Source organism: Doryrhamphus excisus, linkage group LG22 (genome assembly GCF_037039965.1).
Source record: "Doryrhamphus excisus strain RoL-2023G ecotype Guam linkage group LG22, RoL_Dexc_Guam_v1.1, whole genome shotgun sequence".
In the NCBI taxonomy this organism is placed as follows: Eukaryota; Metazoa; Chordata; class Actinopteri; order Syngnathiformes; family Syngnathidae; genus Doryrhamphus; species Doryrhamphus excisus.
Window position 1 is genome coordinate 6,372,022 of NC_136378.1, and position 72,089 is coordinate 6,444,110.

The following is a 72,089-nucleotide window of genomic DNA, read 5'->3' on the forward strand; positions in this document are numbered from 1 at the left end:
CAGTTTTATATTAAAGGTCAATAAGTGTACATTAGGGGTGTAATGGAATTCATTATTAATTTTTCAGGAGGGAACTGACCATAATGATTGTGGTTGATGTGGTTGATGACACCGCTGTCTCGAATAACATCTGGTATGAGTTATGATCGGCAATAATCGCTACCAAGACAAGCCAGCATTAACCACCAAAGGAATGGGCAGAAAAATGGTCTCTAATGCAGAGGAGGAGGACGTAGAGAGCCAGGATACAGGTACTCTATGGGAGATAATTTTGATTGAAACATGCAAGGAGAGTCAGAAACATGTCCTGTTTCAATAACAGTGAACGTCCAAACGTCAGTGGTGAAATCCACAGAAGTATGCGAGTGTGTGCATTTCCGAGTGGGACTTTGGCCAACAGATTACTTTGCTAAATTAATAACCAAGAAAAGTGGGCACACTGTCTGCAAAAATGGTTAAACTATATCACGGCAAAGAAGCAATATGTATCTTAAAAATCTGTCCATCAATTCTGTTACTATCATCGGAATAGCACCCGCAAATCACTTTTCACATAAAATAGTTTTGGTCCCAATTAATTGAGAGGGGACTATTAGAATAAAATGTAGATAGAATGAATATAGTGTTAGTTATTACCCTTATATCCATTTGCTTATACAATACAAAGCTTAGACCAAGCCCGGTAAAGTACAAAACAAAGGGCACTACTGAAAACTGTGTGTGACTTTGAGCAACTTTAGTGCTGGGTGTCATAGTTTTTGATCATCAAAATATGGTCACTCTTACAAGCAAAGAAAAGACAATTGATCTAATGCGGAATGCCAAGTGTGCTGAAAAGAGGAATGGCTGAGGAAGACCAGACTATGAAAATCCTTCTGCTTGGCACAAACAAACCATAGCACAAACAGTACCACACAAGACAGCCACAGCTGCTCAATTCACACCAGGAGGTGTTTGCACAAGGTACTGGCATATTAAAGGGATAAAGGCAAAAACTGAATTGGCGGAAGCAACAACTTCAGACCGCCGAGTGCCCTAGTCAGAAGATTGAAGCAGAACCACGTCCATCATCCCAGTAACCAAGGAAGCAAAGACTGACGTTTGAATATGCAGTGATTTTCAAGTGACCAATAACACTGTGTTGCATACTGAGCAGTATCCACTGTCATGTATTGATAATACAATACATCATTTGGCAGGAGAGGAAATGTTTTCAAAGATTGGCTTAGCTCAAGCCTACCTACAAAAGTGGAGTAGCCGGACAGGAAAATACTCACCATAAATGATCCAAAAGGACTGTTTCAATACAACAGGCTTATTATTGTTGCATTAGCTCCAACTGGAAAAGAGCCATGGACCCAAGGTACACAGTTATATCTGGCAAAAATGGTTATGAACACCTGGAGAACCTCAGCAAATTGCACACTTAGCTACATGAAAAAAGCAAATGTGAGTGAAATCTCATACGGTAGATACATTTTGGACAAGCATGGCATACATAAACATAAAAGAGAGAAATGGAAGTTTTGGCACTCGGTATGAAAGACAGATCTGAACAGCTATAACTGCATTTACTTCAAGATCAACTAACACAACTATGCATCCTGACCACGAGGTCCTCAGCTTCAAATGAGGGATTAAAATGTTCCAGCACTACCTTTATGTCACCTTTGTGATAGGCCACCAGTCCCTTGTACCCATTTTCAGCCCCGAAAAGGAACCTCTGTGATATCAGCGACCTGCTGACAAAGTTGGGTGCCTTTCCCTCTTCCATGACATTGAATACAATGGAACAAAACAGCACTCCAATGCTGACGGCTTGTCATGTTTGCCTCGATCATCAGCAGCGAAGGGAAAAGCTTTATGCTCAGACCATGCAGAAATCTTCGACATGGAAGTGATGAAACAGCTGCCCGTGACAAACGGCAAAATACAGACACACTAAAAACGACTTTTGACTTTCATCATAAGTATATAACAAAGCAGAGCTGGACATCTCATGGAGGCTTAAGATTCCCAGAGTTTTAAGACAGACAAAACCAACTTTCTGTTTGTCAAGGAACCTTTCTGAGTGGTTCTCATGTGGACATACAACTGAGAGCTTCAGTTTGAGAGACATCTTGGCACTTTTGCATTGTAAAGACAACTACTAGACTGTACAAACAGTACACCTCCTTGTGGAAGTGTATACAATTTACTAGGCTACAGCAGTAGTAGCAGTACAGCAGCCACAGTAGTTCTCTTCTCCCATCAAGGGTTGCCACAGCCAAGTCAATTCAAATATTGATTGTATTGATATAGTGTCAGTATTGGGTTGAGACTTGCTTAATGGGATCAATATTTTTCATTTATTTTATGCTTTGTTGTGTTCATATTTTTACAAGTTATTGTTTATTTTTTTTATTGTTTACAAAAAACATTGTTAACATGTAAATTGTTTTTTTTATTTTATTTGGCCAAAGGAAAGATTTTCCTAACTGCTGCTTGTGCAATAATTTTACTTGACTCACTAAAGCAAGAGACATTCGAAAGTAATATAAAAGTTCTTTACTCTTTGAACTGACTTGGCCTTGATGTTATACAAATCATTGAAAAGACGATGCCTTGAGCGACAGAGGGACATGTTGTACTTGTTCAAATGTCCTCAGGATGGTCTGAAGGATAAACACATTGTCAGTCAAGAGCTTCTTTGTACCCTTTTCAAACAATACAGCATCACTTCAAACAATACAGCATCACCAGAAATCCACTGGGACAAAAGAGCATTTTCAACGCTTCTCTTTGCTGGATCCTTGAAAGCTGTTGGGACCGGTGTCACAAATTGGAAGCTATTTACCAACGATGAGCTGCCATAAAACTACTGCCTCGGGACCCCAAAAATCTTCCAGTCCTAGATTTCTCCTTCAAAAATTCCCTGACTTTGTGCTTTACTTGTTTATGTTTTAACCTTGACAACATTAATGCAGTTATACAACATGTCATCTGATAACATCTTGTTTAATTGAGTAGAAAAAGTTAAGTTGATCAGAAAGTAAATGGGACAAAGATTTATTTAGTCTAATAGTAGAAATAAAAAAGCGACTCATGTGTAGCTTGTTGACAAGGTTTAATATTGTTTTTTATAGTCCTGCGGCTTTTTCCAAAACGAAAATGGTCAGAGCATTACAAAGGATTCTAACAGCAATAAAAATATCAGATATAATTCTTAACTTCTGTACCGAACCTATGGTTGGATACAGAGGCATACTGCTTGCACATTTGAGTGAGGGAGAGGAAGCATCTACTTGGCAACCAAACCCAGTACAGCCCAACCTTTGGCTCGTGGAGTCATGGTTAGTGCTAATGCCAAGGAGAAGCCAAAGACCCCTTTCCTTCGTATAGTGTTTGGCAACAATTGGCCTTCTTGAAGAAACATAAAACAACAAAGACAAGTGTATAAGGCAAAAGACGAGGTTCAGTAGAAATGTGGCAAAGCAGAAACTAATAACACTTCAGGCAATAAAAAAAACTACAATTTTGTGAAAATGCACAATAATTCTGACTCGGGCTGGGTGATATTTTGATTTTGTTTAAGCAAGATATCAAAATCAAACATATTGTTGATATCGGCAGAGACTGGATTTGCACTGTTTTCTTGTATCTTGGTCTGTCTCGCTCTGCTGTGTGTGTCAGTACTCGTTAGTGAGGCTGCTGCCCCGCCCCCCTCCGTGCTCCATGCTCGATCTGGCAACATTGCAAAGCCTCTTGACGACATATTTTCTCAAATGCAACTGGTGACAAACCTAGCTACTTTTTCTATCATGTCATCATTGGCAACTTGAAAGTGAAAGCAATGATACTGCTGCAGATTGCAGTGGAGAGCCATGCATCCTTGAGGCGCGATGCCACCGGGGTGGGTCTCGTCCTGTTTACAGAGCAGGATCTCGAACTAAAACGTTTCTGTGTCTTCATGAAATAACACCATTATACACCATGAAGTATTTACAATTTTCACATTTGCAACTGTGTGTGTGCACATATTTACGCAATATGGCGAAATGCCATTTAACTCCATGGTTGTTGAGGAGCATGTATCAAAATGGGAAGGATGCAGGCCAGGCTCAAATTCACTAATTAACCTATTTAATGAAGACGGACGGGAAGGTGAAGGAGGAAGCCCGGGCACGGCTCATAGAGGCTGGAGGTGACCCCGAGTGCTGGCAACTGGTACTTAGTGAGAGGAGGCTCCAGTTTGGTCAGTACCGGGGTCAAACTTTCAAGTGGCTGCTCAGTCATGACGTGGGCTACGCGTGCTGCATTTTGGCGTTACACTACAAGGAGCGGGAAAGTGGTGACAAGTCCCAATTGGCCCTTTCAGCCAACAAGGATGCGATGGCCTCCTATGCACAGCTCTTTCCACCGATGGTGGCAGCCGTCCATGATCGAGCTGTGCAGATGGGCCACTCTGGTTTCACGGCGATGAATAACACGCTGGTGGGATTCGGGACATATGCCAGAGAGACTTATAAAAGTCTTTATGAATCCCCCAGCAAGGAACACCAAACCTGGGTTGCATCGAGAAATGAGTCATCTGTTTGTGACTGTAGTGATTTCTATTTTTATTGCTGTAATGTGTTCAGGGACTTGCAGTGGGCCAAGAGGCAGAATGTGCTCAACCCGTACCTCAAGTAAATACCACCGCTGACCACACGAGGGACGCACATTCAGCAGGCGGTTCACCCTCAGTGCAAGCTAAAGGCTTGTTTGACTTTGTTTGTTTATAGGCCAAGAGGAGCCCTCCGATGACATGCTCCTTGAAGCTCTTGAGGAGGTGAAGTCTCAGGGTGAGTGTGCTTCATTGTTTAGTGCTGCAAAAATAACCACATGTGAAAGTACTGCAAGTTAATTGAAATGACTTAAATGTGTTGGCAGCTTCACAGACACCAACATCACCACCAACCCCCGAGGCAGAGGCCAGACCTCATCCCGCAGCCGGGTACAGAGTCGCCTCCTACCCGACCTCTAGCGCTGAGGTATGAGAGCATTGCTGATGTGTTTGCTGGCGTGTTTACGGCATGTCTGTCACAGCTGCTTCCCAAATCCTGGAGGCAAAAGCTGCCAGAGGACCATCAGGACTGGGTAGGCCGCACGCTGTTCATCCTGAGCCCTAAAGGGAAGGCGATACTCACCTCCAAGCAGCAGCTCTGGTGGGACCCACCCAGGTATTATACCCAGCTGTATTATACGCAACCCCCTGCATCAGCGAGTGCATTTTACTATATGCGTCTCTTTTGTGCTACCCATTTCAGATGTGGGGTTACAAACTCTTGTGCCCCACATGTAAGGGGAAGCTAACCAGCAGAGGGTTGTCCAAGACCGTGAGGAGGGTCCTTGATGTGAGCAGCTGGTACATCATGGCCACGGAATACCTCGAGTGATACAGCTGCAAAAAGAAGTTTGCCTCGTGGGCGCCAGTGATTGTCAATCAGATGGACACAGCTCACCGTGAGGCATTATCGGCCATACTTACTTCCAAGAAAAACATGGAAAGAGCCAAATGTACTTGCCACCTATTGCCTAGGCTGTCTGTGACTGTGTGTTTCTCTGCTTCTCTCTCTCGATGTCCCAGATTGTCCTGGGACAAAAAAGTAGTCGCCTGAATGAAGGTGCGCACCCTGGGCAACAGCACTACCCGGCTGTATTCCACATACTTGGTCGTGATGGACCAATTCCACTGTGCCGGGAAGTTCCCGCTGCCCAAGGTGCACGTCCCAGCTGCCCGGGGTGTCCTGGCTCCTGTTGGCCTACGTCAGGGAGGTGCTCCCTCGCCTGGAGGACACCAAGGCCAGGATCACCTCAAAATTTGGCAACATACTAAAAATGGACTCCACAAAGAAGGCAAGTAACCTCTACAAGTTTTTTTGTTGTTGTTTTAATTAACCAACACCTCGCACTCTGCTGCAACACTTCTTCAGATGACCAAGAATCTGGTCGGTGAAGAAGCAGGAACAGCAGCGTGTGTCACCAATCTGGTCAATGTGTATGGCCAGGCGCTCATGTCGGTGCTCACTGCTGCTGGGGGGGTGGACTGCAGGCCATGGCTGATGGGTTGGTACGGCGCTACAGGCAGGCTCGAAAGGTTCCCCCTCAAGTGTTGTACGCGGACCGCGACTGCTGCTGTGCCAGCGAACTGTCTAAGGTGAGTTGATTTTTTTGGCTCGGCCTTGGTCTCATCATCATGCCTGCCCACAAAGCAACGAGTTCTTGTATCATTAGGTGGAGGCCATGTTTGGTGAGTGGAAGCAGCTTGTGGTGTGTCTAGACGTGTGGCACCTCATGTGCCGCTTCGGCAGGGAGTCACCACTGATGCCCATGTGCTGTATGGCATGTTCATGGTCAGGCTGTCCTTCGCCATTTTTGAGTGGGACGAGGGGGACGTGAAGCTCCTCAGGGAGGCCAGGCAGGCGGTGGAGGGTCACAAAGAGTCAAAGGAGACGGAGCGGCTTATCCAGGAGGTGCTTGACCACTTTTGGGGGGCCAAGGACACACTGGGTGTTGCCCTCTTTCATCAGGTGAGAATGGCGGAAATTTGGGCAATGCAGTGCCATTGGCATCCAGTACTCCCAGATGGGCATGATGCTGCAAAGTGACCTGAGCGGCGATCCCGACTACCCCGAAGAAAAGGCGGATAAGGAGGATGCCGTAGATGAGGATGAGATGGACGAGGGATTAGAGGAAGTGGCACTGGGCAATGTTTTGTAGGCTGCCCGTCTGCCTTGACAACACTCAGCGCATGGCCGCTACCGATGCAAGAATTGTGTGTGTGTAATGGAAATCCTTGTGTTTTAAACAGGACGTGATAGGTCCAGATGGTCATGACTGGTACCAGCACATCTGCCGTCTCACCGCTGCCCTTCTTCAGCTGCGAAATGCCCTCTTTGTGTCACCTCGGCAGGAGCGGCAGATAGTGGAGCTGTGGGGGAAGATGTCTGACCATGACCTGGCTCCTGCCTCCTTTACCCCGCGTCATCAGCCGGAGTTGGCTTCATGCCATTCACATTTTTAACTTACCTTTTATACATTTTAAGATTTTTTTGTTTTTGTGTTACTACCCCGGCCTTCCATAATGGGTCAAAAATTACTCGCATGCATTTTCTATGGAATCCAATAAGAACCTTTGATTCTTATCAACTTTGGCTGTCAGGAATAAATTAACTGTAGACCACACAGACTATATCAGAAGTGTCACCCCTCAGAAAGATTATTGTACACATAAAGTGCTAATACAACAAGTATTACCTTCATCTAATATTGTGTATGTGTCTTTCATGACTGTTAGTATTATCAACAAATTAGCCTACTTTATAACTAGCTGACAATAGCTGGCTAACATTGCTATACGTATTGTTGGGCATTACTCATCCATGCCTTGGCCGCTAGATACACAGCTGAAATGGTCCTACAGGTGCTGGATGATGGAGAGGCAGTAACGGGGTTGGACTCTGAGTCAGAAATGTCTGATGACCCAGACTTTTGTCCAGGCAAGCCAAGTATGGCCTAAAGATCTTCTGAGTGTGTGATGCATGCATCCTCTATGCAATAGATGCTATAGTTTACACTGGGAGACAACCATGGGGAGCAGTTCAGAAGAATTTGGGGAAAACATTGCCCAGCAGTTGTGTAGTAAAGAGAAACAGGTGTCAGATCTGGCCAAATAACAAAGATACCTGTGTGTAAGTACCTGTGTGCAATGATCACAGCCAGAAACAGGTAGTTGTAAAAAAGGTAGGTGTGAAAAAGTGAAAAATTAAGGTGTTTCTAACAAATCATTCTTGTGTGGTCCTAAATATAATACTAAATATCATACAAGTGATTATTCCTAACCAAAATGGCAAAATTGGCATAAAAACGCATTGATTCTAGTATGGGTCATTTTTGAGTGTCGGGTCCAGTCACTTGTGCATCTAAGGGTTAACTAGAAGCAGTGTAATTAGCAAAACAAATTGCTGTATGTAAATGCACGGCGCATACAAATAATACTGATCCCATATCTTTGGAAATGCTGATAAAATGGTAAAACAAGTGACACTAAAGGAACTGAACCATCTTAAGACATGCAACAACAAAGTCCAAAACAGGAAATTGACCACTGGCTTAGAAATAAAGCAACCCTGGACAAAAATGTTTTATATGTCGACAGATTAGAAACCAATCTTCCCCGAAAATTGTGTAAGTGGGCTCATATTTTGAGCCATGGTGTTACTTACACATGTCTCAACAGGAGAGATGTGTCACACTATTAACACCCACTTTCATATTTCGAAGTGTCGTAATTCGTATTTTAAAAAATCTTATTCAAAAAAATTTTATAGAGCGTTTTTAATGTGTGCAAAACACAACACCCAGGGCAACTTGCGACCGAGGCGTGGCCAATTTCCAATACCACAATATTAATTTCAAGTAATACACATGGACTTTATTGAGTTAAATAAAAGTGAAGGAAAGTCAGCCCTAATTCTTGCATCCCAGATGTAACCCATGTCTTGCCACCACTCTAATGAGGAGCAGTCATATGACTTGGTCAGCTGACGGTAGGTCCCCTCCTGATTCTGCTGTCTGTGCTGCAATGAAGCACTAAAAGGCCAGCAGGTGCAGGTAATCAGCGGCTCCTGCTGTGGCTGATCAACAAGCTGCATGCTCACAACCCTCTTTTGATATCCATACCTACAGAAAACAACTTTGCGGTAAGCCTTTTCCATTTCACCGGCCATGTCTGCGGCCGCTACATCTGTATGGATATACGTATTTCAACTGCTAAACTCATTGCTAGACAGTAAAGTGGGATGAATGCCACAAGTGAACTTTTACTGAGATTATGAAGGATGGCCATCTTGAATTGGATGTATGTGTTGGATTATTTACCGGTAAATTTTGTAAAGTTGACTGACATGTTAATACCTGTTTCTGGCCGGTGCAGGTCAGGTTTTTTTAGATGGCTTTCGTCCTACCCCAAGCAAAGGAAGCCTTGGCAGCGAACGGGTAGGATTGTCTTTCCTTTTGACTCTGTGGACTCAAGGATCGAGGACCATTCCTCTAGAGTGGCGTCCCTAAAGCCACCATTATTCCAGAGACTCGTAAAACTGCTATACCAGCTACTTGACCAATATTGCTGTAATCCTCTTTTGTGAAAATGTACTTTTGTTTGTCATTTTGTTCCCTTTGTTCACAATATATGATTTCACTGCAAGCACCTGTTTCCGTGTCTCATTCACACCAGTTCAGACTCCAAAGAACCATTCTTCTGCGGTGTTTAGCCAGAGCCCTAAACTCACCCCGCGCTTCACAGAGCTTTTGTACATTGGCTTCAGATGGGATGGAGTTGGGGTATGTGTATGAGATGGACCAGGATCCTGTTCCTGGACCAGATACCTCCTTCACCCCATTATCTTTATTGCCTCCTGAGTTTATTTTCCAATGAGTGAATGACCGTAAATGCCTGAGATCATCCTTGCCATTTGGTTCTCCCACAATGATCTCTGCAAAGATAACACAAGATGCAGCACAGGATGCTGTGTCCTGACCTTTTACTAACTTTACTGGCTGTTAACTGGCACTGATCAGTTTAATTTGGTACTCATCTAATCTGCATGGAATATATTTTCAATGAAACAGAATTAGTCTACAGCAGTCACTTTGTAAATGAACTTGTACAGAAAATAGGAACAATGTTCCACATGGACTTGAAGAACCATTGCACGTACCATCCCCAAAGTGGAGGACTGGTAGAACAAAAAATGCATGGAAGAAACAAGGACACAAGGGTTAGATCTTGTTAAATTACACATAAACATAACGGCAACAAATGGTTTGAGTCCATATGAAAAGTTGTTTGGTAAACCTTATGGGTTGACAGTTCAAAAATGTGAAGGAAACTGATGACTACCACCTTGATAGAATACATGAGACTGAAACCAGGAGATTGGGTGTTGATTAAAAGTGTAAAAAGAAAACACTGGCACTCTCCCAAGTGGGAAGGCCCTTATCAAGTATTAACACCTACAGCGTAAAAATTGCAGAAAGAAACACTAGGATACATCAAACCCATTGTAAAGTAGTCATTGTTCGGGAGTCTGACGAGGAAGGTAAAGACCCTTCTGTGACGCAGGGGACTTCAGAGTCCCAGACTCTGAAGCACCGTGCTGGGCAGTGAAGATTATAGCACATACCCTTGGCCAGAAAACCAAACAATGCATCCTAGTTCTAAGATCACTATTATAACAGGAGGATTGGTGTTCCGGATAGGTTGCAGTGTACTAGCATAGAAGCAGAAAACAAAAACAATGCTCAGAATAGGTCTTCTTTTCCCTACAGTGCCTCAGTGTCTCAGAGTGGTCCATGATTGTGATCGCACACCTCCACCCTTGCTCTGCCAACAACCTGACAACATCCTGATTCAACAACATGCATGACGAGTCCTCTCATCTCACCAGCCATGCCATCATGTCCATTTTTATTTTCACCAAGACCTGAAGATCCATCACATGAACTGTGCTCTGACAGCAAACGATCACTTCCAGACATGCATTGTGACTCGGATGCTTAGCCCACTTTCCAAGACCACTGAAGAGTTCTGCAGACATTTGCAAACATGGTGTTCATGGTGACGACAATCACATCACCAGCCACTGAAGGGGAATGTGGCCTACTCAGAACTGGATGGATCAGACCTTTTGATGCAAGGACAAGCCAAGCATCAGAATCCATGGGTGGCAACAAATGGCCACCTGCAAGGAGGACATCCAGAGGAGAGACTGGGACAGCAATATGACCCTGGCATGTGCAGCAAAGGAGACTTTGGACCAAAGACTTGATAGAAGACTTCCTTAACAAGCATGGTGGAAAGAAGCAAGGGGTTGGGGTGTGATGGGATCATGCCTACCCTGACTCATCTGATGCCAAGGATGATACTGAAGTTGACAGTAAAGCACACATGCACAAACAGTACTAGAGAGCAGACGTGTGGTGGTGGTGCAGAGACGAATACCACTATGACGTCATATATAACATGACCAGAACATGTGCAGTCGTGACATTACTGATTAGTAAAGTATCCATTTGCCCTATGAATGTTGAAATGTTACTAAATGCTATCTTTGAAGCAGATGAACATCACCTCCCAAACGAAAAGGGAGGTTCCAGACACCGACTGGATGATGCAAGACAATCCCACCTACATCAATGCCATCAGCGTGCCACGAGGGGTACCAGACGAATACAAACTAGTAAATCCGATTGCAGCAGGTTTGGAAAGTATTATCCCATGGATAACAGTTAACAAAAATTTGGATAGGATTAACTACCTCCACTATGACATGCAGACGCTTGGTAACTACACCGAGGCCGGACTCACGGCAATTGGAGTATGGAGTAAGGAGTATGCTCCATGTTTGGCGACCAATGTTGCATGTCCATCCCCAACAATACAGATTCCACAGGAATGCTGACACATGCGATCTCTGGTTTAAAGGCGCTAAACACCAAGATGAAGAAACACTGGTGTTGACACTGAGATGTTTGGTGACTGGTGGAGAGCATTTTGAGGACAATGGTCTCCTTACGTGATGTCCGTGCTTATTGCACTCGCTGTTGCCCTTTTTTGGGTGCCTTATGTGGATGTTGTTGTATCCCTATCCTGAAGGTTAGAGTCACACAGACTGTGGATTTTAGCCATGGCACCTATGACAACAAGGTACATGAAATGTACCCCCTACTGGTGGCAGGTGGCAGCGATGACAGTTCAGATTCCGTTCAGATGTAAGCACATTTTCTGACATAGATGACCTGCTGTAAAAACCGAGAGGAGAACCAAGGAGAGACTGCAAACGGATAAAAGTGTGATAAACAGGAGGGGCATGTGAGAATAAAATGTAGATAGAATGAAAATAGTGTTAGTTACAGTGAAGAAAATAAGTATTTGAACACCCTGCTATTTTGCTATTTCTCCCACTTAGAAATCATGGAGGGGTCTGAAATTTTCATCGTAGGTGCATGTCCACTGTGAGAGAGATAAACTAAAAAGAAAAATCCAGAAATCACAATGCATGATTTTTTAACAATTTATTTGTGTGATACAGCTGCTAATAAGTATTTGAACACCTGAGAAAATGAATGTTAATATTTGGTACAGTAGCCTTTGTTTGCTATTACAGAGGTCAAACGTTTCCTGTAGTTTTTCACCAGGTTTGCACACACTGCAGGAGGGATCTTGGCCCACTCCTCCACACAGATCTTCTCTAGATCAGTCAGGTTTCTGGGCTGTCGCTGAGAAACACGGAGTTTGAGCTCCCTCCAAAGATTTTCGATTGGGTTCAGGTCTGGAGACTGGCTGGGCCATGCTAGAACCTTGATATGCTTCTTACGGAGCCACTCCTTGGTTTTCCTGGCTGTGTGCTTCGGGTCGTTGTCGTGTTGGAAGACCCAGCCACGACCCATCTTCAATGCTCTGACAGAGGGAAGGAGGTTGTTCCCCAAAATCTCACAATACACGGCCCCAGTCATCCTCTCTTAATGCAGTGCACTCGTCCTGTCCCATGTGCAGAAAAACACCCCCAAAGCATGATGCTACCACCCCCATGCTTCACAGTAGGGATGGTGTTCTTCGGATTGTACTCTTCATTCTTCTTCCTCCAAACACGCATATTGGAATTATGACCAAAAAGTTCTATTTTGGTCTCATCTGACCATAAAACTTTCTCCCATGACTCCTCTGTATCATCCAAATGGTCATATGCAAACTTAAGACGGGCCTTGACATGTGCTGGTTTAAGCAGGGGAACCTTTCGTGCCATGCATGATTTCACATCATGACGTCTTAGTGTATTACCTACAGTAACCTTGGAAACGGCGGTCCCAGCTCTTTTCAGGTCATTGACCAAGTCCTGTCGTGTAGTTCTGGGCTGATTCCTCACCTTTCTTAGAATCATTGAGACCCCACGAGGTGATATCTCTATGGGGCTCCACTCCGATTGAGATTGACCGTCATGTTTAGCTTCTTCCATTTTCTAATGATAGCTCCAACAGTGGACCTTTTTTCACCAAGCTGCTTGGTAATTGCTCCGTAGCCCTTTCCAGCCTTGTGGAGGTGTACAATTTTGTCTCTGGTGTCTTTGGACAGCTCTTTGGTCTTCGCCATGTTACAAGTTAAAGTCTTACTGATTGTATGGGGTGGACAGGTGTCTTTATGCAGCTAACGACCTCAAACAGGTGCATCTGATTCAGGATGATACATGGAGTGCAGGTGGACTTCTAATGGGCAGACTAACAGGTCTTTCAGGGTCAGAATTCTAGATGATACACAGGTGTTCAAATACTTATTTGCAGCTGTATCACACAAATAAATTGTTAAAAAATCATGCATTGTGATTTCTGGATTTTTCTTTTTAGTTTATCTCTCTCACAGTGGACATGCACCTACGATGAAAATTTCAGACCCCTCCATGATTTCTAAGTGGGAGAAATAGCAAAATAGCAGGGTGTTCAAATACTTATTTTCTTCACTGTATCACCCTTATATCTATTTGCTTAGACAACAGAAAGAGTGTTAGAATGTACTGAAGAAGGAAGGTTCCTGTGACCCTGATCAGAGAAGTCAAGGAAGGATTGAAAATGAGTATTCCATTTTTCAATCATTTTGAAGTAGAAATTATGCTTTGTATTTATTTTGTTTGTTTTGTTTGTTTGTTTTATACATGAAGGCTGAGATAGAAATGTCTCCAGACTTATTGGTGTAGAGGTGCACAAAACCCATTTTGCCAGTAGTAGTTAAAGTGATTTGTGTGCGTGTTGGTAAGATGTAAGAGTGGTAAGAGGACCATTGTCGGTGTTTTACCTACTTATTCTTCAACAAATGTCACTATTATAGTTATACAGATAGAAATTTGTAACAATCGAAACTTTCTCCCTCAATCCTATCGCAACAAACAAATCGGAACTTTCATTGCAATTTTGTGGAAAACCTGCCGAGAAAGCTGATAGGAATGTAATGCTAATGGTTTCATTTTATTTGAACATACAGTTATGTTGGAATACATCACATAATACAATTTACAGTACCACATGTCCAAAAGGAGCAGTAATTCTACCCCCTAACCATTTACATCAATTGCAATATATTTATTCACTTCGAGGCTGAACGAAAGTTGTGCTCCATGACCTCACCAAGATTTTGCCTTGACCACCGCCAACGCTGTGCGTCGCTTGGCCTGAAGGTACCTGTCAGCTGCTTCAGGAGTCCCAGTAGTAGTAGTATAAGTGGTAGAAAATAATTGAATGAATGAATGAATGAATGTTGTGTTTACAACTCATGTCCCGCCCCACAGAAGCGGTATAGACGTCAAAGCTGAGCATCACTATGAGTTGTAAAGGGACATACTGTATAACCTCATATGGATGAAAAGGTGATCCCTACCTCTTTGACTTTATCACCTTACATTATGGGCTCTAAATTTGTGGCGCAGTGCAGTGTGAAAGAGCATAGTGCACCTCATGTCATGGTCATTTTGTTCAGCACACCACGTTGTGCAGCCAATTTGGTAATTTGGTAGACTGGGCTGCGCCGAGGTCGCCGTGGCAGCACACCAGGGGAAGTGTCCACATTTTCAGCTTGGCGCAGTGAAAATTTTGTGACAAAAACATACCACTGCCACAAGAAATTGAAAGATAACTTATTTTGGTGGACTCTTTATCCACGGATGACTTAATGCAGGTAATTCTTGTGAATGTAACAGTACTGACACCTAGTAGTGACCAGAATACTACATATGACTTCTCTTAATAGGTTTTTACTAATAATAGGCCACAGTCAACCATAAAACAGCAATTATTTATTTGTTAATACATTTTTGTAAAATTGAAAGAGCAAGGGAGCGATATTCGAACCACAATGTCATGAGGGATGACTGTTTTTGGAAAATTAAAAACACAAACAACCACATAGAGAAGTTCATACTAATAATACACTTTCCATCTACATCACAGAGCTGAGATGCAGTTTTTTTTTTTAAATACATATATATAGAAATTCTCAGTGCCCTTTGCATTCTTTCATTTTTCAGTGTGTTTTTTGCTGGAAAAAGTTTGGAGACAGAGCAGACCCTTATAGTAGAATAACTGTATGTTCTTAACTCGAAAGTGTTACAAAGGTTATCAAGGCTTTTCAGCGTTCCTCTGACCATAAAAAGGAGAGTTGAGGTGTCAAAAAAGATCCTATGTGAGATGGTGATTTGTGTTTCACAGTGAACTCCAGCTATCCTGTAAAGAGCTGGGGTCAGGTTATTTATTATTTACAAAGCCTAGGACCCACATTACTGAGAAGAATACATTTCAAGTGTATGGACAAATACTTCTTCTGCAGAGTCACAGTCTGCAACACGTGTTTCAGTAATGTTGAAGTACACACACCCACACACTAGCATGATGCAAGACTCGCTATTCACAAAAAAAAACATGGACTGTATGATGGAATGGGACATGCCACAACATACTAACAGCCTTGATGCTTCTTTAGTAAGAATACTTATATGTGGGGCTGTCGATCAATTAAAATATTTGAACACGATTAATCGCATTTTATCCATACTTCGCTCTCAATTAATTGCATTTAATCACAGATAGAAATACGTTTTTATCAATAATAAGTAGGGAAAATCTCTTTGTGGTAAATGATTTGATGTGCAACTACAATGATAATTACATCAAATTTTATGTAAAAGGATATCAATTTCGGAAGTAGGGGCGCGATTTAACAACAATTAGAAAGTATTATTATTATTAAGGATTTGCCACAATGCACCTTTCCTTCATGAAATACAAATGAAAATAACAAAAACACAGGGCAATAGTCATAAAACATTTCATCAAAATTGCAAACTCAATAATAATTTAATTCCTCTTTTAAACACATTAAAATACATACACAATAATCATTACAATACAGTAAATATTATTTTATTACAATACTGTAGCCATTTCTGAGAAATCCCACATTTTTGAATTTTTATGCTATGCTAATGTTTATGCAGGCCATGTAATCCATGATGTCAAACACAGCGGCAGTAGATCCAAATAATTTTGGCCATGCAACAAGAGCCATCTACCGTGGCTTTGAAGCTAACTTTAACGATCAAAATACTCTTTTCTTTCTCCATGTCTGCTCAATATTTGTCCCAGCTTGTGGCTACAGAATTACCGTGCTTCAATCAAACTACGGTGTGGGCCGAGGGTCAAACAGGAGGACACATCAATCACGCGTCCAAAAAATTGCCGCTGTTAAAGGAAACTTCTGTTAACGTGTCTTTGACAGCCCTACTTATATGCAAAGAAAATGATGAAATATACAAATAAATATCGTATTTTCCGGACTATAAGTCACACTTTTTTTCATAGGTTGGCTGTTCCTGTGACTTATACTCCAGAGCGACGAAAAAACTGTTTATGTTACATAAACACTGGACACATTTTCTCTTCATGTTTATTTTTGTGTAGCTGAATAAGCATTGTGTTAGCATATCTTATAGCTATCCAGCCTATTCTATATTATTGTATTATGCATTTTTGGCTTTGTGCGACTTATACTACGGAGCGACTTATAGTCCAGAAAATTGTCCCTTTCTGAATAAAAGCTTATTTTTCCTTTCACCATGAAAAAAATGTCCCTTTTCCCACTCATTACAGCATGTCTGCTTTGAACAGGAAACGTGTTGGTGCAATTCATTTTCAGACAGCTTTGCAGTCCTTCAGATTCCACAACAGTCAATCGAGGACATCCTGATCAAAAACTTCACTCTGCCACATTTCGTTCAGACCCTTTCACTTTGATGTGTGATGATGGTACCAAAATGTTCATGAGCATTAAGAAAGGTTTTACTCTAGCTCATATTTTACTGGTGGCAGGCAGTGCATTTCGCACATGGGTCTTCAGTGGGCGACCCAGTGCACCACCTAAAAGCACCGCTATCTCGTCACAATTGTACAAAGCATCAATAATATTGATCCATCAAGTTTCTTTCCTGCTTATCCTCACATCAATACAAAAGGCAATATAACAACAGAATTGGGGATAAATACTATTATCACTAAAGGAAGAAAAACAGGTAACCTTTTTTGTCCTGTCCAGCCATTGGGGCAGATAGTATCATTGATCTAAATGCTCTTACATGCTTAACAGATTTGCTCTGCCAGGGAACAGTGTAAGCTACACCGTGCCTGTTATATGGAGTATTATTTGACTTTATTTTATGTTTTGTTGTTGTGCAAATTTTGAGCAGGCTTGGCGGGGGGCCCTGAGTAATGAAAATAGTAACCATGATAGACAGACAGAATAAAAACAACATTAAAGCAACTTGGGGCATTCTAAAGCGTATTATAAGGAACAGTACTGAGAAAGCAGACTACCCTCATTGTTTTATAGTTGGAAACACCAATGATGATATGAATGAGGTGGTTGCAAGGTTTTGAAAGGTTTTGAATGAAACATCATTTATATGGGCTGCACGGCGGTCTACTGGTTAGCGCGCAGATCTCACAGCTAGGAGAGCTGAGTTCAATCCCACCCTCGGCCATCCCTGTGTGGAGTTTGCATGTTCTCCCCATGCGTGGGTTTTCTCCGTGGCCTCCGGTTTCCTCCCACATTCCAAAAACATGCTAGGTTAATTGTCCAAAGGTATGTATGTGAGTGTGAATGGTTGTTTATGTAAATGTGCCCTGTGGTTGGCTGGCGACCAGTCCGGCCTCTCGCCCGAAGACTGCTGGGATAGGCTCCAGCACCCCCTGTAGAAAATTAAAATGAATGAATGAACATCATTTATCTTGTGAATAATTGTAAAGCTAAAACATCACCTGATTTTTATGGAACTTAGATAGAAATGACAAAAAGTGTTATCAATGAGCTTCTACCATCACTGACTCATTATTCCAGGCTGAATTTCCTAATAAAATAAAAACAGCTAAAGTCGTTCCGATTTTCAAAAATGGAGACAAACATCAATTCACAAACTACCGACCAGTTTCCCCATTAATGCAACAGGTTGGACAAATGTATTATTAAGTAAGATTTACTTGCAGAAAGCCAACACGAATACAGAGCTAACATTTCAACTTCCATGGCACTGATCAAAATTACTGAGGAAATTACCAACGCTATAGGCCACAGTAAGCGCAGCTACAGTATTTATGGTTCTGACAAAAGCCTTCGCTATAATTAATCGCAACATCCTAATCACAAAATTATAAAGGTATGGAATTGTGGGATTAGTTTTGAATTGGGTTAAAAGCTACCTAGATATCAGAAAGCAATATGTAAATCTTGAAGAATACACATCTGCAAATTCAAATATTATGGGCTCTAATTTGGTGCAAACCAACGGGGTGTGGCCAGCACACAATTTTCATGTGGTGCAGTCTCAGTACCATAAATGAATAGTTCTACTGTGCAGACTGAACATACAATCGTATTCAAGAGTCAAATTGTATGTTGATTATGAAAAATGTGTACATGTTGGCAGGTCTGCAGTAACATTACTCCCTGCCTCTTGCTGACAGAGGCAGCACACTCCCAGTGGGACCCGCCCTACTATTTGAGAAGCACTGCCATACAGGAACTGTCCTGGTCCATGGCCAGGAAAAGGGCAGACAAGTCTTTGTGCCTAATGAACACTGCATATCTATGTATTTTGACCGAAATATTAGCAGTACTCAGATTATGTTCACAACTAATGTAGAATTATGTGTAAGCAAGGATGTTTTGTGATTTAAATAAAATACATTCACAGCACAGTTGGAATGCATGCAAACCAAGGCAAACTGTGGTGTAAATTTCCAATTTGGACCAAAAAACCTGTGTGACAGGGCCAGTCTCTTTTCAGCTAAGAAACAAAATCTGTGCATGTAAAATTTTGTTTGTGCATGTCACCGCGCACACGTTGGCTTATGACGCGATCCCACTAAGCTGAAAAATGTTCAACTTTTCATGGCTTTGGCCCAGACGAGGACCAATCAGTGGGATGGACCGACTAATGAGCAGACAGGATGCTACTCAGTTCTCTCTCACACAGGTAAACATGGAGGAAAAAAGTACTACTTTCCCAGAGGTATTTTATATTTTATTTTGAAAAAATTAATTGGAGATAATTAAAAAAAAACAGCGGCATGGGAATTTATTTGCGCCAGAGTAAACATATCAGGTAATTTTACAGTAATTTACACATAAATTCATGTAGGTTTATCTTCAATACTAGCAAGAGTACTTTCAAGAGTCTTTTCTTATCTGAACTACTTTGATACCCCAAAATTCCCTCTAAATTTGATGACCAAAATCGTGGGAGACAATATTTGGCTCAGCATGTAAGCTCATCACAGCTGTTTGTCGCCATCTAAAAGAAAATTCACTGTGCTACACATTTCTTCAGGGGACAGGTAGTGATGTTTAACCAAGATGATACCTTGATAACCCTACTAGTTGGCATCCGTTACACATGCACACTCACCACACTTGTATTTGTTGTAGTCTCTTGTTAGATTTCCTAAGACGTTGCTTTGAACGTATGTTTTGCGGATCCAGGCTATTTTTCTTCACTGGGCAAGGGAGTAAAATGGCTCTTTTCATAGTGAAGGTTGCTGACCCCTGGTCTAGGGAGGTCTGCTGTGTGTGACTGGGCAGTCGCAGAGTGTGAAGAGTGATGGATAATAACGAAATGGACTCGTTTCATTCTTGTATCCATAAAAAATAATAAAAAATGCCGGTTTATTCCTACTCCTGATGCAGTGTGAACTCCCACCGTCCACTTCTCCATGATTTGATCCACAGTCTTTTTATTTTTTAAATAGATTTTTTTAAAGCTGATAATACAAATAAAGATATCCAATAACTGAAAGTCATGTTGTGTGTGTCTTCAGTTTAACAAGATGTCTAAATGTATGAAAACCATGGCTTAACTTGGCCCTCTATTACACATTGTTTTACAAACTGTCATCTGCCACCTAATCCCAGAGATTATGTGACTGCATGTGTGTGTATGTTTGTGTCTGTCCCCAGTACCAAAATCCCCAGTTACTTGTGTTTGACAGAGATGACGCAAGAACACGCACACACACATACTTTTACTGTCAATGTCCAATGTCTGTGCCAAATGAACCACTATTATCTCCATGGTGCTCTTCAGTAACTCCCTCATGTGTGTCCTGCTTACATCCTCTCTCTGTCCAGCCAGCACACAATCCTACACAATAACAAGACAATGGAATGGTCAGATAAACAGGAAAGAAGCAGGAGATGTTGCAACATTTTGTGCAAACTACAAATGCAAATGGCAGGTGGTCACAATAGGTCGACATCACATCCATGCATCACAGCAATACCGCTGATTTGATTATGAATAAATGTTTATTTTGTCAGACTCCATAAAAGTATAAACTCAACCAAAATGTTGGACGCTGTGTGCAATGTAAAGCTCGGCAATAATTGACCCCAAAAGTTACAATTCCATGTTTGTTTTCAGCAGAGAAATAGTATACTCTCAACCTTCCTAAAACTGAATTCATCACTGATTTATATTTCCTCAAATAACCTGCACCAGCCATTGTCATGCAAAGGAGATTAGATCAGGCATTAGGTCAATGCTTTATTCATACCATTGGAAATTGTGTGTGACCAGCCTACTAATCGTGGGTTTGTGTGTTTACAACATAGTTCCCCACAACGTTGTAAATCTGTATACTCAGCTTCATGGAAATCTATCAGTGAAAGCCATCAATACAATATTACAATTATTAGTTAATATTCACACACTCATGGGTCACAATTTGGTCACGACAACATAGATAAGATACAAATACATTTTGGTAAAGGTTCCAGTTTATCAATGATTGCTTTAAATTAACTATTAAGGGTGTTGTCAGACAAGAGCTTATTAGCGATATTGAAAAATTATGACGAGATATCTCATTTGGAGAAAAGCTGTCTCGTGAGAACTGGGAAGTAAGTAAAGTAAGCCATCGCTGCAATAAATGATAAATACAGTACAATATGGAAGTGGCCGTGTGCAAGGCATTATTACCAAACTCGGTATTCCTCGCGTTAGCATCAGTGAGTGAGGTATGATGGTTTTCATTCGATGTTGTCAGTTGCTGTATTTATTGTCCAAGCAGAAGCTGTAGTAATTCTACATTACTTCAGAGTTGCTTAAAGGAAAACTGCACTTTTTGCCCAACTCTCACAAACAAGTCAGCATGTGGGAGCTAACAAAAATCCTCAAAAAAGTGCAACAGTGTTGCATATACATAACATACATACATAACTGATCTGTATATTAACTCATTCACTACCAGCCATTATCAAAGATGAGAGCTTCATACTGGTGTCTGGGTATTTTTGCTTTCAAGACCCACAGGCCCACAGTTTTAGGACTTGATAAACAATGAAACAAGGTAAAGAAACTGACTTTTTTATGATGATGAAACAGACTGTTTCATCATAAAAAATAGTTCGTTTATAGCCTTTTTCGGTCTTTATAAATCAGCAGTAGAACTTAGGGTGGTTTCAGCAAAAACACTTGATTTTTACCAAAAAAGCAGAGAAAATTTGCATTTTGTGTAGAGAAGTACATTTTTCCGTTCAGATAAGTCAGATCAACCAACATAGATGTTGGGACTTATACACCCTTAATCACTGACCGATTCTATTTACACACTTTTTGGGGGGCTGAGCACCAATCACTAGTTTCGCTTTCTAGCACACCTTCTACTTTGAACAATTTACGGCCACATAGTCGCTATGTTTAGCAAGGCGCTATCCATACTGAATCCTTTTTAGATCAAAATGGCCATGTACTTTATTGTTTAAGCCTCACATCGGTACGGAAAGAGCATTCTGGGTGCCCTGAATCTGTATTTTTTGAAAACGTCAAGAAATCTGAAAACGCCCGCTTGTCGTTTCCATGTAGACAGCTCTACACAAGAACGATGACATCACCAATACACCACCGCCTGTTTGACCCTCGGCCCACACCGTAGTTTGATTGAAGCATGGTGACTCTGTAGCCACAAGCTGGAGCAAATATGGAGCAGAAATGGAGAAAGAAAAGAGTATTTTGATTGGTAACGTTAGCTTCATAGCCCTGGCAGATAGTTCTTGCAGCAAGACCAATTTGTATCTACTGCTGACTTATCATGGATTACAGTGCTTGCCAGATACTGGAGCAGTGCAGGTATTGTATTGTCATATACAGTGCTACCTTGGCGTGTCCCAACTAACCAGCGTTTTTTGTTTTTTTTTTTTTACATTTTTACATCGCTGCTGATTTTTGCATTGAACTGCCAGCTAAATTTGGATTTACAGCTGCTTGATGGGCTGTCAATGTGATGACCGTGGCTGAAGTCAATTACTGTGCTATTAGCATCGAACTAGCTCAGGAAATATATTCATCACCTCAGTAAAACATATGTACATTATAGCAATCTGATTGATCTTATGTATTATGTATTGTGTAAAACTATGACAGGAGCAAAATCAAACAAAAAGCATTAAATGAATGCCGAGCCACCATCTGGCTTGGTGGACCTCAGAGAGGCCGTGTACAACAAATACTATGTACATTAGCACTGAGTAAAGTCATCAAATCTTACCTTTATGCATTCCCATATAGTATCAGCATTTGGGAGCAAATACGAGGTGAAAGAAAATATATCCAAAATACATCCATCTTTGCATGGGACAATAGTAGACGATGTGTTCAAGGACCATCAAACAAAGCAAGACAAATTAAACATTAAACATTCAATAACTGGGGGATTTCTAACTAATAGTTACAGTATTGTAATCATATAATATTTACTGTAATATAATTATTAGATTCCACCCTTGGGCATCTCTGTGTGGAGTTTGGATGTTCTCCGTGTGCGAGCATGGGTTTTCTCCAGGGTTTCCTCCCTCATTCCAAAAACATGCTAGGTTAATTGGTGACTCCAAATTGTCCATAGGTATGAATGTGAGTGTGAATGGTTGTTTGTTTATATGTGTCCTGTGATTGGCTGGTGACCAGTCCAGGGTGTACCCCGACTCTCGCCTGAAGACAGCTGGGATAGGCTCCAGCACACCCGCCACCCTCATGAGGATAAGCAGTAGAAAATGAATTAATGAATAATGTCATTATCATAAAATAACTTTAATATTTAATCTCAGCCGGCGCCTCTCAAAGTTTTGGCAATTGAGAATGTTTAAGTGAGCACTGTCACGATTGGGCTTCACCCCCTCGTGACAGCTCTTAGTTTTCCTCTTTTCCTCAGTTCCTGGTTCATGCCCTTATTTTGTATTAACTTCCTGTGTTGCTCTGTTCTGTTTTCAATTGCTTTCCATTATCTCCCACACTTGTTTCCCATTATTTGTGTTGCCAATTCAGGTGCACGCTCCTTTCGTTGTTGGGTCATTGCCGTTTTTATGTTGGTCATGCTAGTGGGTTGTGCTGCTGCATAGCATATGCAATGGCTACATTTTTTACCTGCAATTGGGTCCTCATCTCTGCATCCTGGGGTCGATACACTACACGACCATGCCTGAATGTGACAAGCACAATTGAGCAGCAAATAACAAGATGCTGTGTTTATTCTGTTAACACGACTCAGTGTGGTATGCGAGTAGCACACCCTTCTGATGAGTGTATGAAATATAAACCGTGAACATAATAATACAGTAGGCTTATCAATTACTTACATTCACCAAATAATTGTAAGCTAATCCACTTCCTTTTACAAATAAAGAGTAGCAATAAACTAACAATAAAATATGAACACACATTCTCGTTTATCCAGGCTAACAAAACATTAAGAAAAAATTGCCTTTTAGGGACCCACCCCGCAGCATCACAGCTCGGAAGCTGACTTGTTTCCTGCCGGCTTGTCACTGTATTTGGGTGGGGTGTACCCGTCAACAGCACCCCCTGTTGCTCAGTGAGAGCACAAAAAACATGCTTTCACTTTTGAGTCCCCAAATTCCAAAAAAACCCTTAACAACCCCAGAAAAACTTGCTATATATGTTGCTTGTCGCTTTTGTGAAAATATGTAATCAAGGGGGGTTGGAACGTCGCCAGATCTAGCCATAAAATCACCACGTTGGCAACACTGATTGCTGGGCTTCTGTGTAGGTCAGCAGACATTTAGTGTCATCCAATCTAACCTTCAGCTCTGTATCCATCAAAGAATACAGTTCAGGTACAAATGGTACAAGTTCTTGGCATTTCCAATATGCGTGTTTGGGTTAATGTAGTACACACCCAATTTGTTCATTGTCTCCCCCTGGTCAGATCAACTCAGCTGAGACATGACTCAGTGTTCTCTATCACTTAAGCTCACGCACAGCAGCAACTCCTTATGCAGCAACAATCACAAAATTCCTCCATAAGACATATTTTTTGGTTTACAGCAAAACTAAATGTTGACCAAGGTTTAAAGTGACAAGTCTGGCTTGTTTTCATTAGACATGCCAAAATGTATAATGGTTTAAACAATTCCTGATTGCTGTGAGGTAGGGCACAACACCACAACAAACATGACTGTGATAAAGGTCAACCTGTTGACATGCCGTACACATGCAGCTGAAGGCTGGAGGTGTTTGACAAGCTGCATCAGGTCCAGCTAAGGTAAGGTACACGTGGCTTTATGAACACCATATGACGGGAGTAGATGGCTCCATACAACACACAAGACAGCCACAAATCAATGCCCCCTCTCTTTATTGCACTCTAAACACTTTGATTTACATCCACAACACACAGCCTCTCATTGTGGATCACTTAGGAACAAGGGCTATTAGTACTCAGGGCAAGAGGCAAGATAGTCTGTGCACTGACCATAAACTGCCTTTTTTCATGTATTCATCTTAGTCCAACAGTGAAGAATACAATGGCACTTCTCCGCAAAACATTAGATTTACTGGAGAAAAATGAAGCACTTTCAACATAACTTCTTACTGCTGCTTAAGTGTCCCTGGTCTGATGTCATCGAGTACGTTTACATGTAGTCAAAAAACCCAATCATAAACGGAATATTAGCAATAACCCGCTAGCGCACAGCCATGTAAACACATATTCCGTTTTTTTAAACCTGAATGTTACCCCTGGGTTACTCCTTTTCTAACCCGAATATTAGGCCATGTATTTGTATTTGCCATGTATTGTTGTACTTGTAACCATGGCGACACACAAAACTCCACACTTTTGGAGCAAGGGGGAAAGGGTAGCATATGTATGGCATAGCTCGGGCACCTGGCTCCTAGTGTGTTCGCACCAGCGCCAAAGGCAACTACTACCGATCCCAGGCCTCAGATATAAAGCCTGCGTACAATACTTTATTGAGTATTGAGTTGTGGACTCTGATAGAGCAGGTACAAATGATAACCAGCAAACATAGCTTTGTGGTTCTTCCAGAATCTGCTAATCAAATCTTACCTTTATGCATTCCCACATAGTATCAGCATTTGGGAGCAAAAAAAAACCTGCTCCCTGTATGCAAGCGTTTTTGCTCCATGACATGAAAATAAACACAGTTAGGACACTGATAATTTGTAGTAATGTAATGTTGGAAAGTTTGTCGGCTAGTCCAGTTGCATACTAGTCCATGTTCACAAAAAACAGTCCAGTGTGAAATGCCGTTGACGGATTAAAATTTGGGCTGTCAAAGTTAACCTGTTAATGACGTGTTAAAAGAAGTTTACTTTAACTGCAGCAATTTCTTTCACGCGCAATTAATTTGCACACCTCCTGTTTGACCCTCGGTCCACACCGTAGTTTGATTCAAGCACGGTAACTCTGTAGCCAGTAACTGGAGCTTCAAAGCCCTGGCAGATGGCTCTTGTAGCAAGTTTTTTGTATGTACTGTCACTGTTTTTGAGTCATCACGGATTACATCGCCTGCCACACACTGGAGCAGTGCAGGTATTATTTTTATTGTCATATACGTTGCTACCGGGAGGAGTGGTTAGCGAGCAGACCTCACAGCTAGGAGACCCGACTCAAATTCACCCTTGGGCATCTCTGTGTGGAGTTTGCCCATGCATGCATGGGTTTTCTCCAGGGACTCCGGTTTCCTCCCGCATTCCAAAAACATGCTAGGTTAATTGGCGATTGCAAATTGTCCATAGGTATGAATGTGAGTGTGAATGGTTGTTTGCCTATATGTGCCCTGTGATTGGCTGTCCACCAGTCCAGGGTGTATCCAGCCGCTCGCCCGAAGACAGCTGGGATTGGATCCAGCACGGCCGCAACCCTTGGAAGGATAAGCAATAGAAAATGAATGAATGAATACAGTGTTACAATGACATAAGTGTCCCAACTAAACAGTGTTTTTTACATTCTTACATTGCTCTGCTATTTTTGCACTCAACTTGTCATTGTGTGGTGAGTCGGTGTTAAAACAGGAATTAAGGCATAGAAAGAAACTAAACGAGCTGTCACAGTGGCTAACTGCCACATCGTGACAAAACTGCCAGCTAAAAATGGAGTTGCAGCTGCTATTGACGGGCTGTCAATGAGCCCGTAGCTAAAGTCGAGTGTTGTGCTCGCATTAGCCATTTAGCATCAAACTAGCGAGGGGAAGATTTTCAACATCTTGGTAAAACATAGAAACATTATAGCGATTATGATTGATCCTATTTACGATGTATTGTATAAAACTCTTGCGGGAATGAAAAGACTAAATGAATACAGAGCCACCATCCAGCTGGTGGACTTTGTTTTTTAGAGAGGTTGTGTACCACAATGAATTTGAGCTTCACTTTTTTGTCAGGTTAAAATGGACAACAAAAGTGAAAAACAGCATGTAGTAATACCAAACTAAAAGGGGATAGTTTACCAACCATGATAAAGGAATAGCTGATGTACAAAAAAAACAACAACAATAAAGCCTAAATTTCGGCGGAAACCCCACTCACAGTAACATGTTTTCACCACTGTGTTGTGCAGGGATTGGAACACCAATACAAATGAAATAGTTTGTGATGTGATGCTGCAGACATTTAAACATGCACTAACCTCGGTGTAGAATATCAAACAAACAACTTGTAAAAAACTTGTCTATGAAAAGTACATAGGCTAATTTATCTAAATGAGTCAAGCTACCGTATTAGCAATAGTATACTTTGCTGCATCAATGTCATTGTAAGGTATTTTTATGACATAATTGTCATATGACGTAATTTTTAAGAGCATAATTGTGTTGTGTGGGTTGTGTCTAGACCAGGGGTGGGCAAACTTTTTGACTCGCGGGCCGCATTGATATGACAAAATTTACGGGGGGGGGGGGGGGGGGGCAGACTATATATTTTACACGTAACAGTCCACCTGGTATTATTGTATCTGTAAAATTGTCATGCAATCTGCTATTATTATTTATTATTTTATATTTATATTTAAATATTTTAAAAATAATAAAATATTATAATAATTACAATAAAATTAAAATAATAATTATTAAATTATTATTATGTAAAATATGCAAATATAACAATAATATTATATATAATTAATATAATAATTAGCATTAATATAATAATTATAATAATCATAATAGTTCTAATAATAATTATAATTATAATAATCTAATAATCTAATAATAATTATAATTATTATTATTATTATTATGTGCTTGTGTCCCTTTTTTCAGGAGCATTTTGTAAACAACAGACCATGTCAAAAAACGAAATTGATAAAACCATCAAAAGGTTGGCTCAGGCCATGATGCCAGGTTGTATGTTGAGTTTAAATGAAATACTTTGGAAAGATTGGGCGGGCCGTATTCAAACACTTGGCAGGCCGGATGTGGCCCCCGGGCCGTAGTTTGCCCACCCCTGGTTTAGACTGTTGCTTAAGGAGACTAACTTTTAATGGTTTTCTTTGTAAACAAACCCCCACTCTGCTTTGTATGGAAGCCTTGTTTTCTGGGAGCTGCTGTAATCCCTTGATGTTCTGTGATGACCCGTATATAGCAGGATTTGGATTTATTTTATAGTGTAAATGGTTCAATGGTTGTTTCAAAATAGTATTGCAAAGCTATAGCAATAGTATTGCTGGTGACATCTTGGGTGTGAAAGGGCTTTTTAAATCAACCAAAGGTTGGGCAGGCCATTGGGCACACACTTGCACGAAGCCATTCATACTGTGGACTTGGACACGATCCCTCATCCCTCTCCTGGCCTGTGATCAAATAGAACATTTGTGTTTATGCCACTTGTACACTCCTGTATTACCACAGTTTTTCTGATTTCGTGCATTCATTCATTCCTTTTCTACCGCTTAGCCTCACGAGGGTCGATGGGGTGCTGGAGCCTATCCCAGCTGTCTTCGGGCGAGAGGCGGGGTACACCCTGGACTGGTGGCCAGCCAATCACAGGGCACATATAGACAAACAACCATTCACACTCACATTCATACCTATGGACAATTTGGAGTCGCCAATGCTGCCATGCTGAGAGTGTGAGGGGGCGTGAGAGGCTGGTTGACTGTCACTATTACTACCATTTATGAACTTTTTGTGCTTGGTATGCTTGAATACGCTTGTGGGCTCTGCTGCTCTCCAGGTACACAGTATGTTGCATTTCATGGTTTCAGTTTCAAGTTCAGTCCAAGTTCAGTCTGTATAGGACAGCTAAATAAATAAATATGATCAAGTTGGGAGCATGATAGAAAATAATTGAAACCACTGCATGAATTATATGAACAGATCTTTACTACACACACTGTGCTTGTGCCATGGCTTTCAAGTTATATTATGTATATATTAAGGATCGACCGATACATCGGACGGCCGATATATCGGCCCTAGTTCCTGTTTCCATGCCTTTATTTTGTAGCCACTTCCTTTGTTGTTCCTTTCTGTTCGCTAACACCTTGTTTCACGCACCTGCCTGTAATTCTCTGTTCCCTATTTAATTCAGGTGCGCGCTTCTCCCCTCGTTGGTTCATTGTCATTTGTTTGTTTGGATTGCCCGTTTTTTCTGCTGCTGCACAGGAAAATTATCATTCAACAAAGATATTTACCTGCACTTGGGTCCTGCTCTCTGCATACCGGGGTCGCGGCACAATGCCGACATGCCACTACGTCATACATTAAGACTGCCGGGCACAAAGTTTGTCTTACAGGGTATGCAGTATCTGACCGCTATGAGTATTTGACCGCTTTCCCACACTGGCATCTTTTTTCCATCCACGTATGAATGAGGTTTCAAGAGTCCACATGGGAGACAAAAATAGAATTGTGTAAACATGTATCCATGTATCAGCCCTGTGATTGACTCAGCCCATGGTGTTACCTTACGTCAGCTGGGTTAGGCTCCATCTCATCCAACCAGTCACAGGATCAGTGGTACTGAAAATGAATGGATGGATTTCGGGATTCGCTCGTGTATCTCATTCTAAAAAGAGAGCCTGCAGTTGCATTTCCAGCCGTGTGCAACCAACCAACCAACCAACCTTGTTGGAAAACATTAGTCTGACTTCATATTTTACAGCACACTTTCACAGCATGTCTCTGATCAATCCTGCAGCTAAAAAAAATACTGGTCTGTATAGACAGAGATTGGGTCATTTTAATAGGATAATTGTGCGCTGCTTTCAGGGTGAAAATACATTGGTAGTATTCAATTGAAACAGACTGTTTTCTCCTTACTGGGTTGTCCCATTGGATTACAGCTTCAGTCAATTTATAAGGGTGAACTACTTTATTTTAACGATTATTATTTGCAGCTGATTTTACAGGAAGCCTTGCTTATTGGCGTGAATTGAATCCCACACACATCACCACACATGCACAAACAAGGTGTACTGAAAAACAGATGTCTAATGCGGCACTGCCCCCATGTGGCTATGAACATTTCAGTTCATGCTGAAAGACACTGTGTGTGTTTATGTATATGTCAGACATCTTGAGACCAAAACCAGACCACACATAACAATTGACCAACAGTCCCTTTTGTGATGTTGTTGTGACGTTGCTGTGCAGCTCCTTGAACAGTAAGTTGTGTAAAAAGTTGTGAAACAACAGAATTGAGGTCATTTAAGTTGATCTGTAAAGGTTAGTGCATTTTAGGTTCATCTGAAAGCCCAATATACCTAACTTTTTTGTGAGGCGTGTGTAGCATTATATAACCCTTTTTTTTTTAAATTCCATGGAACCTTGGTTCTGTCCGGTTAAGATCTTACTACAACCACAAAACAAATCAATTTTTCCCAGAAGACATAATGTCAATCCAATGAATTCCTTCCACAAAGCAAAAAACAGTCCACAAATATTAACACTAAACACATTTCTATAGTTTGACATGCATGAAACAAAATACATATAAATGATGAATGGAAGGGATAAATAAACATTTAAGTTTATTTTTACCATAAAACAATGTGGAGGTAAACAATGTGTTTTGCCACATATTTCTTCAATTCAATTCACCTTTTTTATCAACATCCTTCAATTTGCAACCTTGGCTCCATTTTTGCAGCCGTAATCAATAAAAAAAAACAGACTTGAGACTTGTGGCATAATTGTGTTAGTAATCAAACAACCTGATGATCTTCTTTCTCTTTGGGCTTTTATCTAAATTATGGTTGCTACAGCAAATCAACCACCTCAATCCAAGCCTGTCTTCTGCATCCGTCTCTCTCACACCAACTACCCTCATGTCCTCCTTCACTACATCCATAAACTTCTACTTTGGTCTTCCTCTACGCCTCCTACCTAGCACGTCTAAGCGTAGCATCCTTCTACCAATATATTCACTATCTCTCCTCAGTGGCACTGTCTCTAGGACAAACAACATGGCTGGTCTCACCACAGTTTTGTTTACCTTTCCTTTCATTTTAGCTCCAACTGTTCCATCCTCCATGTGACTTTCACTTGATGTTTCCTGTTTAATAACACAACAGAGGAGCGCCATATTGTACTAGCCAGAAAATGTACACACATCAACGCTAAATTGTTAACGTGTTAATGTTAACCAAAAAACGAGCTAATATGGGTTGTCCAGATTTTAGAGCAAATGCTAACAAAATACAACAAAGAGTTGATGGCAATCAATGGAAACCTTTTAATAACAGAAATCTTCTTGTCTATGCACTTAGAAAGATGCATTGTGGGGCCCCTCCAATGAACAACCACCCCCATCCCTATTCCCCAGTCTGGTTTTCCACTGTAACATAATGCTGGCCACTATATTATGTTCTTGTTTGTGTGTTTGTGTTTACAATACAGCAGATTGTTGATGTTCCCTGACACTGCAAACCCAAATGCTAGTGGAAGTGTGATTCAGCCTTATCGTGATGCTAGGTGTGCTCTTCTAAAATACTCAAGGCTAACAGGTACATTCATTGAGGGTGCGTGTGACTGTCTTACTCATTATAAATGCAATGAAGCCAGCAGCTCGCTTCATTGAGCAGAGACAAATATAAAAAGCTTATGGGCCACAGGGCTCTGCGCTGTGCAGGCAGCTTGGGACTAAGATGACCATTATCACAGATCCCAAAATCAATAAAGACATTTGAAACATAAAGGGACAGCTGCTGATCCTGCTCCCCTCCATGAATAACAGGACCAGCAGGCTTTTGTTTTAGAGCAGGGATGTCCAAAGTACGATGTAGCTGTTATTTTATTTTTGTCACTTATTTTTCAATAAACAGCATCATGGTACTATGAGGAAAAATAGTGTCATTTCAGTAGCCTCATGTTGAAATGTTAAGGAAATGTTTTTCAAGTCTCAATAATATTCTCAAACAAACAAAACATATAACATAAAAATAAAAACATAAAAGTTGTAACGTTTGAAAAACTACAGTAAAGTCTCGTTATATCGATATCGGTTATATCGAAGTACTGCTTATTACGATACTATTTTCATTTCCCGGCAAATTTCTAGTCTTTTATGATATAATTAGTTCCGTTACTACGATGCCCTTTTCATCTCCCGCCAGCCAATTTGGTCTGCTTATATCGATACAAAAGCAGCTTAAATCAATCTTTGCTTAAGGATTTTAATACCAAAAAAGAACACGGCGAACGGCTGCTTCCAGTCAACTTTATTTTTCACACTTCCACCACCAGAGCGCAGCACACACACCAATTCCCGCACTTCCTGGTTCACAGGTCATGCTCAACCCGCCCCACATAGCTGGCCAAACACATGTTCTATACTATAGAATAATGTAGAGTGCATTATTGCCCACTTTTAATGCAGTTCGGCGCAGGATCAGATATATCGACAGTCCGGTTATATCGATATTTTTTCCGACTCCCGACAATATCGATATAATGAGACTTTACTGTAGCTATGGGAATACAGTCAAAATATAACAAGAATAAAATTTACAATAATCAAGCTGAAACAGTTGGAACATTTAAAAAAAACAGCAGAAATTGAAAACACAAAATTTTATGTGAATAAAGTCCAAATGATACGAGAAAAATTGTGAGGAAAAATACTTTTAGCAGCATACAGTTGTAGCTGTGCTATGAGAAACAAACAAAACAAAATGAAATTTGTTTTTTGGAATCAAAGTGGCCCTTGCGTACTTTCAGTATATGGCCCTCGCTGGAAAAAGTTTAGACAACTGCTGTAGAGTAAAAATGGAAGAAACACAGCTGGTCTGTCAGCAATGTGCTGACACAACAGAGAGACCTGGCAGGATTTGGCGGTCTTGGATCATTTGATTTGCAATTTTACATGATGACATTTGTCTCGTTAAATGAAATTCCACTACAAAAGGGAAGTCAGCAGTGCAGCAGCTCAATCTGAGTACCTCCTTTGACCCTGTCAAACAGGCCTCTCAGCTTCCTGAATAAATATTTTAAATCTTGGTTTTCATCATTAATTTGTTCTGAAATATACATGAACTGAAGTGAATTGTCCCAGAGAAAATTAAAAATGCTAATAAAAATATGCCAATACATCGACAGGGTGAGCCCTAGTCAGCACACAACAGAATAACCCAGCAGGTCCGGCTGGTCCTCCAAATGCTTCAAGAGAATAAGCTCTTTGTTAAAGCGATGAAAAGTGCTTTCCTCTGTCCCCTTCCTTGGATTCATAGAGGAAAAAGGGCAACTTAAAGCCGACCCTGCCAAGATTCAGGCTGTGGTCGAGTGGCCCGTTTCCACATCCAGAAAGCTCCTTCAGAGGTTCCTTGGTTTTGCTAACTTCTACCAATGTTTCATCTGGAATTTTAGTCGGATGGTGGAGACTCTAACCAAGCTCACATCCATTCTGGTGTCGTTCACTTGAACCCCTAAGGCCGACGCTGCTTTCACTAGACTCAAATCACTATTTACTAGTGCTCCTGTGCTTATTCACCCTGTACCTTTCTCTAAATTCTTTGTTGAGGTGGACGCTTCTGACACCAGAGTGGGGGCTATCCCACTCCAAAAAAAGTTCTTAAATTATATTAGAAAGGCAGAAAGTGAACAAATGTAACAGTTACTGATTGTAAAAGTACCAGATGGAGGGGTAGGATTTAATAAGCTTTGCATCTTCCTACTCCTTTTGGGCATGTGGAATTGTGAACTGATTATGTGATGCACTCAATTGTAATCTGATGCATGTTGAAATGAAATAAAACCATTACCATTCCCATATCCTCTCTCAACACTCCACCTCTGGCCAGAAGCTGCACCCCTGTGCCTTCTTCTCACGTTGCCTGAATGCAACTACGACATCAGCAACAGGGAATTATTGGCCGTTGTTGTGGCACTGCAGTAGTGGAGGCACTGGCTGAAGGGCTCAGAACTCTCCTTTGTGCTATTTACAAACCACAAGAACTTGGCGTACCTTTGCACAGCCCAGAGGCTCAACCCCTGACAGGCACAGTGGGCACTCTTTCTCACCAGGTTCAATTTGACCCTCACTTTTCACACAGGCTGCCAAAATGGCAAGCCGGATGCCCTCTCCTGGCTTTTCTGCCTAGCCAGTTTAGGACACACACCACGAGACCATCATTCCCAGATCTTTGGAGCTCTCCAATCTCTCTGCAATCAAACCTCCACATCTCATCTCCTTCAGGAACGTAAAGGACATTAATGTTGACACTCTCTGCACCGCAATTTCCCAGATTTTCTTTCCAACCCTGACGATCTCACAGCTCTTTACAACACTGGTTTAAACAACATCCTCAACTCTATTGCCCCACTGAAAACTCGAACAGTTTCTTTTTCATCATCAGAACCTTGGTACACCCCTGAACTCCGGACAATGAAATCTAAAGGGAGACAACTGGAACGGCTTTACAAAAAAACTGGACTCACGATACACAAAAACATTTACAATACCCACATTCTCCAGTACAAAGATGCCATTGCACACAGTAAATCTGCTTATTACTCTGGTCTCATCACATCCAACAAAGGAAACACCAAATCACTTTTCTCATTACTCAACAAGATCCTCCAGCCTCCCCACCCCCCCCCCCCCCCCACACACACACTTTTACTCAATTGACCCCTGTAACTCATTGATGCTATTCTTCAATGACAAAATAAACTCCATTCATCAGCACCTCTGTTCACAACCTCCTCCTCTCCCCACACCCGAACCCTTTCTCTACAGTCTACCTTTTTCCTCCTTTGAACTCCCCAATGCCTCTGAAATATCTGACCTCATCCACAAATCCAAGCCCTCCACATGCCAGCTGGACCCCATCCCCACAGTCCTGGTCAAATCCTGCCTCCTGTCTCTGAGTCACAAACACTCCTCCATGAATCACCACCTTATCGTGGTGGAGGGGTTTGAGTGCCCGAGTGATCAGAGGAGCTATGTTGTCTGGGTCTATATGCCCCTGGTAGGGTCTCCCAAGGCAAACAGGTCCGAGGTGACGGGACAGACCAAGAGTGATTCAGAAGACCCATATGAACAAAAGCAAGAGGAGGAACCGTACCTCGGCTGGATTTGAGATACCGGGTCGTCACCCTGGAGCTAGGCCAGGGGGAGGGGCTCGCAGGCGAGCGTCTGGTGGTCGGGCCTTCACCCGTGGGGCGAGAGGTTGAGATATTCCGACTAGACATAGTCAGACTCACCTAGACCCACAGTTTGGGTTCTGTTGGAGTCAGCCTCGGTGAACGAGAGGGCCATTTCTCTACGCCTTTGGGCTGGGGAAAGGGTCCTGACTGTCATTTGTGTGTACGCGCCAAATGGCAGTTCGGAGTACCCGGCCTTCTTGGAGTCCATCAGGGGGGTGCTGGAGAGCACCCCATCTGGTGACTCCATCGTTCTACTGGGATACTTCAACGCCCAGCTAGTGGGGCATATTGCTGAAACAATCTTTCACTTGGTGATACAAGCACCAAAATTGGCACACTTGTGCAATAGAACCTCCTTTTTCAAAAAAGTACGATATCCAACTTCAAATACAAAATAGCTGCCATTTTTCAAGATGGTCGCCATTTATAGTTCGAAATCGTATTTGCACTAAAATAATGACAAAATAATGTCATTGTGATAATCTGTACATCAAAATATATGTTTCTGGACACAAGGAAGCCAATTATGTATTCAAAATGTCAATATCATCAATTGTTATAGCCATATAATGACAATGATTTGACTTTTATGTGCATAAATGTCTCAGTTGAACTGAATTTAGCCTGAATCATTGTTTTACTCTTTACATTTGCAGGAACACAGTTGTGTGCAGTTCAGAGTGTAGCGATAACATTTGCATGGGCCCCGACATTCACCAGTGCAGCGGCATTTGGTCAGCTGCTGGCAGGACTGATCAATGCGTGGAAGGGTTGACCACAAAACTTCCCAGGATTACCCTTGCTTTCTCCAGCCCCAGTTGCCAGGGCTTTCAGAATGCATTTGGCAGACCGTTGCTTGGCCCCATGCAGGCAGCTTGGAAGGTTGATCGTTTGACATGCTGAACAAGTGAATAACTTGTTGGTGGGATAGATAGTGACAACTAATTTTTCAAGAAAGTCAAGGTCGGCATCTTCTATGGTAGGTGGGTACTGGCTGAGTTTCCTGAACACTGGGCTCACCTCAGGACAAACTGCCCATGTTTGCCGTGCTGTTGTCTTGCCTCTACCTCGAAATGCTGACACAACATCACAGCCAGTGAAGGCATGAAAGAAGAGCATGCCACTGGATTTCTCTGGGCCGAGGTTCCTCACCAAGTCATGAATTGGGAACCGTCTAATGGACTGCCCCTGGCCGAATTCAACCCAAAACTTTCCAAGCCAGCGTCCTGAAGACTCGCAAAGACCCAAACTGCTATGACAAGAATGTCTGTGTCACATGCTTTGATCAACAAAGACTTTGTCTGCTGCTTGGCTGCATGGAGGGCATGTGTGAAAATCCTGGAGTCAGCCTCTTCATGATTGCAAGGTTGTAGGCTTTCAAAGTTGATGGGTTTGTTTGACAAGACCTTCTCCCCTTTGGTCCCCTACCCCTAGCCCAATCGTTCATCCAACGCCATTTAGATCCCGTGCGATCTGTACACCTTGCGGGTAACTAAAGCCCCATTACCCTTGGCTCGGCTTTCCCGCGCTGGCACACCCTGTCTATTCAGGCGCAACTATCTAACAACTACACTTCTATACTAGTTGAGATGCATATTAGATAGCATTTGGGACACTTATTTATACTAAGTTGCCTATTTAATTCTACAACAGTTAGTAATTATAACAACTACACTTAGTACACTACAAGCCGACGTTGAACCCCATGCTGAGTTTCACAGCAGTGATGTCACCAGTGTGCCCTGGTTGTGCTATGACATGAGGTAATACAAACCAACAACATTAATATTTGAAAGTTAATGTAACAAATAGGACAGTTTGGACTGTGTAGCAACTACCTTCTCCAGCACCTTGGAGAGGAAGGGGAGGTTGGAGATAGGCCTGTAGCTACCGAGGGCTTCCGGGTCCAGAGTTGGCCTCTTCAGGAGGGGAGTGATGATAGCGGGTTTGAGAGCTGGCGGAACATGACCAGCCTGTAGGGAGAGATTTATGACATTGGTTATCAGGGGACCAATGGCGCCGATGTTAGCCTTCACCAGGGCTGTGGGGAAGGGATCCAGGGCATAGGTGGAGCTCTTCATCCTCCCGATGATGCGCTCCACCTCTCGCTGTGAGGTGTTTAAGAAACAGCAGAGAGTCTGGGTGACTTCAAGCTGTGGGACGACAGCTGGAGCAGGGGGAGTAGAGGAGCCAGGGAGGAGAGAGCAAATGCCATCAACCTTACTCCTAAAGAAAGACATGAAGTCATTGTACTGCTTCTCTGTGGTCTCTCTGTGTATCTGGGTTTGGCGCTTGGGTTTAGAATGAGGGGAGGGGAATAGCATCTCCATGGACACTGCCATGTGGTCCGACACACCCAGGTCGTACACCAGCAGGTTGGTAATGGGGGCAGCGGAGTCAGTAATGACTAGGTCGAGGGTGTGCCCCCTGGAGTGTGTAGGTACATCCACATGCTGTGTTGGATTGACACTGTCCAGCAGTTGTAACAACTCAAATGCAGAGTGACAGGAGTTTAAGTTGTTTGATGGTTGGAAGACACGCTGGAGTGCTGGAGCAGTTAAATTTCAGCAGCTGCAAGAAGGAATATTGCCGCATTTCGGTGGAGGGAGGTCCAATGATGCTAACGTTAGCTGCTGGCCGTGGACTAGTAACGTTCGCATGAACACAAAGGTGGAGAACCGGGACAGCCAGGAAGGTCCACAGCATGGCAGGGAGAGCCAGGACCTAGGGATGTTGGATTGTCGTGGAACAAGACAGCGGGAACACCCGGACGATGATCCCTGACACCGGCCGCTGTAGGGAGGGCACAGCAGCAGAAAGGTAGTACAGCCGTCTGTCAGTGTCAGACCCGGCTTAAGGCTAAAAAAATCAACAATATCCGCAGTGAAGTGGCAGAAGTTGTAGAAAGAATAGCCAAAGCTGTAGTTTAAAATAGCAATAAAAAACAACTAGTTAGGCAGGGAGAAGCAGCGACAAGCAACGGCAGCATCCTCTCACCATTACCCAGAATGCCCCAGAATCAATAGTCACCTCGCGAGACCATCTCTATCACTGTTTTGCTAGCCACAATGCCATTGTCACTGCCATCTGACACATCAATGCATTCATTCTTTTGTCTGTATAAAGCAAATAGCTACCTGCTGACACCTACAGATATGGAAGTGTATTACATCGTGATTCTGCCGATCACTACGAGACAGCACAGACACTCGACAAAAGCACACATTATTTGCCAATAATAATTTCCCACAGCACACCAGACAATCCCTCACAGCACACTAGTGGCTGAGAAACACTGCTCTATATAACGTCTGTGTATTGCTTGTTCACAGACACTTGGTCAGAAGCAGAAACACAGAATTCCAAGGACAGTGACAGGGATTGTGCCTCAGTACACCGTGCATTTGATTTGAAATATGTGTGTTTAGGTGGAGAGTTTCATCCTTGTATAGTGTAATGGTATAAGATGAGAATGTGAAATGAAAAGCTAACGCAAGACAGGACAGAAGATATTCCTCTCATCAGTACAATGACAGCTATACCTGTACACAGACACCGTAAGTATTAGACACAAATCATTTCAACCAATCCTATTTTCCTATCCCATTTCCCAATTCACTTTCAGCGTTCATTTAATGGGTTTCATAGAAATATATCATTTACCATTGAGGAATCCCAGCTAGAAATTACACATATTTTCACATGCTGACCTTTATTTCACCATCACTTATCCAATTAACTTTCTGCAGGACTTAGCACCTAACAGCTGCTGCCCTTTAAATATCAAGCCATCTCAGTAATTTTCTCTTTCAAATCTACAATCACTTTAATCACCTCCCCCACACATTCTCTCACAAGTTCCAGTGAAGTTAGCACAGTAGAAACTCCCCACTCACACACCCCTACAGTGGCGCCATTTGGACTGCAACCAAAATACGCTACATCCAAAAATACTTTAAAAAATACCAAAATACAAAATTCTCTGGTTCTACCATATCTTACTTATTGTGTGGTAATATAAGTACCCTGTGGTACCCTGTTATTACCCTGAGGTAATACAGGGTAATAACTATAAAAGCAATCTTCACTCGCTAAATGTACTGCAAAAAAGGTCAGTCAGGATAATTCATAATGCCGCCTACAGAGAACATACTAACTCCTTATTTCTAAAATCACAAATACTTACATAGTATATAGTTAACCTTCAAACAGCTAAAATAATGCATAAGGCTAAAAATAACCAATTACCTAAAAATGTCATCCAATACTTCTCTACAAGAGAGGAGAAATATGATCTCAGAGAAGAAATAAATTTGAAACAGCTCTCGTGCAGGTTTGCAATCAGTATTGCACATCTCTCTCTTTTCTTTTTCAGGGTGGTGCAGGGTGGTCACTGGCTTTTAGCAGAGTATGCTAGGACTACGTTAAAAAGTCATAGCATTTCAGTATGTGGAATCAAACTATGGAATGGATTGAGTAAAGACCTCAAACAATGCACAACAATGAGCCGATTCAAGAAACAATACAAGCAGTTGATGTTTGCTAAATACAAGGATCTTAAACCAGTCATGATGTGCTATACATCTTCTTCCTACTCCTTTTGGACATGTGACGCGCTTCTGTGAACTGATTATGTGATGCACTCAATTGCAATCTGATGCATGTTGAAATGAAATAAAACCATTACCATTACCAAATATTCTGGAAAAACGAGCATTTCTCAAACACTAATTCACACCAAACGGTACCTTATAGAGGCCAATATTTTTCACCATAAATATTGTGAGATTATACAAGCAAGTGGTCCTGGGGTTACATACAGTGTTTCCTCTAAGCTATACCTCTGCTCAGTTGCTCAGTGCTCTTGCATTCTCTGCCAATCCTTGCTTTGCATAAAATACATTTCAATCTGAACTCTAAATGAAATAAACACGTTGAAATGTATACTTTACCATATTTACCATTTTGCAATGCAACTCAGTGGTAACAACTTATAACACACACAATCATTGTCCAGTCAATGATGAGACTGTTGGTACAGCGTTACTTAGTGCATGCTGCTCATTTACAGGTCAGCATATAGTTAATGCCGCAGCACTGTTCTTAGGGTTCTGTTCTTTTGAGGTGTATAAGGTCTTTGCGGGTATGTTGGGACAGAAGAACAAAAGGTGAAACTGGAGCCAAAGAGAAAGGCGCAAGCCAGTTTTTGTGTGGAGTATGGTCTGAGTGTGCATGTTTTACTTCCATGGTTTTATTTTGATGGCCGCATGTACCGGATACAGGTAGTGCTGGTGTTGCAGAAGGGAGCGTAAGCATGATCTCCCCGTGCGTGCATGGGTTTTCCTCCCACATTCCAAAAACATGCATGTTAGGTTAATTGGTGACTCCATAGGTATGAATGTGAGTGTGAATGGTTGTTTATCTATATGTGCCCTGTGATTGGCTGGCGACCCGTCTAGGGTGTACCTTGCCTCTTGCCCAAAGACAGCTGGGATAGGATCCAGCATAACCATGACTCTAGTGAGGATAAGTGGCATAGAAAATGGATGGATGACTGTTTGTGTACTTGTGTTTTGCTTGTATGCCTTTTGCTACAGTGTTTTTGTTACTGTGTTCTGCCTAGTGTTATTTTTTCCTAGCAACCTCTGTTTATTTGTACTTTTACCCTGTGTGGACTCTTTTTGTTAATAAACATTTTGTTGTATTTCCTGCCTCCGCATCTTTGGTTCCAGGCCAGATCGTTGTTATTGACATGCTCCACTGTACTGAGATGGATCTAAAATTTATTCCAGATAAACAATATTACCATTTCTTTCAAATATTGTTCACAAATCTGTTTAAATGTTTGATAGTGAGCACTTCTCCTTTGCTGAGATGATCCATCCCGCCTCACTGGTATACACATCAAGATGCTGATCTGACATCATGATTAGTGCACAGGTGTACCTTATGCTGGCCAAATTAAAAGCTTCACCTGCGTATACGAGTTCCCACTGATATCCAGCAACTTCACAAAAGAGGAGTGGACCAACATTCCACAGGCCACAATTGACAATCTGATCATTCTATGCGAAGAAGATGTGTTGCACTGCATGAGGCAAATGGTGGTCACACCAGATACAGGTTCTGAGTCCCCATGCCCCCACTAAAGCAAAAAAAAAGCACATTTCAGGGTGGCCTTTAGTTGTGGACAGTGTAAGACACACCTGTGCACTAATCATGGATGTCAGATCAGCATCTTGATGTGCACACCAGTGAGGTGGGATGGATTACCTCAGCAAAGCAGAAGTGCTCACTAGCACACATTTAGACAGATTTGTGAACAACATTTGAAAGAAATGGTAATATTGTTTATCTGTAATGAATTTTAGATCTTTAAGACCATCTCGTGAAAAATGGGCAATAGCAAAAGTGTTGCATTTATATTTTTGTGTGTGTATATACGTATGTACTATATACTATATATTAGGGCTGTCAAAGTTAATGCGTTAACGTAAGTTGCCTTTTTTTGATGCACTATTAACGTGCACTCCTCCTGTTTGGCCCTTGGCCCCCACCGTAGTTTCATTGACGCATGTATTCTTTCAAATGAATGTCAGTCAGAACAGATCAATGCTTTGATTTCATGTTTCAAGGTAGAAAAAACAGACTTGCAGACGTACGTTGACAAGAACAAGGTAATTGACGATTTTATAGATACAATGTACAGCTTAAGTTTGTTTCCCAAAATCACCAGACCAAGTAGAATAACAGACCATTGTGCCACTCTTCATCAATGACTTTGATAACAAAACCACTAGTGGGCTTCTAATCAAAGACATTAGCGATCATCTTCCAGTGTTTACAATTTATAACCATCATTACAACAACCAATGGAAACTACAAAGACTGTCCAAAGACTACGTTCAGAAGACAGAGTCAACACTTTCATGAAGGATCTAGTGCAGAGGTCAGCAACCCACGGCTCCAGAGCCGCATGTGGCTCTTCAGCGTCTTTGTTGTGGCTCCCTTCGCAATGCTCAAGTTTTTTATTTAACAATCTTCAATCTTCAATCTGAAAAAAATCGGACTTTCTGTGAGACCGTATACTAGGAAGAGTACTTGATCAACTCCGCTTTTTCTCCTCTGAACTACTTTGATACCCCAAAATTCCCTCCGAATCTGGCAGTCAATCAAAATCTTGGGAGACTCGCAATTTGCTGTGGATGTGAGAATGTTGCTACACAGTTCTTCAGGCATCAGGTATTGAGGTTTAACCAAGATGATACTGTATGAGTTGGCTTCCATTACACATGTACACTGCGCTTCTATTTGCTGTATTCTCCTGTTAAAACTAGTTAAAATAAAGACAGATTCAAACTTTTAGATTCAGATTCAAAGATTATTAGCTATTGTTTTTAAATTATGTTTTGCGGCTCCAGCCTATTTTTCTTTCGTGAGCAAGGGGGGAAAATGGCTCTTTTGATCGTAAAGGTTGCCGACCCCTGATCTAGTGGAACAAAAATGGGAGTGTGTGTACAGTGCCAAAGACGTGGATGAAGCATACGAACACTTTCTACATACTTATATGAAGCTGTATGATAAGAACTGTCCCTGGAGAGAAAAGTCAAAGAAGCAAAAGAAAAACAACCAGCCATGGATGACAAAAGGCCTTACTAATGCTTGCAAGAAGAAGAACACACTATACAGGAAATTCATCATTCAACAGACTAAAGAATCAGAAAGAACATATAAGACTATAGTAAATAAGTTGACAAGAGCATGTAAGAAGGAATATTACAGCCAACTATTAGACAAGCACAAAAACATTATTCGAGCAACCGGGGGCATACTAAATAGTATTATCAGGAAAAGTAAGAAGAAGACAGACTACCCTAATTATTTCATGGTGGGAAACACCTCTAATGATGATATGGATGAGACAGTTGAAAGGTTCAATAACTCCTTTGTCAATATTGGTCCCAAACTAGAAGAAGGGATTCTGAAACAAAGGACAAGCGAGGAAAGGAATGAAACAATTGAAAGGAATCCTAATTCTATGTTTCTGACAGATGTAACAAAAAAGGAAATCATCGACATTGTCAAAAATTGTAAAGCAAAAACATCAACTGATTGTAATGGAATCGAAATGGACACCATAAAAACGGTAGTTAACGAGATCGTAGAACCGCTGATGTACATCAGCAATTTATCTTTTCAGACCGGAAGATTTCCCCAAGAAATGAAAACAGCTAAGGTTGTTCCAACCATTTTTAAATGGTGATAAACACCAATTTACAAACTATCGGCCAGTCTCCTTACTACCACAATTCTCCAAAATTATTGAGAAGCTACAACAGGCTGGATAAATTTATTAATGCGAACAAATTACTATCAGAAAGTCAGTATGGATACAGAGCTAACATTTCTACCTCCATGCCACTGATCAAAATTACGGAGGAAATCACTAACGCTACAGATCATAGGAAGTGTGCAGCCACAGTATTCATGGATCTGACAAAAGCCTTTGATACAATCAATCATGACATCCTAATAACTAAATTAGAAAGGTACGGAATAAGAGGATTAGTTCTGAACTTGGTCAAAAGCTACTTAGCTGACAGGAAGCAATATGTAAAGCTAAGAGAATACACATCTGCAAGTTCATATATTACGTATGGAGTTCCCCAGGTGTCAATACTGGGACCAAAACTGTTCAACTTGTACATCAATGATATCTCCAAAGTTACGAAAGACTTAAAGCTGGTATTATTTGCGGATGATACCACTGCTTTTTGTTCTGGAGGGAGTACAGATGAAAGGTCATTAGAAAGGTCAGAGAAGAAATGGTCACACTAAAAGATTGTTTGATGATAATAGATTGTCCTTGACCCTAAGTAAAACTAAAATCATGCTGTTTCGTAACAGCAGAAAGGACACGCACCAGCAAATACAAATAGACGGTGTGGACATTGAAAGGGTGAAGGAAAATAAATTTCTGGGATCACAATAGATGAAAATATGAGCTGGAAACCTCATATTACAAATACACAACATAAGGTGGCCCGAAATACTTCAGTATTGAAATTTGTTCTCAATCAGAAATCACTCCACACTCTTTATTGTTCTCTGGTTCTACCATATCTTACTTATTGTGTGGAAATATGGAGTAATAACTATAAAAGCAATCTTCATTCGCTAAACGTACTGCAAAAAAGGTCAGTAAGGATAATTCATACTGCCGCCTACAGAGAACATACTAACTCCTGATTTCTAAAATCACAGAGAACATACTAACTCCTTATTTCTAAAATCACAGAGAACATACTAACTCCTTATTTCTAAAATCACAAATACTTAAACTTGCTGATATAGTTAATCTTCAAACAGTTAAAATGATGCATCAGGCTAAAAACAACCAATTACCAAAAAATGTCACCCAATACTTCTCTACAAGAGAGGAGAAATATGATCTCAGGGAAGAACTAAATTTGGAACACTTATGGTCGTTTTAGTTGTAGATCACAGAACCAGGTCACACAGCTCTCGTGCAGGTTTGCTATCAGTATTGCACATCTCTCTCTTTTCTTTTTCAGGGTGGTGCTGGTGACTTGCTCACTGGCTTTTAGCAGAGTATTAAAATGCGTTAAATCTCCCTTTTGAATATGCGCCTTGAACAGCTTTAGTTTGTTGACGAACGCAAACACACTTTGCACCAGGTCAGGCAGTATTTTTAACTTACCCTGGAGGGTCAGGTTCAGTCTCTCCAAGTGACGCAGCATGTTGACTAAAAATGCCAGATCCATAATACACTCACCGTCTGAGAGCTCGGGATAGTCCTTGTCCTTCTCTTCCATGAACAATTTCACTGCATCCAAAAGCTCAAAAAAGCAAAAGAGTACCTTGCTTTTTGACAGCCACCTCACAGTCCAGTGCAGCGGCAGGTCATCTGGAAGCCCTTGGTCCAGCTCAGCGATGAGATTCCTGAATTGCCTGTGGTTAAGCGCATGTGTGCGGATGTAGTTTACGATTTCCATCACAGGCTAATGACGTTTTGTAAATTCAATGATTTAGACACGAGTTGCTCCTTGTGGATGATGCAGTGTAAATTCCAAAAGTCTGGAAATGTTTGATCAGCTTTGCACAGGACCACAAGCCCGTTCACGGATCCGATCAAGGCAGCGCTCCATCCATGACTATTGCAGTTAGTTTAGGTTTGAGCAGATTTGCTTTTGCAAATGCCGCCATCATTGTTTCTTTCACATGCCAGGGGTTCTGTTTTTTAATGTCTGACATGTCTGACTCTTGTTGGGTCATCGACCGGGGATATGGTGTACACCAAACCACCACCTTTTGGTGCTTTCACGACTCTGTAGACGACAGTGCGCCTTGTGCGCTCAAGTTCTGCAACAACACCAACTGTCCCTCTGTCAACGGGGCGTCTCGAACATGCTGATCGTGATTGTTTTTCCTGCATTCAGCCTCACTCTTCAGTTTCTCTCGACGCTTTCGAATACAATTTGGAACCAAGCCTGATGCTCCTGAGTCAATTCGTGGACATGACTATGCACAGGGTCCTGGACTCTTCCCAACAGGAAGTCAACTGGGAGTCTGGGCTCCTGCTCAAACATCAAGGAAAACAGGGACTCTCCAGTGGACTGATGGGGGGTGGTGTTATAAGAGTACAGCAGCTGCTTGTTGAAGAGCACTGATTGTCCAACTGTGACCAGCCAGACAGAGCTAACACAGCTGATTGTGTTGCCTCAGCCTTTTTTTCGTGGAGCGCCTTCTGTAATGGCCGTGGAAGGGAGGTACCAGGGATACTGGCGAGACAATGTGCCAGCATTCCTGTTGCTCTCCCAGAGCGGTACTTTATTTTGAACTATATTTTGTTCAATGGCTCCGAGCTTTGCAGTAGACAAGTAGCTAAGCGAGTTGTTGTCTGTGTAGACAACACACTTGTGACCAAGGAGATACTCCCTGAATTTGTCAGTCATAGTTCACCATATTGCGCTCAGTGGGCCTCAGTCCACAGCTGGCGTAGGCTACGGGCCTCACCTTCCCACCTTGCTCTTGTGACAACACAGCCCTAAGGCCACCATGACTGGCATCAACCTCCAGAATAAAAGGGAGGGAGAAATCTGCATATGCCAATGATGAGCTTGGTTTTCCTCCTCTGGCAGTTGTCACCGATTGCACATTCCAATCTTTTCCTGGTTTTGGAGGTCCCAAGCTCAGCAACCAACTTGTGAAGGGGAGCTGCCACCCTTGCAAAAACCCTCCACAAAGCGACGGTAATAGCTCACAAAACCAAAATAAATCGCAGTTCAGAAACAGTAGTGGGCGGTTTCCAGTTGGCTACCACTTCGACCTTACTTGGATCAGTAGAGACACCCTGGTCTGAAATCACATTGTTCCAACTTTGTTGGAAGGAGGCACACTTGGACAGCTTCACCTTGAGATTTTCGGACTGCAAACACTTCCACAAAGACAAATCGCATTAAACATTCAAAAACTGTAGAAATAAAGAAGAATAAATAAAACTGTAATATAATGATTAATTTCTATGTATTTCAATGCGTTTTAAAATAATTTGGACAAAATGTTTTATCACTATTGCCCTGTGTTTTAGGTATTTTCGTTTGTACTTTTCATGAAGGAAAGGTGCATTGAGGCAATTCTTAATAATAATAATAATAATAATCCTATCTGAATGTTCCTAAATAAGCTTTTTACTCAAATTTAAAACCATATCATCAATAAACATCTTATTTTGAGCTGACACAAATAAACAAAAACATGTTCATGTGAGAGGTCTCACTTGCTCACATTTTGTATTTGCTGAACGTTTGTTGGCAAGTTTTAGAGCTGATATGTTAATAATAAAGAAAATAATAATACTAATAATAATGCTTGCTGACTGTTTTTTTTAAAACCTGATTGGCCCATGCCTAAAAATTAACCAATGATTGACTGACAGAAATACAAGAAAATATATTTAAAAAAGAAATCCATCTACCTTAAGTAAGTTGTCTGTGATTGACAGGAAAGTGAAATACATTTTCTTTCATGAAGACAATCAGAGACCTGACCAAAAACCAGACTGACGTTTGCCTGCAGGCTTTCAATACAAATTCAGGACAAAAGAGAACAACTGTTCTCAAAATACAAGTTTCTTGTCGACATCTAAATGATAGATCAAAGTTTCCAACATGGCAGATCAAAGATGCAAATCAGCAACATAAATAGATCACTCCTCCTATTCCCATTCCAAGCGGATGAGTGTACTTGAATGGCATGAAAGGAGATTGATGCAACATCTTGCAAACATGAGAGAGTCTGTGGGATTGGATACGTTTTATCAATACCTCGTGCCAGGTTACCTCAAATTAACAGCCATGGCTGCAAAGGTTCTATCCATGTTTGGGATTACTTATCTTTGTGAACAGGTGTTCTCCGTAATGAACACTAATAAAACAAAGTCGCGCTCAAGGTTAACAAATAAAAACTTGAATGACATTGTTAAATGTGCTACTACTCAGGATTTGACACCCAATATCAATGCACTTGTCAAGGCAAAAATATGCCAGGTTTCAGGAGCCAGCAGCAGCAAGTGGGCTGCCGGAGTGCAGTGAGAGAGAGAAAAAAAAAGTGTGATGACACGAAATTTGTTTGCACCCATCAATACAGATCATTAAAAATAAGATTCATCTGGTGTCATATTAAAGAATTAATATTGTACAGTATGTCCTCAGTTTCAGTAGGCCCAGCCTAGTAGTTTGATCTGATGTAGTCTAATCTTATTGCCCATGGACTACTATAACTTTTTATTTTATTTATTTTGCATTTCTTTTTTTTATTTATTTCAAACCACTTATGACATTTAAGGTGAAAATATCTTTTTCATAGCTCCTACTTGAGTTTGTTTCGTGTGGTGAGTTGGCTCAGGTGTAAAACTGCATTCACTCAACTGTTAAAATAAACCAGTTGTTAACTCCGCCAATCATGAAAATCATTTTTTTTCCATTGTTTGTGAATAAATGTGTTGGCCTTAGAAAAGATCCCTTGTCATCCGTGATTACACAGTAATATGTAGGATTAGCATAATACTGACAAACAAAGCTAAATATTGGAGTTGACATTCTTTTACTGATCTGGCCCACCTGAGAACAGAAAGTCTGGGTGCGGCCAAACTGAGTTTGACATGCCTGCTGTAAAGGCTGAGTGTCCATCCACCAAGCGAGGAGGGGGGGAGGCACTGCCGGTGGGTTGAGATCACTTAGGGCAGGGGTCAGCAACCCAAAATGTTGAAAGAGCCATATTGGACCAAAAAAAACAAAAAACAAATGTGTCTGCAGCCTAAAAAAAATCAATGCCTTATATAAGCCTTATAATGAAGGCAACACATGCTGTATGTATCTATATTAGCTATATTAGCATACTATCAAAATAACTAAGTTGGCTACAAATACATAATGAGCCTTCATGATTAAATGTTTATTTTCCCTGCAGCGCATCCTGTAGGGAATGATGCACCATGTGACCTCTCTGTTGTACGATGCCGCCTCATTTAACTTTGTTACAATATTAATAAATTATGTTTCATTGCTTTAATGAAATCAATCAAATTTTTCATGTCTTATTGTGGCAGAAGGGCTGTGAGCGCCCTCCCACTGTGGGCACAGCACGTGTTTTTCTGATTAGTCTGATTGATGGGCAGCGATATAGTGGGGTTCGATCTCAGGCACCTGCCCTCTTTCTCTCCTTCTGGATCCGCGGCTCCTCGTGGCGGCTCTAGTGTTGCGTGACATGTGCCGCGGTGGATGAGCCGGTGGCGTGGTTGGCGATAGTGCCGTTGCCGTGCCTTACCAGCGAGGTGTTCGTTCCGGCAACAGGTAATGTGTGCACCGCTTTCTCCCGTTTCCTTAATGTGCAAAGTGCATTGTTGACATAGTGGGCTTCTTTCCGCGTCCAGCGTGGGACTGTGGTGTGGGGTCAGGCTTTGCCGCTGGAAATTTGTGTGTGGCTGGCATTGAGGCACGAACTCCCTCCCCCGCAGCGCACAGTGAGGCGGGCTGCTGGTTCTGCGGGGTTCAGGTTGCCCTGCCGGGGGCCGTTCTGAGTGTGGTTGTGTTTCCCGTAGGTAAGTCGGCGATGTCCGCCTTATTCTATTGTTTTATTTTGCGCTCCTGACTGACAGTGGTGCTTTCTGCTGCAGCCTTTCTCCATTGGCTTCTGTGGTGCTGCGCTGGTCGTGGCCCAAGTTGCATTGTCCCCACCGCTACAGCTCCTGAACAGCGCTGCTGTTTTGGCTCTGCCTTTTTAAAATTGGGTTTTGTTTTACTTATTTCCTGGTTTGGGTTCACCCGTTGTCGTTATCTTCTTTTTAATTAGTTGTGACTAAATCCTTTCTTTATTATTTGTTTTATGTATTTTTAGTGTGCTATATTTCAATTGTGTTCTGTTAATATTGTTCATTTTGTTTATTTTCTTATTTGATCATGTGGCTGCGTGTGCGGGTGTTTTTATAGACTGCTGTAGGAAGCATTGTGGCCTGGTTTTAAGCATTCTTTTCTTTTGTGGACAGGTGCTGCGGGCCGGCGACCCAATCCTGGTGGTGGGTTTTTCCTCACAGACCTGCGTGTGTGTGGTGTCACGGGTGTTTTAGTTTCTTCCCCCCTTCATGATTTTGAGTTTGGGCCGTCACGGTAAGTCCCAGCTCTGTTCCCCCTTTAGTGCCACTGACGGGTCAAAGAATATGATCCACAGCTGATGGTTCTTAATGTTATTGTAATAAAGAATTGTTATATTTTTCTATACCTCGTCTCTTGCCCTGTGGTAATTTCGAGCCTGTGTGTCCTGATCTAAACTGAACTATTTCCTGGGGCGAAATACCCCAGGTGTCGTTGTTGGTATTGTTTTTCAATCAAAATTAGTTTCCATCTCCCACTTGCCACATTATGAAGTAGAGATGTACTCCTCAAGAGCCCTCTGTTCAGGTTTGGAAATATTATACAGTCATGAGAAGGGAAGCGGCACCCCGGGCAACGGGTCTATGGCACAATCATAGGGACGGCTGGGGGAAGTGACATGGCACGATCCTCACAAAAGACTTCCCTGAGGGTGTGATATTTCTCAGGGCCCACAGAGAGATCAGGTGAGATAGGTGAAGGGTTAGAGGCAGCCCAGAGGGGAGGCAGAACGGAGACAATTAGTATGACAGAATGTATACGCCAATTGACTATTTTAAAAGTAGACCAGTCAATATAAGGACGATGGCGGTGCAGCCAAGGGAGACCCAGAACTACGGGGGTGGAGCAGATAACAAAATAGCCAATATAATATAATATAATATAAATCAATATCAAAATGACTCCCAGTGGTTGCTTGACAACAGGAGAGAAACATGACGTGCCTGGTGCGTGATGCTAGCTAGGTGGCGTCAATCCAGAGAACGCACATTCTTACATCTCTCAACACACACCGTGGGGATATTAAGTTCCTTAACCAAGCCGCTGTCAAAGTTCTCGTCTGCGCCCAAGTCGACAAGGGCAGATATGGCAAGGCGCCCCCTCCCCAGGACAACGTACATTACACTTGCAGGTCCACGGAAGTAGAGGAGGAGGGAGGGGATTGTCCGTCCACCGATGAGCTCAATATGCTGTTATTGATTGGCAAGTCCGCAGGTGCGTCACGTTCTCCTTTAAGTTTAATCGCAAGGGACTCTCATGTCAATTGACCGTCGTTTTTTTTTTTCTAATTTTCGTGTTGGCCAATTCATTCTTGAAGAGCTCTGTGCATTTTACAACAGTCCCTCATGGATAAAACATCCCTAAAATCATGTTTGGCCGCGTATCTAGTTAACTTCTCAAATGTTGGCGTCAGTGCAAACTCGTCATGTGTGGATCGATACTGAAGTATCGATACCTCAGATACCAGATCATAAAGCTCTAAAATGCATTCTCAAATCAAAATATCGACACATACTTTAGTAATTTGAGATAATATATATAATTAACAGGAACGTTGTTTTCATTCTTATTCATTCATTTTCTACCGCTTATTCTGAAGGAAACTCACAGCCTCCCTGTACTTCGAGGCTAGAAAAGCAGAATGTTCCAGACGCCTTGATGCCCCTGCAGACAAACGAAAGCAGAAACACCATGAAAGAAGCAATTCAAGCAAGGGATGAAAGCTGATTGGTCCAGGACTCCAGCCTCTTACACAATCTTGAGTGTATAAAAGCTCGGGCAGGGAAGTAAAGGGTGCTTTTTTGCAGCTGCGCTGTAATAAGACACGCTTACTTGTAGGCATACAGGGACTGCAGATAAGCCTGTAGTACGTCTGTATTAGGTATTGTCAGGAATAAACTGGTTCTCATTCTATAACTTGGTTCTTTAAGATTCCCTTATCCTCTATTCGAAACCCACTTAGTGTCCTCAGGAGGAGGATTTCTACAACTTGGCGCCCAACACGGTAGAGGGGATAATTGGACATAGGTCTTTGGTTGGACATCGGTCTTTGGTGTTGATTGACCTCTGAGGATGACCTTACTGTCTGTCTCCACTTCTTTTTATGCAGGAAACCTGTTGTATTAACCAAATTTCTGTGATTGACCATACCAAACTGTGGAGACAAATAGTAACGGTACGGTCTCTGTATTAATCTGTAGTGTAAGGTTGGACCTTGTACTGTTTAGGGTTGGAGTACCCAGGGTGGGTGAAAGGGCCCTCGTTACGGTTGGAGTCCTTTGGGTATTATACTTATAAAGTCCCTGATACAGGTTTGAGTTCTGTATTGTATTTAGGTTGGAGGCCTTCCGGTCCAGAACCGGTAAATACCCAAACAGGTAACGCTGACATTGTCTTATTCAAAGGAAGTACGTTCTAACTTGGACTCATTAAACAAACTCTGGATGGAAGGAGAATTTGATCAGTCAGGACACCATTTTGATGGTTGTGGGAGACCGCCGACATTGACGGGAACCGAATTTTTTGTGAAAATTGCAAACCAAGTGGTAAGTGGTATGGACAGGGATAGACATGCGGAAGAGTAAGAAAATGAGGGAAATATGGACAGAATTTGGTTGTCAGGAGTGTATTAATATAGTGGACATTCAGAAGAAGTTGAGAGAGGCAGAGATTAAAGTATGCAAGGAGACAGACAAGAGGGCAAGGGAAGTAGTAGATGCGTCACTGATCAAACAAAAGTCATGCAAAAAGGCTTGGAAGGGTGCCGAAAGTTGGCGCCTTACCATCCACAATATGGCCCTGGCAGGCCTGGCCCTTATCTGTACAATGGTAAGTCCTCACCTCCAAAAAGTATAGTGCCATCCGCACCACCTCCCTACGAGGGCGGAAGCAAGGGAACATATTCAGCCATAATTCAGTTTCGAGGTAAGGCGGACTTCGACATTGACCCAGACAACATACATGACGATGACAGGCCTCCCCGAGGCAACACCGGACGACAGCAAAGACTCAACAGTGTGGAAGAGACTGAAGCGGCCCGAAACCTCCGTCTCACACTTGAAGCACAACAGACACCTGAAACAAAAACCTCAAAGAGTCGGCTTGCCAAGGAAGTGGATGAAAAGGTAAGAAGGTAATAAAAGGTAAAACACTGCAGGTGGAAAGGGTGACCCAGGACGAAGAGGATGACGGAGGTGAGGGAACTTCTATACTTGTTCAGGCAATCAAAACATGTATATACCCGCGAAAAGTAAATAGGGCCAGCAAATTTGTTGATTATGCTCCCATGCCTTTCCCCGGATGTGTGTGGCACGGCGAAGCGGCTTCCGTCATTAGCTGAAGGGGGTGCCCGTTCGATAGATACATTGTTACAGGCAACTGCTGGTCTCAATTTGGCATGGGGGAATGTACGCCAACTCTTGGCGGAAGTAACTGTCCCCTCACAAATGAATAACATCACTGCCGCAGCGGACCTGGAACAGGTTCCGCTTTATGATCCTTTTGGCCCATATTCAAAACAGCTCTTTGATGTTCTGAGAAAAGAATGCCTCAGGCCGGCCAGCGTGGCCCCCTCCAATTTCCCGTGGAAAGTCGACCAGAATCCGTTGATGTACTACACCGAGTGTGTTCAGACTTGGTCCGCCACAACAGGTGAGAACCCCAATCATAGCGATACTATACGCTCATTGTTTTGATCTGCCATTAGGAGTGGGATGCCCGAGCCACTGCGAACCCTGATGCTGGACGACCCCAGGTACCTCACCGACGCTGAGTCTGATTTCCGTGACATGCTCGTTCACCGCTTGCACCGCTACCAAGAGACACAGGTAATGAAAAAAAGAAAAAAGACATGGCTGATCAGTTACTAAAATTACAGCTGGCCAAGGCGCGTGAGGAGGCGACAAGCGCTAAACAGGCTAAAAGGGTAATGTGGCAGGCCAGAGGAGGTGGTGCCGTTAACAGAGGTGGAGTGAGGTTTGAAAAAAAGGCCGGACGTACCTGGCGGCTGCTTCGTCCCAACCACAGGGCCCTCAGCGTCCAGCGCTCCCGCTGGGCCCATATCCCGACCCACCAGTGGCACCGTTCGACCAGGGCAGCCAGGCACTACCTGCTGGCGCCCCAAGTGGACGTGGTGGTCGAGGTAATCCCTTCACCACACGCACGTGGCAACCCAACCAACAGGCACCGGCACCTGGTCCCAGTGGCCAATATTATAGCAGTACAACGGACTGGAACCAATACTATGAGGCCTGGGGAGGCCCGGGAAGCCCAGGAAGCAAGGACACGACAGACCCTTTGCTTCCAATGGTGGTGGATGGACACAAGTTGCATGGACTCGTAGATACGAGTGCTACCGTATCTACCATCAATGGTAAAATCAGCAAGTCCTGTCTAACATCACGCTGCATTTCATTGATGGGCTTCTCGAGGAAACCTTGTTTGCTGCCTTTCACCAAACCCTTACAAACTGACCTGGCTGAACTCAACCTGAGACATAAGTTTGTCTATGCACCTGGCACTCCTGTATGTCTCATTGGACGTGATCTTCTAACAGCAGTGCAAGCTACCATCCTGTGTGGCAAGAATGGACTCTCTGACCTTCGGATGGAACCACAGTACAGTTGCACAGACTGCAACACAGGTGGCAAAGGTGGACAATGGCTGATCAAACCACTTCCAGACGCGCCCGCAGCTGACATCTATTGGGCTGCTTTGCTTCGGGAGACACCGGAACACCAGGGCGTGGCCTCGGCATTCAACTTGTGGAAACCCTGGATCTTAACCTGTGGTGGGTACATGCCTCCCTCAGACCAATTACATTGCACATTGTTTTACGACCGCGATGATAACCAACAGTTTAAAGATGAATTTAGCGACAGTGACGGTGAAGCGTGGTCTCTGGACTCCATACATTTGTACGTCGGTCTAGAAGGGGTGGCATCATTTGTTGACCTTTCACCTACACAGCAGGCTTTCTAGGAGATGGGGCCCTCCTCGGTTCCACACATCTCATTGGCAGTCGCCCCCATCCTCCAGCACCAGGTGGTAACATGTGATCACGGGAGCGAACACACTGACCATGAACTTGCGAGACCACTCCTTGACCCCATCCCGGAGTGGATGTGGTCAAAGGGGCCTTTTGACGTTGGCCTGTGTCATAACATCGCACCCATTGAACTTTTGACATTGTGGATGACCCTGTCATATTTAAATCACAGTATCGATGGCCCACGGAAGCAGATGAGGGGGTGGAGGCGACTCTGTCCGGACTCTGGGAAGAAGTGTTGGAAGAATCTGACTCAGCGTGGTCCACACCGCTGTGGCCCGTGTTGAAGGCAAACAGTAAGTTATCGAATGGCACATGATTTGAGATCCATTAATGACGCCACACGGACACCTGTACTTTGGTTCCTGATCCGCACAGAATACTCATCTCTCTTTCTCCCATCTACCTATGGTTCACTGTCATCGACCTCGCAAATGCATTTTGTCTGCCATTGCACCTAAACAGCCTCAAATACTTTGCTTTCAGTTAGAAAGGAAGGGCGTATCAGCCCTGGTCTCTTCAACCATGTCCTTTGAGATGCACTTGCTGACCTGGAACTCCCGGAGGGGTGTACCTTGATACAGTATGTGGATGACCTTTTACTTGCCTGTGACTCTGCAGATGTCTGTTTAGACGTCACAAAACGGCTGTTGCTGAAGTTACAGTCTAGGGTTCAAGATTTTCGGCGCACAGTGACCTTCCTTGGCCGTGTCCTGTCCGCCTCCGGCTACTCCATGTCAGACGACCATCGAGCGACCTTCTTGCTTCTTGTGCAGGCCCTGGCAACGGCCTCGGCCCTGGCCGTCTCTGACCCAACTTTGCCCTGTCACCTTGATGTGTCTATCTCGGGGCCCGTTGCTAATGGTGTTTTGTATCAAAAACAGAATGGGGCCCGTCGAGTGTTGACGTATGCCCGTGTCACACTCGACTCCATCGAACAGTGGCAATCCGTGTGTGCTCTTCGCTGCAGGACCGGCTACCCTGATTCAGAAGACGGCTCACTTTGTTCAGGGCCACTCTCTTATCATTCTGACCTGACCTGCAAACGACCCCTTTGACTGATGGAATGATTTTGTTCAACGACTGCTGTTTCAGACAGACAGGTTCGCTCATTCTACGATTTGGTTCTTAAGATTCCCTTATCCTCTATTCAAGAGTCCTCAGAGGGAGGATTTCTACAGTATGGCCTAATGTTTGCTGTTGGTCCTTTTTTATGGAGGGGGCATCATCATTGTTCTTTGTTCTCAGACTCGTTTTGTTCAAAAGGAGAGAAACAACTTTATTTTTCCATGTGCCACTTAAGTGAAATTTCATTCATGCAAATATGAGAAAAGGTTTTCACACAGATTATCCAGACGGACTTTTATAATCACTATTGGAGATCATTTAAGATGTTTCAAAAAATGTAGAATTAAAAAAATTACAATAATGAAAAAAAGGTTTGCTACAGTATCTTGACTTGTAGCGGTGAGTCATATGGTTACAAAAATGTTGATTTTGGGGGGATGGCCGTCAGAACTCTGCAGTGAGGATTTGCAAGGTGTGTTATACAGATTTAATGTAAACTGATATACTGGTATACAGATTTATGTAAACTAATGGAGTTTACATAAACCTCATATTCCAGGTGGGTATTGAAGGTATTTGCTCATTTTTGCTAGCTAAAGATAAAAGCAAACACAAACAGGATACTAATACTAAGATACTAATACATGCAACCACACAAAAAAGGACTAACGATGCCCCTGCGAACAAACGAAAGCAGAAATACCATGAAAGAAGCGATTCAAGCAAGGGCAGTGGCGAAAGCAATCTTGAGTGTATAAAAGGCCGGGCAGGGAAAGGAAGGGTGCTTTTTTTGCAACTGCGCTGTAATCAGAGCTGTTTACTTGTAGGCATACAGGGACTGCAGATACTCCTGGAAGTCTATTAGGTTTTGTTGTCAGGAATAAACGATCAGGTTCTCTATGATTTGGTTCTTTAAGATCCCCTTATCCTCTATTTGAAACCCACTTGGAGTCCTCAAGGGGAGGATTTCTACAGTATGGAGGACCAAATGGTACAGAATACAATTAATGTGTAGCTGTTTACTTCTTGTTTGCACCAAGCGAAGGGGATGGCAGTAAGTAATGTTAGTAAAAGTTTAGTAAAGTAGATTTTTAGTACACAGGTAAAGTGTCGAGTATTGATATATGCATTTGCAATTACTCAACGATGTTTCATATGGACAAACATGTCGCTGGCAACAATAGTGACCAGTAGGATAACCCATTGTATCTACATGCTAATACACATCGGCTCACCTACCTTACTTTCTGCTGCTGTGGAGCAAACCATTTTGATATAATGATACAATGCCCTTGATGATATAATGGCCTCAGTTCATGGGGTTCCAAGGTCTCAGATGAACCATTTTTTAAGGTTAGACCCATCTTCAATGAGCTTAATCACTTATGGCCGAGATGGATGTAAAACAATTCATCAAAGGTAAACCAATCGCTTTGCTTACAAGGTATGGAGCCCCGCATCATCCAATTGGGTACATGTACCACTTGGAGCCATACTGTAGATTGCACACTCTCCTCCCAGAGAGACTTGGGTCAGCGACCCAGGATTATCATAGGTTTGGTAAAGCAAACTCAGGAGCCTCAAGGTTGCAAGTTCTTCCATGACAACCTCTTTACCACTCTTTCCCTCAGGGTTGAGATGAAAACAAAAATGATATGGGTGGTTTGTAGCCATTAGGTAGAACCACCTGTTTAATGTCCCCTTCACACCACTGAATACCTTCATGAAATTACCCAGAGGTTCCCACCTCTGAGGTTCTGTGCAAGGGAGAGAAGCCGCTGGTTTGTTGGAAAGACAATAGCATTGTCAACCCATGTCAAGAGATGGTGCAGGCATCAATGTGCCCTTGACAACATCCAACAACCAAAATGTATCAGCCAATACTGAGCACATGGGTGGTGTAGACCTTGACGACCTACAGGTATCTCATTCAGGTCAAAAAAGAGGTGGTGGCCTATCAACAGCACTCTTATAAATGGCTGACCATTTTACAGTGATGCTATTGGAAGGAGCATCGGCCTGCTCACCTTCAGACAACATTTCAATAGCATGTGACGTCATTATCGTTTGCACTTATGTTTATCGTTTGAAGAAGGCATTTCTACAGGTTTGAGATTTTTTTTTTTTTTTTTTCGTTGTACATGCTCATGTACATGTCTGTTATTCATACAAAGATGTTATAATCTTCAGCTTTGGCTGTGAACATGGATCAAAGGCCACGATACGGCCATCCGATATATGCGAGGGAAATTGGAACAGGACTGGAGATTTTGTCCGAAATAGGCAAAATCCGTTATAAAAAATCCGATATATGCAATGAATTTTTATTGGAAATGCATTACAGAAAAATAGGTTGTTTTTTATCTGTCCGTTGTGAGCGAATTTCCGATATATCCAAGTCCGATATATCCGAGGTTTACTGTATTTCCACAAAATCCTGTTCTGTCTGACACCGTTAGACAAAAATCACCAAACCAAGTAGAATAACAGACCATTGTGCCACTCTAATTGACAATATATTCACCAATGAACCACTAGTGACCTGCTAATCAAAGACATCAGTGATCATCTTCCAGTGTTTACAATTTATAACCATCATTACAACAACACACCAATGGAGGCTACAAAGACTGTCCAAGGACTACGTTCATAGGACAGAGTCAACGCTTTCAAGAAGGATCTAGAAGAACAAAAATGGGAGTGTGTGTACAGTGCCAAAGATGTGGATGAAGCATACGAACACTTTCTACATACTTATATGAAGCTGTCCAATAAGAACTGTCTCTGGAGAGAAAAGTCAAAAGGAGCAAAAGAAAAACAACCAGCCATGGATGACAAAAGGACTTACTAGTGCTTGCAAGAAGAAGAACACACTATACAGGAATTTCATTGTTCAACAGACTAAAGAATCAGAAAGAACATGTAAGACTATAAAAAAGTTGACAAGAGCATGTAAGAAGGAATTTAACAGCCAACTATTAGACAAGCACAAAAACAATATTCGAGCAACCTGGGGCATTCTAAATAGTATTATCAGGAAAAGTAATAAGAAGACAGACTACCCTAATTATTTCATGGTGGGAAACACCTATAATGATGATATGGATGAGACAGTTCAATAACTACTTTGTCAATATTAGTCCCAAACTAGAAGAAGGGATTCTGAAACAAAGGACAAGCGAGGAAAGGAGTGAAACAATAGAAAGGAATCCCCAGGGGTCAATACTGGGACCAAAATTGTTCAACTTGTACATCAATGATATCTCCAAAGTTACAAAAGACTTAAAGTTGGTATTTTTTGCAGATGATACCACTGCTTTTTGTTCTGGAGGGAGTACAGACAAAATCATTAGAAAGGTCAGAGAACAAATGGTCACACTAAAAAGATGGTTTGACGATAATAGATTGTCCTTGAACCTAAGTAAAACTAAAGTCTGTTTAGTGACAGCAGAAAGGGCACACACCAGCAAATACAAATAGACAGTGTAGACATTGAAAGGGTGAAGGAAAATACATTTCTCGGGATCACAATAGATGAAAATATGAGCTGGAAACCTCATATTACAAATATATAACAAGGTGGCCAGAAATATTTCAATATTGAACAAAGCAAAATTTGTTCTCAATCCCATACCCATTATCTTGGGAACCACTGGGACTGCGCAGCTTGGGTACAGGAGGAATCCGGGTCACCCCGCAGCTTGGCATGGGCTGGGACTCGGCAACAACAAAAGGGGAAAGCTGTGCCATGGACGTGGCGACGTGACGTATATTAGCGACGCTGCCACGTCGGGGGGTGTGCAGCGGGTCCTGGGAACACTGAAGCCATGGGCACTCGGGTGCCGTCTGGCCCCCACACCATGGTCTCCAGCTCCTCCGGCGTGTACCTTGCACAAGCCTGCTCCATTGCCTTGAAGAACTGCTGGGACCACTTGTCAAACTCTGCGAGATAGCTGTCGGGTTCGTCGAAACCGGCAGGGCAGGGGGGCGGTTTGGCTTGGCATGGAGGGGAGGACGAGCTTGGCTTCGCCCTCTGGCGCCGCGGCTTGCATCGGCGTCGCGGACGGTCTGGAGTGTCGTTGGTGGGTCTGGGATACAACCACGCCATTGAGATGGACGTGTCATTTGGCCCGCGCACCATGTCCTCCATTTCCCATGGCGGTATCGCCATTTCATCGTCCTCCATGGCCTTGAAAAGCTGCAAGGTCCAGTAGTACTTCTCCGCAAGGTCGTCGTCATTTAGTGGGATCATTCTTACGGTTTGACCCCAGGATGCAGAGAGCAAGACCAAATGCAGGTAAAACGTTGAATTTAATGATAATTGTAGCAGCAGGATAAGCAACTCAGGCAGACAGACTGACAAACGATGATCCCATGCAGGGAGAAGCACACACCTGAACTAAATACAAACAGAAATCAGGGGCAGGTGTGGGTGACTAGGGCAATGAAGGCAGACAAGGCAAAACAGGAAGTCAAATAAAAATAAGAGTGTACAAAATGGAAACCAAAGCCCAGACACGGGACACAGACAAACTGTCACGAGGGAACCCACACCGGGCGTGACAGTTTATGTCGCTTTTCACGTGCAGCGATCCAGTTAACAATCTCATCCCTGTGAGACACAACGGAACCCGCCCACTGCACTGTCTGGGAAATACAAAGGAAGGGACATTCACATATTATTTAACGTTATTGTTCATAGTTTACATTGTATATCCTTTATTCATGTGTATTTCTGGTGTCTTACTCAATTAAAGAAAAACCTGTAAAATTAAATATGGTTATTTGATGTTGTCTAATGATTAAAGTACTCCAGAAAAAAGGGACCCAAGCACATGTAGCAGATTGTATGATTCATGTGGGCTTTCATTTGGTTTTCAGTTTTCATTTATGAATGTGACCTCAATGTGTAAAGTGCCAACTTGTTGTAATTTGGCCCTATAGAAATAAATGGATTGATGGAAATGACTATTATTAGTAAGCGCAAATACACACACCTTATATACTGTACAGAAGTAGGGTTAGTTCCGATCAGTGAAATCAGTGTGCATAGGACAGAAGTTGTTACGTCTTGGCTTCGGCATTGTGACACGACCCCAGTATGCAAAGAGCAGGAGAGCCAAATGCAGATAAAAATATATTTTAATAATAATGCCTGATATACAGCAGCAGGACACCAGCAAAGACTGTTGCAGTAGCGTGTGGAGCTATGACAAACAATGTATCAACAAACTAAGGTGCACGTGCCTGAACGAAATAGAAGGATAACACAAACAGCAACAGGTGCGAGTGAAAAGGGAAAAAGCAAAGCAGGCGGACAAAACCCAGGGCAAACTGGAAACGTCACCAAAATAAGAGCATAAAACATGAACAAGGCATAGAAGCGGAAAATAACTAAAATAACTGGACCATTATTTTTAAAAATACAGTCAGCAAGCATATTTTTGTATTACTATTTGTCTGTTTTATTAGCATATTAGCTCTTAAACTCGCCCACAAACATTCAGCAAATACAAAATGTGAGGAAGTGAGACCTCTCACACTAAGATGTTTTTGTTTATTTGTGTCAGCTCAAATAAGATTTGTTTATTCATGATATTGGTTTTAAAACGTTCTAAACGTTTGTGAGTAAAAAGCCTATTTAGGAACATTCAGAAAGGATTATTATTAAAGAATTGCCTCAATGCACCTTTCCTTCATGTAATGTACAAATGAAAACACCTAAAACACAGGGCAATAGTCATAAAACATTTCACCAAAATTGTAAACTATTGTCATTTCCCTTCTCTTTTAAAACACATTGAAATACATAGAAATGAATCATTATATTCATTCATTCATTCTCTACCGCTTATCCTCACGGGGGTCGTGGGGGTGCTGGAGCCTATCCCAGCTCTTTTTGGGCAAAAGGCGGGGTACACCCTGGACTGGTGGCCAGCCAATCACAGGGCACATATAGACAAACAACCATTCACACTCACATTCATACCTATGGACAATTTGGATTCGTCAATTAACCTAGCATGTTTTTGGAATGTGGGAGGAAACCGGAGTACCCAGAGAAAACCCACGCATGCATGGGGAGAACATGCAAACTCCGCACAGAGATGGCCGAGGGTGGAATCATTATATTACAGGAAATATTATTTGATTGCAATACTCTAAATATTTCCACAGTCTTTGAATGTTTCATGCGATTTGTTTTACTTTTTTGACGGTCAACGCACCGATGCTCCAATGCTCCAATGCAAAGAGGGCTGTATGGATATATTTGGATGTATTTTCCCCCTATTTCTTTCACCTCATACTTGCCCCCGAATGTTGATACTATGTGGGAATGCATAAAGGTAAGATTTGACGACTTTGGGTGCTAATGTGCATCATTGTGGTAGTTTGATGCTAAATTGCTAATGCTAGCAAAATACTGGACTTCATCCACGGCCATCACATTGACAGCCCGTCAATAGCAGCTGTTACTCCAATTTAGCTGGCAGTTCATGTTTTCAGTTCAAATGTGAAAAACACTGGTTAGTTGGGCCACTCTTACACTCTAAAATGTAATTCAGAGTATCTGTTGACACCACTTGATTTAATACATAAATGCAATGTAAAAAATGTCATTAATTGATATCGATAAACTTTCTAAGTTGCGAACTTTATTTTTTAAGTTATGTTCAAACAATAATTTTGGCTATTACATGAACTTAATTTAGCATGTCATATACACTCAAATTTTATTTTTGGTAAACTTAAAACGAAATTCAAGTTGCCATGACTTAATAAAATTAGTTTGGTAACATGAATTTTCTCAACATTAACCTTTCCATTGTAAGTTCCATCTCCTACTAGGCAAGACAGTGCAGGAGGCCGAAGCAACATTTCATGGTGAGTAAAATGTATTTGTAGTTGTTCTACTAAAGTGATGGGTTTAAATTAAATTAAACAGTAGACTTTCATTGAGATAAGTAAAATTTAGCATGTGACTGCTAGCTTCCATAGCACTGTTACCACGTTAGTTGTATTCTTCCCCTTAGCTAGTTTAGCCGTGTAACTGCTACCTACAGCAGCTGTTACCCAAGTGCCACAGCCACATTTTTCTGAAAAAATATATATTTTGTTAATTCACATGTGTAGCTGTGCTCTTCCCTAGAGCTTGTTTAACCATGTGACTGCTAATTAAGTTACAGCACTGTTACCTGAGTACCACATTTTTTCTAAATATATTTAAACATAATACATATATATATATATAACAAATATATATACAGTGAAGAAAATAAGTATTTGAACACCCTGCTATTTTGCTATTTCTCCCACTTAGAAATCATGGAGGGGTCTGAAATTTTCATCGTAGGTGCATGTCCACTGTGAGAGAGATAAACTAAAAAGAAAAATCCAGAAATCACAATGCATGATTTTTTAACAATTTATTTGTGTGATACAGCTGCAAATAAGTATTTGAACACCTGTGTATCATCTAGAATTCTGACCCTGAAAGACCTGTTAGTCTGCCCATTAGAAGTCCACCTGCACTCCATGTATCATCCTGAATCAGATGCACCTGTTTGAGGTCGTTAGCTGCATAAAGACACCTGTCCACCCCATACAATCAGTAAGACTTTAACTTGTAACATGGCGAAGACCAAAGAGCTGTCCAAAGACACCAGAGACAAAATTGTACACCTCCACAAGGCTGGAAAGGGCTACGGAGCAATTACCAAGCAGCTTGGTGAAAAAAGGTCCACTGTTGGAGCTATCATTAGAAAATGGAAGAAGCTAAACATGACGGTCAATCTCAATCGGAGTGGAGCCCCATGCAAGATATCACCTCGTGGGGTCTCAATGATTCTAAGAAAGGTGAGGAATCAGCCCAGAACTACACGACAGGACTTGGTCAATGACCTGAAAAGAGCTGGGACCACCGTTTCCAAGGTTACTGTAGGTAATACACTAAGACGTCATGATGTGAAATCATGCATGCCACGAAAGGTTCCCCTGCTTAAACCAGCACATGTCAAGGCCCGTCTTAAGTTTGCATATGACCATTTGGATGATACAGAGGAGTCATGGGAGAAAGTTTTATGGTCAGATGAGACCAAAATAGAACTTTTTGGTCATAATTCCAATAAGCGTGTTTGGAGGAAGAAGAATGAAGAGTACAATCCGAAGAACACCATCCCTACTGTGAAGCATGGGGGTGGTAGCATCATGCTTTGGGGGTGTTTTTCTGCACATGGGACAGGACGAGTGCACTGCATTAAAGAGAGGATGACTGGGGCCGTGTATTGTGAGATTTTGGGGAACAACCTCCTTCCCTCTGTCAGAGCATTGAAGATGGGTCGTGGCTGGGTCTTCCAACACGACAACGACCTGAAGCACACAGCCAGGAAAACCAAGGAGTGGCTCCGTAAGAAGCATATCAAGGTTCTAGCATGGCCCAGCCAGTCTCCAGACCTGAACCCAATCGAAAATCTTTGGAGGGAGCTCAAACTCCGTGTTTCTCAGCGACAGCCCAGAAACCTGACTGATCTAGAGAAGATCTGTGTGGAGGAGTGGGCCAAGATCCCTCCTGCAGTGTGTGCAAACCTGGTGAAAAACTACAGGAAACGTTTGACCTCTGTAATAGCAAACAAAGGCTACTGTACCAAATATTAACATTCATTTTCTCAGGTGTTCAAATACTTATTAGCAGCTGTATCACACAAATAAATTGTTAAAAAATCATGCATTGTGATTTCTGGATTTTTCTTTTTAGTTTATCTCTCTCACAGTGGACATGCACCTACGATGAAAATTTCAGACCCCTCCATGATTTCTAAGTGGGAGAAATAGCAAAATAGGTGTGTTCAAATACTTATTTTCTTCACTGTATATATATAACAAATATATATATATATATATATATATATGTGCAGCTGGACTTTCCCCCAAATGGTGGTCTGATGTTCTGAGAGGACTCAAAGTAGTAAGTAAATTCTTTATCTTGTCTACCTGTTCTGGAGGTGGAAATTTATCATCATGTAAATGCAATGATGTAAACTTAAATTACTTCAATCAGATTTACATTTGTTAAATGTGTCATTGTTTTGAAATATGGGTTGTGAGTGCAAACTTTGTAAATATGAAACTTCTACACAAACTGGGTTGCTAAGACACTACAGGTTGCGTCAAGGCCATGATGGGGAACGTGTTTGGCCAGCTATGTGGGGTGGGTTGAGCATGGCCTGTGAACCAGGAAGTGCGGGAATCGGTGTGTGTGCTGTGCTCTGGTGGTGGAAGTGTGAAAAATAAAGTTGACTGGAAGCAGCCGTTCGCCGTGTTCTTTTTTGGTATTGAAATCCTTAAGCAAAGATTGATTTAAGCTGCTCGACATTGTTCTATACTATAGAACATGTCGAGTGCATTATTGCCCACTTTTAATGCAGTTCGGCGCAGGATCGGATATATGGATAGTCCGGTTATATCGGTATTTTTTCCGACTCCCGAGAATATCGATAACGAGACTTTACTGTATAAATATATATATATATATATATATATATATATATATATATATATATATATATATATATATATATATATATATATATATACAGTGAAGAAAATAAGTATTTGAACACCCTGCTATTTTGCTATTTCTCCCACTTAGAAATCATGGAGGGGTCTGAAATTTTCATCGTAGGTGCATGTCCACTGTGAGAGAGATAAACTAAAAAGAAAAATCCAGAAATCACAATGCATGATTTTTTAACAATTTATTTGTGTGATACAGCTGCAAATAAGTATTTGAACACCTGTGTATCATCTAGAATTCTGACCCTGAAAGACCTGTTAGTCTGCCCATTAGAAGTCCACCTGCACTCCATGTATCATCCTGAATCAGATGCACCTGTTTGAGGTCGTTAGCTGCATAAAGACACCTGTCCACCCCATACAATCAGTAAGACTTTAACTTGTAACATGGCGAAGACCAAAGAGCTGTCCAAAGACACCAGAGACAAAATTGTACACCTCCACAAGGCTGGAAAGGGCTACGGAGCAATTACCAAGCAGCTTGGTGAAAAAAGGTCCACTGTTGGAGCTATCATTAGAAAATGGAAGAAGCTAAACATGACGGTCAATCTCAATCGGAGTGGAGCCCCATGCAAGATATCACCTCGTGGGGTCTCAATGATTCTAAGAAAGGTGAGGAATCAGCCCAGAACTACACGACAGGACTTGGTCAATGACCTGAAAAGAGCTGGGACCACCGTTTCCAAGGTTACTGTAGGTAATACACTAAGACGTCATGATGTGAAATCATGCATGGCACGAAAGGTTCCCCTGCTTAAACCAGCACATGTCAAGGCCCGTCTTAAGTTTGCATATGACCATTTGGATGATACAGAGGAGTCATGGGAGAAAGTTTTATGGTCAGATGAGACCAAAATAGAACTTTTTGGTCATAATTCCAATAAGCGTGTTTGGAGGAAGAAGAATGAAGAGTACAATCCGAAGAACACCATCCCTACTGTGAAGCATGGGGGTGGTAGCATCATGCTTTGGGGGTGTTTTTCTGCACATGGGACAGGACGAGTGCACTGCATTAAAGAGAGGATGACTGGGGCCGTGTATTGTGAGATTTTGGGGAACAACCTCCTTCCCTCTGTCAGAGCATTGAAGATGGGTCGTGGCTGGGTCTTCCAACACGACAACGACCCGAAGCACACAGCCAGGAAAACCAAGGAGTGGCTCCGTAAGAAGCATATCAAGGTTCTAGCATGGCCCAGCCAGTCTCCAGACCTGAACCCAATCGAAAATCTTTGGAGGGAGCTCAAACTCCGTGTTTCTCAGCGACAGCCCAGAAACCTGACTGATCTAGAGAAGATCTGTGTGGAGGAGTGGGCCAAGATCCCTCCTGCAGTGTGTGCAAACCTGGTGAAAAACTACAGGAAACGTTTGACCTCTGTAATAGCAAACAAAGGCTACTGTACCAAATATTAACATTCATTTTCTCAGGTGTTCAAATACTTATTAGCAGCTGTATCACACAAATAAATTGTTAAAAAATCATGCATTGTGATTTCTGGATTTTTCTTTTTAGTTTATCTCTCTCACAGTGGACATGCACCTACGATGAAAATTTCAGACCCCTCCATGATTTCTAAGTGGGAGAAATAGCAAAATAGCAGGGTGTTCAAATACTTATTTTCTTCACTGTATATATATATATATAGAGCTATCAATCACAACAAACTCCCGACCGATCCAGCTAGCACACAATTATCCCTGGGACATGTTATAATGATGGTGCCAATGTGAGTGGCAGGAGCCTGAATAAATCTAATCATGGCTATCACCTACATGGGACCATTATTATCCCCCAGCAAGAAGGAAAGCATGGGTATTATTTGGTAACAGTACAAAAACTACAAAACAGACCAAGATTGCAGTGTAAAATGAGGTGGAAATGTTCACAAACAATTCAGACTGTCCAAGCATGAACTGTCATATGAAATATTTTTGTTTGGATCTGGAGCTGAAGCCACTTGTATTTTTCAAATATCGGTTTTCGTGATGGTGAAAAAGTCTGATACCGATTTTAATTATCGGACATTTTTTAATTTTTTTTCTATAATATTGTGAGTTTATCCCATAACATTTTGACATTATTCCCATATTATCCATCCATATATTTTCTATACCGCTTATCCTCACGAGGGTCGCGGGGGTGCTGGAGCCTCTGCCAGCTGTCTTAAGGCAAGAGGGGCGGTACACCCTGGACTTGTCACCAGGCAATCACAGTATTCCCATATATTATTCCCAATAAGGGTGTGGAAAATTAATCCATACTCGATGCACATGCACGCGATGAACAACGGAAAGCTTCGTCATTTGCAAAGAATGTCTCGTTAAGAAGCCGTACAACGGCAGCAGACAAACAAGCAGACCCCCTTAAAAAGGGGACACCACAACACGGACAAGTCCACCGCCGCCTCCCCGTGTAGTTTCTCGTTGGACACCGGGGGAAAACCAAGCAAATCAGGTCAGCGGATCTTCCCCTGCTTTCCAAATTGTCAACAAGTCCCCCCCCCCCCCCCAAATGAGTGTTCAGCACAGCAGGTGACATTAGAACAGCAGAGCAGTTGGCTTCTTCCCGAATTTTAAAAGGGTATAAGTTGTTTTCCTTTTTTTCTTCTCCTCACTACTGTATTAGCCTACCTGCTAGTGCATTCATATTGGCAGTATGTTTTGCAGACAGGAATATAAACAAACATTGATTGCACTGTTGAAAGTGTCACTTTGTTGTAGCTGTACTGTATTTTTTTCAGCAGTAATTATTGTTTAATTGTTTTACCCCACCACTGAACCACTGCTATTGTAATTGTAAAAAAGACAAACAACAGCACTTTAGTCGAATTTACTGCTAAGTCCCTAGAAGGAATAAAGCCAAATTCTTTTTGTAGGACCATACTCATTCATTCAATCATTTTCAACCACTTATCCTCACGAAGGTCGCGGTTGGTGCTGGAGCCTATACCAGCTGTCTTCAGGTGAGAGGCGGGGTACACCCTGGACTAGGACCATACTGAATTCCATTTTTTCCCTTTGCTTATTTTTTAGAAATTGCACCATATCATACCGGATTGCATTGATTTGAAATAATTGATTATCGCATCGTATCGTATCGCAAAGAGGGTGAGTAGTATTGCATCGTATCGCCAGAAAAGTCCATGTATCGTTAAAGTATCGTATCGCTGGAAGTGCATCAAGATGTGTATCGAATCGTCCTCAGTGCTGAGATTCACACCCCTAATTCCCAACCTAATTGTTAGAATAAAATGTAAATACAATTATTATAGTGTTAGTTAATATTAGAATAAAATGTAAACACAAATATTATAGTGTTAGTTGTCACCCTTATAGCAGTTTGCTTAGACAATAGAAAGAGAGTTTTGAGTCTTTTGAAGCAGGAACGTTCTGTGACCCTGACCAGCAACTCCCAGTGCCACTGGTCTTGGAAGTGCCTGGGAACGCCGCAGTGACCATGAAGATATTCCTGTTCATCATGCAAAAATGTGCCAAGATAAGAACACATGCACAAATAGTAATTACTCTCACATACACACACACGCACATGAACAATTACAGCTCGTGCAACTGCTTGCTCCCCCCCTTAGAGTTGCACAACAATGTATTAGGGACCTCCTAAAGAAAATAAAAAGAGGAGCATGAACTGCATATTCAGAGTGGAGCTGCATGTCACTGGGTATATTGTTTCATTCTCCTCACTGCGAGTAACTTTGAATTTTGTTGTCTGTCTCTTCTGTAATTAAGTGTTTTTACAAGAGTCACAGGAGTTTGAACCTGACACAAATTTTCCTAAAACTGCGACTTAATTTAATTTGGTAGGTTTCTCATAATATTTTTCTAAAATAATTGTTTTTATTCTTACATTTCAATGTTATGCCACCAAAATTATTTTATTTGGACTCTTAATATTACAAGTTTATTCTTTGCAACTGTAGCCAGTCGCTTAATTGCGCCAGCAGGGGCCGCTGTGGTTTGCCTGCAACACGACTTTGTTCCTTTGGCCCCTCTTGGTTGCCTTTCTCAATGAGTGTCCCCCGTTTGTTTGCTGTCTGAACTTCAGTTTGTTTCCTGTAGGTGAAGGCAGCATGGCGGTTTTCTCTTGAGTAATGGCTTTATTTTATTTAGGCCTCATATGATTGTTTTGTGTAAATCGTTTATTTGCTATCCTTTTATTATATTTTTGCAAAGTAATTTTTGTCTGTAATGTCGAGTAGTTTATTCGATTATTAACAGAGTTTTGTTTCCTGTGTGAAGAGGGAATAAAGAGACTGTCAGCACCACAATCGCTCCCTGCTTCGTGGTCATCTCCGTTCGCCACACCTAATAAAAAAAAACACAACGCAGAGCTACGGAGGTGCAGCAGCCACGCCACCGAGCGGAAAGGGTTACATCTTTGGTGCCGTGACCCGGATTGTGGTGTCCCAAGACGGTTGACAAGGGAGTCCTCACTGCCCTTTCAATTAATTTGAACATTTGGTGACATATCTTTTTATTGTGGAAATAACACAATTAATGTTTCATTATCATATGTGACTATATGGTATAACTGTGAACAGTAGAGAGTATTGGTTCCATTTGAAAGTTGCTTTTTCTGGTTGTTCAAGTACAAATTTTGAATTTTCGATATTACTGTGACATAAGTTTACATTTACTAGCTGTTTACAAACGATCAAAGTTGAAAAAAAAATACAGGAGGAAGAGTAGTAACATGTGTGCCCACACGCATGCACCATTAGAGCAGCAGAGCCATAATCCTGATGCAGCTAGCATGAGCGCTGTGAACCGGCCATTAGTCAGTCAGGGTAATAGCGCCATGTCCCCCGCCTATGCTGGCAGCAGGTCACAGCATGACCTGCAGACACACCAGACCTTCACTCCAGCAGCCGACCAAAGACAATGGACACAACCCACCCCACCACCTCCAACCCTGTCACCTTATCAAGTAAGTCACCAAGTTGACCGCACACGCGGGCCCGCAATAGATGAGGGGTCACCCGTGCAGGTCAGCCGGCCCAGGATGAACCTCAACCAGGTATTCACACCAACCACAAAAGATACAGGGCTGTATCAGCGACAGGCCGATGGAGACACACCTACAACCAGTCCACCTCAAGGTCACCAGTACCCCATCCATCCAGAAGCTGTTGCTATGGGGCACTTAAACAGGGACCATATCACCATCCCCATCAACCCAGAGCAGACCTACAGACAAGTTGTCCAAGCACCACACACAGGGAGGAGTTGGAATAATTTTCAACCAGTTATGCGGCTGCCATTAAACTCAGAGAGTGCACCAAGTGACCACCTCCATCAGCCACAACCATTTACTCGCTATCCTATAGACATCAGGGATGCAGAAGCCCCTGGCCAGCCATACCCCGTCACCTCAGGGCCACTCTATACCGTTGCGTCTGTGCCCCACAGCTCGACCCCAGGTCCAGGTCCCACATTGATTAGTAGTTCGGACCATGTGCACAACATACGTGATGCTCCCCTACGATACCCAACATTTGGTCCGCCCTCCAACGCATACACATATTCATGCCCACCTCACCTGTCCTCAGAGAGGCATACTAGGCCCAACCCAACACCTCAACTGACTTCCTATGGTGGTTTTATGCAGACTCACCAGGTGAAAAATGTTCCAGTCTTCACAGGAAACACTGAAAGCAAAATGCTAATAGAGGACTGGGTCCGAGACATGCATTATCTCCTTGAGGCCCTAGAGCTGCCGATGCACCTTTGCTTTCCCACGATTGTCAGACATTTAGGGGGCGAAGCCAGGAAGCTTGTACTCAACCTTCCAGCCCTTGAACAAACCCCTGAGAAAGCCTTCGAGGAATTGAGAGCAGAGTATGGTGACACGCAAGGCTCTTTAGACCCGCTGGCCGACTTCTATGAGCGCAGCCAGAAGGCAGGCGAGACCGCTTGTTCCTTCGCAATTGCTTTAGAGGCAGTGTTGCGAACAGTGGAGGAAGGTCAAAGAGGTGGTGACCCTTTTCCTGACCGTGATAGTAAACTGGTGCGCCAGTTCCTGAGAGGGCTCCAAGATGCAGAGGTGTACTCAAGGATCGCACCAATGAAACCCAGGCTTCTCAGTTTCCGGGAACTGCAAGCGGAGTTGCGGAACCTGGCTAAAGAAAACCAGGCGTTCCACACACCACTAAAGGTGAGAAAAGCCCACACACAGGTGCAGGTGGCAGTTGAAGGTGCAGGAGGGACGAAGCAAGACAAGATAAAGGCTAACTCTGCATTATCAGATTTGATGGAAGCAGTTAATAAATTAGCTCTGAACCAGGAACAGCAGATGGCCAAGTTGTCTCAACTTGAGTCAAGACTTGTGGCAGTGGCAGAGAGCCATAGCAAGAGGAGTCGTGGGAGGTCAATCACCTTAGTTGCACTTTTCGTATGTCAGGTTTTCCTTTATTGACGAGAACCGTGATAGACTGTTGTGAGGTTTTTGTACATATAATTTTTATACATATCTCTTTTTGTATTTTCCTCTCTATGATGGCAAGGGTGCCATCCGTTAAAGAAGGGATGGATGTAGCCAGTGGCTTAATTGCGCCAGCAGGGGCCGCTGTGGTTTGCCTGCAACACGTTTTGTTCCTTTGGCCCCTCTTGGTTGCCTTTCTCAATGAGTGTCCCCCGTTTGTTTGCTGTCTGAACTTCAGTTTTGTTTCCTGTATGTGGAGGTAGGCAGCATGGCGGTTTTCTCTTGAGTAATGGCTTTATTTAGGCCTCATATGATTGTTTTGTGTAAATCGTTTATTTGCTATCCTTTTATTATATTTTTGCAAAGTAATTTTTGTCTGTAATGTCGAGTAGTTTATTCGATTATTAACAGAGTTTTGTTTCCTGTATGTGAAGAGGGAATAAAGAGACTGTCAGCACCACAATCGCTCCCTGCTTCGTGGTCATCTCCGTTCGCCACACCTAC

At 42.3% G+C, this 72,089-nt stretch overlaps 1 long non-coding RNA gene across 1 annotated transcript; it reads right to left on the reverse strand.

Annotated features, from left to right (window-relative positions):
• Nucleotides 1-19,817: 19,817 nt before the first annotated feature.
• Nucleotides 19,818-47,145, reverse strand: LOC144894644 (uncharacterized). The gene is made up of 3 exons (XR_013625306.1): nt 47,010-47,145; nt 44,893-44,983; nt 19,818-20,252 (listed from the first exon to the last, which is right to left on the reverse strand). It is a non-coding gene; the product is annotated as an uncharacterized LOC144894644 (long non-coding RNA).
• Nucleotides 47,146-72,089: the final 24,944 nt, after the last annotated feature.